Source organism: Rattus rattus, chromosome 9 (assembly GCF_011064425.1).
Source record: "Rattus rattus isolate New Zealand chromosome 9, Rrattus_CSIRO_v1, whole genome shotgun sequence".
NCBI lineage: Eukaryota > Metazoa > Chordata > Mammalia > Rodentia > Muridae > Rattus > Rattus rattus.
This window is the reverse complement of record NC_046162.1, coordinates 80,145,194-80,216,728: the sequence shown is the minus strand read 5'-3', so window position 1 is coordinate 80,216,728 and position 71,535 is coordinate 80,145,194. Positions and strand designations below refer to the sequence as shown.

General features: G+C 43.6%; 3 protein-coding genes and 1 long non-coding RNA gene across 4 annotated transcripts in view; 2 read left to right on the top strand and 2 right to left on the bottom strand.

Moving 5' to 3' along the window:
• Stxbp4 (syntaxin binding protein 4) overlaps positions 1 to 2,653 on the bottom strand; it is a 127,349-nt gene extending 124,696 nt beyond the window's left edge. The window contains exons 1-2 of the mRNA XM_032914218.1: positions 2,607 to 2,653; positions 511 to 643 (exon numbers count right to left, since the gene is read on the bottom strand). Of these exons, the coding sequence (XP_032770109.1) occupies positions 511 to 643; positions 2,607 to 2,653 (180 nt within the window). The remainder of the gene's footprint in view (positions 1 to 510; positions 644 to 2,606) is intronic.
• Positions 2,654 to 15,199: 12,546 nt separating this feature from the next.
• Positions 15,200 to 20,210, top strand: LOC116908480 (cytochrome c oxidase assembly protein COX11, mitochondrial). Its single transcript, XM_032911633.1, has 4 exons — positions 15,200 to 15,609; positions 17,488 to 17,643; positions 19,185 to 19,310; positions 19,918 to 20,210. The coding sequence occupies exons 1-4, from the start codon at positions 15,247 to 15,249 to the stop codon at positions 20,098 to 20,100; spliced, it is 828 nt and encodes a 275-aa protein (XP_032767524.1). The 5' UTR covers positions 15,200 to 15,246; the 3' UTR covers positions 20,101 to 20,210.
• A 1,049-nt stretch (positions 20,211 to 21,259) lies between these two features.
• On the bottom strand, positions 21,260 to 63,362 carry Tom1l1 (target of myb1 like 1 membrane trafficking protein). The gene is made up of 15 exons (XM_032911634.1): positions 63,253 to 63,362; positions 60,971 to 61,055; positions 59,127 to 59,205; positions 50,419 to 50,568; positions 49,396 to 49,518; positions 48,373 to 48,477; positions 46,822 to 46,938; positions 37,708 to 37,841; positions 34,286 to 34,343; positions 33,854 to 33,971; positions 32,548 to 32,647; positions 28,248 to 28,299; positions 26,094 to 26,199; positions 25,589 to 25,664; positions 21,260 to 22,466 (listed from the first exon to the last, which is right to left on the bottom strand). Exons 1-15 carry the CDS (start codon positions 63,308 to 63,310, stop codon positions 22,403 to 22,405), a joined length of 1,425 nt encoding a protein of 474 aa, XP_032767525.1. The 5' UTR covers positions 63,311 to 63,362; the 3' UTR covers positions 21,260 to 22,402.
• Positions 63,363 to 67,057: 3,695 nt separating this feature from the next.
• Positions 67,058 to 69,838, top strand: LOC116909661. The gene is made up of 2 exons (XR_004389088.1): positions 67,058 to 67,198; positions 69,229 to 69,838. It is a non-coding gene; the product is annotated as an uncharacterized LOC116909661 (long non-coding RNA).
• Positions 69,839 to 71,535: the final 1,697 nt, after the last annotated feature.

Here is a 71,535-nt window from a genome sequence, read left to right as displayed (position 1 = left end):
CCAGATCTAGTCATTCACACAGAAGCTGAGTGTAGTCTCTTACAGACCAAGAATGGCAACCAGCCAGTCACTGAGAACCAGTGCTAATCAGGAAACGAGACAGTTCAGTTTGTTGCTTTCTTTCTTTTTCTTTTTTCTTTTTCCATTTAACAGCTAAATTGTTGAAGCTCAAGGTCAGGTAACCAACTTGATCCAAACTCAGCAAATACACTGGCAATATGTCTGCAGATAGACTTTGAACTCTGCTTCAGAGATGCGTTCAACAGCATATAACTACACAATGAGCACCCGATCGTAAAAGTCTGACATGCTTACTCTTTGCAGACTTGGAGAACTTGTTTTTAGGGCAAATGTCCTTGAAGGTAAAGGTTCCACTGTACCTTTCATTCACGACATTAAATTTATATGAAAAATTTACTGATGAATTAAAAAACCAAACCTTGGCACCAGTGGGACTTTGTCATTATTGGCTATTTTGGGGTGGGGTAGGGCATGTGAAGTTATGCCTACCTTGTAACAGTCGCCTCCAGGAGTGACTTCGTGAATATATACCAATGGTCCTTCATTCCTGTCAATGCCGCCTAGGATCTTCAGACCTAGACCTGTTTCCTTAGCGACTATAATCACCCGAAAGGCAGGATCCCTAGGATGAAATATAGTAGCACTCACAGGTTGGACTAGAGATCTGTATAGTTTTTTATAAGCTGTTTATTAAATCAAATTGTCAGACCTGGGTAACTCAGTAGCTTATGTCTGCTACCAAGGACCCCTGAAGCAAGTCACAGAAGTGAAGTAAGGTTTTTATCAGTTTTCAATTCTTACATAAGTGAGCAGTGGCAGCAGCAAGGCTTATGTCTTAGGGTAAAGGCGTTAATATGGCGGAGGTGAATTCAGGGATTCAGACTTGGTTGGGATGAGACTTTTTTGGCTTCTGTTGTTTAGAAGACTGCAGTGGAGGCTCTAAAACCAGATGTGTTAGCACACAGGAGCGACTTCATGTCTGCAGGTAACTTAAAGCAAAATACATTTACTCCCACGTGAATCTCAAGCCTTATCCTCTCAGTCTAGGAAGAGGACTGCATTGTTACGAAGCACTTGCTCTAGCTGTAATTTCTGGCACACAAAAGAAATGCCATCAGAGAAGAACTCTTGGAATAATTCTACAAAAAGTATGGCGCCAAGGCGTATTTTTGAGCAGGGTGGTTGAACAAAACTTAAGCAAAGTTAGAGTCTCAGCTCCAAGTGTCCACAGCGTTTACCGAGACCTCCGCTAATAGATGTAAACATAAAATGCTAATCAATTTCATATTTATATAATCCTCTGTCCTGGTTGTTCTCTCTCTCTCTCTCTCTCTCTCTCTCTCTCTCTCTCTCTCTCTCTCTCTCTCTCTCATTTTAGGCTATTCTGGAATGTGAAATCATACATTCATTCATACATGTCTATATATATTTTTGTATATGCACATGTATATGTATTTTCTTATGCAAAAAGAACCAAAAAAGACCCAAGAATAACAATGATTATCACAGGAAGACTGAGGGTGCGGGAAAGGATAAGAATTAGAGACCTTCCCTGACTGAACCTTGCAGAATACATGTTAATATATTAGATGTTCAGAAAATACTTGCCTGTTTCTCTGGTTGCTATCTACATGCTACCTGTTGGGGCTTTCTAGAAGTCATCATTGTCTTTACTACTTGAATTTGGACTTGCCTATTAGATTTCTTTGGGCCACAGGATTCTAGCAAAATCAAATATGAGGAAGGCAGATACTCATAAATCATTTATGCTGCCTGCTAGGAGCCATTCTGCTACTGTTTGACAAGGCCTGAGTTAGCCTTCTGAGGGATGAAAGAACAGGCAGAAAGTGAATTCAGCTGCCTGGCCTTCTGAGCTGAGGTGTCACACACTACTGTGGCATCTACTGCCAACCAGAATTTCTCAGTCAACCCACAGAACTATAGGAAAAAGACATTCTTACTAGTTTAAGACACTTAGGGATAATTAGTCAGAAAAAGCTAATCCTATATAAATTCAAAAGAATTACATCAGACTTTTCAAAGAGCTACAATCTGTACCAGGAATTTTAAAGAGAAGGCAGGGTTTGCTGTGTATTGATTTACAATATATTATGGTTTGGAGGTGTCCCCCAAAGACCTTTGTGTTAAAAGGCTTGGCTACTAGCCTGGAGGGCTACTGAGAAGTTACCGGTGGTTCCTGAACTAGGCAGGGCCAGATCACTACAGGGATGGTTCTGAAAGGGACACCGAGACTCGCCTCCTGGCTGGTGTGCAATGAAGAGACCACTCAGCCCATGCTGCTAACATGTCCCCACAGCTCACAGTAAAAGGTGCAGGTGCGCTAAAACCCTGAAGACTCAGCCGAGAGTCTCTCGGGTCTCAAAGACTGTGTCAGATGCTGCTATCTTGGGTACAGAAGTCTCACTAGGACTCGTCAGAGGCCCAAGAATGCAATGCATTACTTGACCCATTACTCAGTATTACTTCCCTAGGCCATGCAGCTTCAGGACAAAACGAAACCTAAACTCTATGTTCACTAATAGTGTGCACACGTCTACACACACTACATGACCCTTAAACCTCACCGTTCAAGTGGGCCGGAGGACCGTGCAGAAGATGTACCAATATCCATGCTTTCCACGGTTGCCTTGGATTTAACAGCTATGCGAAGGAAGACCTTGGAGAGTCTAAATATTCTTTTTTTCCTCAGACTGGAATTATAGAAAATAATTTTTCAAGTCATAGAATGTTCCAATGCAGTTCCAACATCACATAAAGACATTATGTACTTGGCAATAAACAAAACCTGCCCACATATTAATATTGGTCTATTTCATTTATCAGGGGCTACGATATTTTAAACATTGACGGTAACATCTGAAGCATCAAGACAGCTCCCCACACAGGGAGATGGCCCTGTCCCTACATCACTATGAATATATGAAGTCCGTGCTCTTTATAACAAGTGCAGATTACAGCAGTGATTAAAACATATATGAGCTAACTGAGCTTTACAAATGCAAACGACTGGAAAGTGCCTCCTGTGAGCACAGGCCATGGAGCTTACAGCAGGAAAATAGTTACACAGTCCACGTGAAGAAAGCAGAAAGCCGTGTCCTCCCGACTCCCCCGAGGGTCTTCCTGCAGATTCTGTATGGCTCCAGCTCATGCTACTCCACCTCACGGGTTTCCTATGCAAAGAGAAAGCCGCGGTTTTAATGTCTTCTACGACTCCACCGTGAATAATGCGGAGTGGCTTAATTACAACAACCAAGCAGAGCTTCACTCCTGTGACAGAAATAGGAAGGAAGCTGCAGAGCATCCCTTTAGTTCCATGAGGCCCACCACATGTAATCCCTTAGCCCTCACACAAGTGTTCGCCTGGGAGGGAGAGAAGATATGTTCTAAGGTCAAAGTATCATTTTTAACAGAAATGCAGGTGATTCTTAATTTTAACAGTGAGAAGGTATAACTGATTGAAAATGGCCAATATTTTAAAGTTGAAAACCACATCTGGCACTGAGTAAGGAGGTTCAAAGGCACCGCCGTGCTTTTCCACATTGATACATAGTGCTTCCTTCCTCAGTGGAACTGGGGCTGTAGAGTCTATGACCATTACCCTTGGTCCCTCTAAGTCTCAGCTTCATTGATACAACGGGCTCCTTAATAGTAGTAATGTTCCCATCAGTGTACACACACAGAGCAGAAACTTTCCAAATTGTTCCTTTTACCTTATGCCTGCTGTAAATCAATCAGAGTCAGAGAACTAAAACCAGGGGGTTAGCCTACCTTTCCCTGAACTCTTGTACACAGGAGAATAAAAACCTCTTCTCTACATAAACTGAAGGACCCTGGACAAAGAGCCAACCATCAATCTTCAGGGAGCTTAGCCAAGAGTTATACTCCCTGTGTTAACAACATAGCTCACCTTCCCAGCCCTCACGTCGCGAGCAAGTAGAACAGTGGAGGTCACGAGGGCAGAGAAATGACGCCATCAAGTTACTGCACTGTCATCAGCAGAACTCCAGCAGTATGAAAGTTACTCAGCACTGCCCCTGAGAGGAGGGATGATGACTTGAAGGAAGAGCTTTGATCAATTCTGACTTAGAGTCTAGAGCCACTGCAGTCATAAAGTTCAATTCTAAGATAGTGTTTGATCAACTGCTTTAACGATGCACGCATAGGGCGGTCTAAGACCTCAAGAGAGGACCCTCAAATATAAAACAAGAGCAGCTTCTGCTCAGTGACTCCATGTGTCACAGACTGTGTAAAATACTTCAGATGCATTTATTTTATTTTACATCATGGCAAATGGAGTAGATACAGGTTAAAGAATCAAGTTCAAATTACAATGTTGCCACGTGCTAGTGACATGGCCTCAGAACACAACTAGCCTCTGGGCATAAGAGGAATAATGTAGGCATAGCAATACCTAGCCCAAAGGGAGATATGAGGGAGGGAGGGAGGAAGGGAGGGGGAGGGGGGAAGGAGGGAGGATAATGAAGGGCGCGAAAAGAAAATCTAAGCACTTTCCTTTCCTAAAGTAATTAAGATCCCCATCTAGTGGTGTGTTTTTCTGACAGGGCATAGGGCCTCCAGTCTTCCTGGAACTCATCCAAATGGAAGCTTGTTTCAGTGCTACACATGGATTTTACATAATGCCAAAATTCGCATTTTAAAAGAAATTTTATTTCAGAGTATTAAAATTTCAGTGCCCAAATTATTTCACTCTTCTAAACATTCGCGGCAGTGTACTACGTGGGTCTAGAGAAGAAGAAACCAGCCTCACAGACAGACAGATGCCAGCAGCTGTAAGCGTGTTCACAGTGGCATACACAGGGGGTGGGGGTGGGGAAGAAGCATACCTAGCCCAGAATTTGGAATTATCATTAAACATAAATAGTGCCAGGGACCACTGTATGCTTTCTCCTCCAGGAGCCCCACAAGGCTAACAATGTTAGCTTCATTTCACATAAGAATCACAGAAAAGCTTTATGACTTAGTATTATCACAAGCCAGATATAAAGTATAACAAATTATTTTATATAGCATTAAAACCCAAGCCTAGAAAACTCTAGCATGCTATGAAATAAGTGTATGAACAATTTTACTCTCTATCCTGCCCATACTGAATGTATGTTAGCAGTAGTAATACTGTTTATAGGAAGATGCCAGTATTAAAACTTGCACAATAGCGTAAGTGTAATCTTATCCATCCAAACCGCAAGGGGTGTGTGTGTGTGTGTGTGTGTGTGTGTGTGTGTTCATGTGTGTGTGCGCGCGTGTGCACACGTGTGTTTGTTAATGCGGCTCTGCGCATTCGAATACACATGAGCAGAGGTATATGGTACATCTAACTGGAGACTAATGTTAGGTGTCTTTTCTTGCCTGTTTCCTCCCTTTAATTTTTTTGAGACATCATGTCTCCATAAACCTGAAATTGACCAACTTAGCTGGGCTAGCTGGCCAATGGGCTTTAGGCTTTGATGATAAGAGTGGACTGAGCTAAGTCCCTAGCCTTTCCAAGATTATTAGTCATTTTGTAGGTATGCCCTCTCCTGTGATGGTTTCCTCCCTCTGTTTTGTTCATGTGTGCACGTGTAGTGCACAGGCATTCGTGTTGGCGTGCACAGTGGGTGGGGAGGTTGACACCAGGCGTCGCCCTTAACCATTCTACAGCTTAGATTTAGAGGTAGGGTCTGTCAGCGAACCTGGGCATCACTAATCTCTATGTCCTCAGCACAGGGACGACCAAAGGATGCTGTCCCACCAGGCTTCTTATGGAGGTGCTAGGGCTCAACAACTGAGCCATCTTCCTCCTTCTGAACCCCTTTTATACAAGGTTGCAAGTCCTTTCATCAGTACAGGTTCTAGTACCGTTATACACATAGTCACACATACATGATGGCATGTATGGCCCTACTACTTTGACGGAATGACAAAGAAATAAACCACTTTGTTCTTTTACTAAAAATATAAGCAGTCAGTGAAGATAAACTGTTTAAATAGCTTGCTGAGTCAGAGGGGAGAAAAGATTATGTCAGCAAAACCAGAAACTAGAACACTACAGAAAAGCGTTTTGTTTTATAAGATGAATTTACTTCAGAAAACTTGGATTTACTTTCATATATCAATCTCTTCTTTTACAACTTAATTAAACTATAACTACAAATCTTATCAGATAGATCAATCTTTGATTAAGATACAGTAATGTGTAGTCTCAGTAATTTTTAAAATGAGATATTTTACTATATAAAAAACATAAAAAGTAAAATAGGTAGGCATAAAAGTATATCAGAAATGAGTAAATATTAACACGAGGAAATTACCAGGCATGACACAAAGAAGCGAATCTCAACTATTCCCTCAAAAAGGTGTGTGTTATTCCAAATGGAGCCACCATGATTAATTTCTGACTCTCTTTTTGCGTCTTTGTGAGGAAAATTGTACCTTAAAGAAGCTCTAGATACCTCTGCTTTTTTCCTCTGCTTCTTTCCTTTGCTTTAGAACCATTTTACTAAAAAGCAAGGAAGGAATGACCTGTTCCCTTCACCCTTTTCTATTTATCATTTTTCTCTGTTCAATACCCTCTGTCAGCACCAAAACTCAAAATACAATTTTCTCTCTTTGTTTTCGGCTATGGAAACAAAGAGCTAAACATGCATGTTTTTATGCAAAAACATGTAGCTAAATTCACTGATCCTTGATGGTATCTGTATTTAAGCTTGAACTAGACATTCCTTTCCCACTCCAAGATCAGTAAGTCAGTTGTGTGCATTTCTTTTTGGGCCTTTTATAATTTTATTTTAGACACCCGATAACCATCTTAGCATGAATGTAATACAGACACCAACCCTGACTTTTCCTCCTGGAAGGTCTCTGTACGTCTGAGTCTCACTCAAAAGCAGTCTGCCACCTCTGGTTTGAGACGCAACCTTCATCCACAGGGTAATTCTTACATTTGTTCAACTCTTGTCATTTGCATTTGATTAGAGTATTCATTTATATACTAAATTAATATATTTAAATTAAATAGGCTTCATAATATATTCCTACATCTGATAAAACCAATTCTCCCTTGTTATTTTATTTAGCCAACTTTTCCTAGCTGTTTTGGATTTTATATCTACACATTAACTTCAAAGTTCCCTTAATTAAAAAGACAAAGCAATGGTATTTATTGGAAAATCATACTAGAGTTATAAATGGAGAAAGTATTAGTATTTGATTTTATAATGTTATTTTCAGTCAAAGAACTTGGATGATCTTTTGTACTTCCTAGAGAGTCTCAAAGTTATCTTCATATCAATTTTATACATTTATAAGTCAATTTTTAAATTTTTAATTCTTTCTTTCTTTTGTTAATACCTTTTAATGTGATCTATATGATGGACCAAACATGAGGGCCTGACTTACATCCCCAGCAACCATGTAAAAAGCTGAGTGCACTTGTAACCCCAGTGTTGGGAAGCTTGAGAAGGGAGCGTCATTGGAAATCACTGGAGCATCACTGGAGCTCACTGGAGCATCACTGGAGCTCACTGGAGCATCACTGGAGCTCAGTGGAGCATCACTGGAGCTCACTGGAGCTCACTGGAGCTCACTGGAGCATCAATGGAGTGGAGTGTCACTGGAACATCATTGGAACTCATTGGACCTCACTGACCAGCAAGTAGAGAAAAATCTATGATTTCCAGTTTTAATGAGGGATCTAGTCTCAAAAAGCAAAGTGTAGAGTAATAGAAGAAACCTGATGGCAACTTTGAAGCCCTAGCCTGTGCACCATGCCCATGTGCAATTCATGGATACACACTCAGGCATGTACATACATATGAACACAGGCACAGGCAAATACACACTCACACACCAACTACTTTGTAAATGACACAGGGTGTTAAGTAACTGTAGTATCTTCTAGAAAACAGTTTCTCTCTTATTCCAAGTTCTATAAATGACTACTAGATCCCTCACTTCAATGAAAAAAGCTCCAAGCAAGCTAAGGGCAGCACAGCACACACACACACACACACACACACACACACACACACACACACACACACACACACACCTTATCATAGTAGACCGCACATCTGCAATAAATTGATTTATACACAAGAACATCATAACACCTCAGCACACACAGGCATACAAACTCTCCATATCATAAACCATTAGATTTTTTTTCTGCTGTCATTGCAAAGATTAAAATAATACATCTTGAATACTCATAAGAGCTTTGTAAGCAGAGCCTAATTCCCACCCTTCCCTGACAGTGTGCTTCCACATTCATTTCAAAGCACTTCACAAGCTGTGAGGTCAAGAAACTACAATGCCTTTCCAACAGTTTGCCCTCAGAACAGAGATCACTAGAAGGAAAGGGAAGGACAAAGTGATACCGGTCAAGGAGAGATTGGTTGGTTTAATAGCAAGACTCTGAAATCTAATAATGATGATAATGCAATAACTTCATAAGCTCCTGAGAAAGCTTTTTCTTTTTTTCAGAGACTTCTGGTCATTTAATAGGTCTCTGAAGATGCAGATGACACAGATGGGGATTGTTGGTTCACACTGAATGTAAAGGTTTATCTTGGGTAAAACAGTGCTCAATGAGTCTCTTCCTAAAAAAGAGTACTATTCCTCTTTTCAAGGGTATAGGGGTACACACACACACACACACACACACACACACACACACACACACACACTAGTGGCTAACTAGTGATACATATCCAAAGAAAACAGAGGTAACTATGGCTTATAAAATACCCTTTGAAATAAAGACTTAACACATTAATAAATGATTATGAACAATAAAGGGGGTGCTAAGTAAGCACTCTGCTACAACCTGTGATACCAGCGCAGGGAGGTTGAGGAAAGAGGAGGCTCATGAGTCTGAAACCAGGGAAACTCCGTTTTAACAACAACAACAAAACTCAAAACAGAAAAAGGAAAAAGGGGAAGTGTCTTAATTAGGGTTTCCATTGCTGTGAAGAGACACCATGACCAAGGCAACTCTCATAATTGACAACATTTAATTGGGCCTGGCTTACAGATTCTGAGGTTCAGTCCATTATCATCACGACAGTCTCCAGGCAGTCATGGTGCTGGAGAAGCTGAGAGTTCTACATCTTGTTCTGAAGGCAAACAGGAGAAAAGTGCCTTCTAGGCAGTTAGGAAGAAGCTCTCTCAAAGCCCACTCCCACAGTGACACACCTACTCCAACAGGCCACACCTTCCAATAGTGCCACCATCTGGGCCAAGCAAATTCAAATCACCACAAGGAGGTTAGAAAAAACAAGGGAAAACGAAAACATTTTAAGGACAGTCTTTTGGGGAACCATAGTGGCATAAAGCAAAACCAGGGTTTTTTATCACAGGCAAGGTACCTTTTTTAAATTCATAATATTTGTATTTATTCTTTGAGACTATCAGACCTGTATATAATATATTCTGATCATTTAACCTGCTTCCTTGTATGACCTTCTCCACATTAATTTTCCAACTTCATGTTGTCTTTATATTTTTCTTTTCTTTTTGCTAAAAAGTAACCCATTGGATCCAAATAGTGTTGCCCAAATATGTGTGGTTATGGAATCACAGGTATTATGATACTTTATGACTGGTGAGAGGTGATTTAGCAAACATAATCCCAGTACTCAGGGGATGGGTGACAGAGCCAAGCAGATCTGTGAGTTTGAGGCCCACCTGGTCTACAGGGAGTTCCAGGACAGCAGAGCTATGCAGATAAATCCTGTCTTGAAAATGAATGAATGAATGAGCAACACACACACACACACACACACACACACACACACACACCACGAAAATGCAAACCAAATTTAAAAGCTACACCTTCATTATCTTTAAAATCATCAGAAACCCCAACACCCCGTTTAGACAACATTATGTGAATATCAAAAAGTTTATATGACTATTTAACCTTATAAATGTAAAACTGGATATGACCATAGCTAACTAGAAGGAGTTTGTCAGGTTTAATTTTTTGCTGGTACTGGACATTAACTGTCAAGTCTTTAATGCCACTCCAGGCTTTATGTAATTGTACTTCTAGCTTCAGAACAGGGTTCGACCAACTAAAGGAGCTCACATTCCATCCACGGCGGAACACTAATCAGCATTAGTTACCACAGTGATTCATGCAGTATCACGAACGCGCTCAGACTCACTGAAGTTGCAGCCTAGGGTTATGCATTCATTTAAGACTTTAGAGAAAAAAATAAATTTCAGCATTTCCTAATACTGCATTATTCTTATAGCTGTTTATGTCAATCTTGTATTACAATGTAAGGCCCTTGACCTCAGGTCTCCACACCATCTTCTGACTTCGATCTGTATTTAGCTCTAGTTGGTTCTTGCTCAGAAATCATCTTAGCATGTGCTACCTTATAAGTAGACATCTTAGCACATTAATGATTTTAATCAAGGCAGAACAAACTTCCTGATATTGAAAAGGAAATAGTTGTGTTTCATTGCTAACACTGTCCATTACAAAGCTGCTTTCTACAAAGGCTGCAGAAAAATACTGAGAAGCACAGTCACAAACATTTTAAGCCTAAGCTCTAAGTCTGATACTACCAGCTTAATAAGCTTATAAAAGTTTAGAAATTACTTCAATACTCTGAATTGGTTTTTTGTTTTGTTTTTTGTTTTTATCCACAGAGTGGAAAGATTGGCCTCAGTAAGGGTTGAGCTTGGGAGAGGGCAGGAGAAAGGACTGTGTTCAGAACCAATTTCTTCCTACATGGCCTTTCTTCCTTTTTCCGGGTCTTCAAAACTGACAGAAGCCGAATGGTCTAACTGTAGTCACTTTTCTTTTGACTCTGCCCTCTTCGATTCTGTCATGCTGAGCTTTTAAATGGTGTCTATGATGTACCATATTCTTTGGGTTGACATTACAGGCAAAAGTGAATTCACATGTTTGGGGCCAAGTTGTCAGCTATGGCTATTTGCTTATGTGCTGGGGGGAACATACAAGCAAGGACATATATTTAAACAAAACAGTAGGCTTATTTTTCTTGTTGGGCACATATATATATAACTATAACACTACATATACAAATCGTCTAGTTCTGTGTTGAGAGGGTCTAGAAGTAATGACTGCTTCTGTTTCCCAAACTTTATTTCTAAATATGAATATATTTAAAGGAGGCCACTAAAGGAGGCCAAACTCCTACAGTAATGGTGGATGCCAAGTTTAGGTCAGGGATGCAAGCGGAGCATGGCAAAGGTAAAATTTCCCCTTCATCAGAAGAGGAATTAACGGGTCTGTATTGACATAAACATAGAAGCAACACTCGGCCTTACAGATGCTTCCAATAGCTTCTCCCCATAGGCTACAGTAGTTGTTTCTTAATGAGCATAAAATAATTTTTACAACCTTTGTAATAATGAAACTTGTCCAGGTATGGTGATATACATCTGTAATTGCAGTGCTGGAGGCTGATGCAGGAGGATTTTTGAGTTTGAAGTCAGCCTGAGTTTCTTTGGGCGACCCTGTCTCTAAACAACAAAAATAAAGAAATCCGTGAAGATACACCTCAGTAAAGAGATAAAAACCTTGGTCATGAAGCAGGTTGCACATCACTTCAGTTGTGCTTCTAACAGAGGCTCATAAACCATGCGAAAACATCACACACAATCATACAGACGCATACCAAGGAATAGTGTACCAATTAACCATCAGGTAATTAAAAATCTCAAGGGCATGTAGAAAGGCTAAAGAATAACTTCACACTGGTGGAAAGTAAAGGGGCAAGGTAACTGAAAACAGGGGACCATCTTGGACCAGATTCTAGACCTAAGTTGGAAAAAGTGACCTATGCGATATTAATTTCAACAGAGTTCATGGACACCACAGTGTGAAGTTCTGAACTGACACGTTCTCTAAAACACTTATGCTGAAACCCTGGCCCTAGAGGAGCTCTGTTCAGATTAAAGAGTTATTAAGGTTAAATGAGATCATAATGGTGGAGCAACCTGATTGATTAGAAGGGGTTAGTGTGCCTTTAAGAAAGACGTCACCAAGCTTACTGACTCCTGCCAGGCATGCTAGTACACAAGTTTGGTACAAGTGAGAAAGAATCCTCATGAGAAATTAGCCAGCACCTTGATCTTGGTTCTCTAGCCTCCAGAAACATAATACATTTGTTGAGTAACTATTCTGAAGTATGCTGTTATGATGGGCCGAGGTGATAGCCTGGTATTGATCTGCTATGATAGCATAACATTGAGTTGATGTTAAATACTTGACCTGGATGCCTGTATTGTGTCCTTGCAATCAATACTCATTTAAGAATTCAGTTTACAGTGCCAGAATATTGCCTGTCTGCTCTCTTCTCCATGGTACAAAGATCTCTAAGATCATGGAAACCAGGTGAAGGATAAGTAGATAATTTATTATTTCTGCAATGTTTATATAACTTTCAAATGATTTCAGAGTGACAATTGGAGATTGAAACATTTTAATTGTCATCCAGAAACACTTCGATAAACATGGGCTGTCATTTTACAGTATCATACAGGAACTGGATTGGTTCCTATTTTATTTTATTAAAAGAGAAATCTAGAGAGATCTATATCACTTTACTGCTATCAAAATGGCTGCTCCTCAGATATTCAGTTCCAATCAATAAATAAAAGCAGTCATGATTGCAACCCTATTACTGATATATTTATATAGGTGCTTTGAATAATGGAGAAAAAAATGCCTGGAAGGGGGAAACAGTTAGAGAAAATAAATGGTTGGCTTTAAGCACATTAACATTAGCATAAGATTTAAAAAAGTTTACAAGTATAGTGTCTGCGTGTGTGTGCCACGTATGTGCATGTGTGTGCCATGTATGTGCAGTGCCTGAAGAAGTTAGAATCACGCCCCCAGGAACGGAAGTCAGAGACAGTTCTGAGTCCCTAGATGTGTGCTGGAAGGGAAGCCGGGACCTCTGCAAGAACAGCAAATACCCTAACACCTGAGCCACCTCTCCAGCCCCTCACATGCGATGCGAAGCTACGCTGACAGGAAACTAAAACATGAGAGATCTCCTTCTCAAAATTTTGACAGTCTGGTGTAAGAATCAAGGTACATGCAGTGGGAAAGGGTGATCCTGTCCTAACAAGATGGAAGAAAAAATTGTAGTCTGAATTCTGTAACTTCTGTGACAATGTACTAGAGTGATGTCCTAGACGGTGACTAGAGCCCTTGGCGCTGCAACTGAGTGGCTCTGTGGCCGCTACGCAGTTACTTCCTCAATGCTATCACCTCCACTGACACGAAGCTAGAGATGCCCTTCACTCCTGCTTCCACCCTTGTCCTGTTCATTCCCACCGTGTGACTAACATCATGTTCTTCCTTCAGTGCGAATCAGATCAGACCAGATCTCTCCCGTGTTCCTAACACTAAACTTCTCTTAGAAGTGGCTTAAATGGCTCTGCAGTATCGGGTGTCTGGGCCTGCTGTGACCCTGTTTCCTTCCACTGTTAGCTCTGCTCATTATGCAAGGTTCGCAAGGACCCTGTTTCTTGTTGTTGTTTGGTTTGGTTATTCTTTAATCCTCTCCAACTTATTTCTACCTCTGTTCTTGCACTCAACGTGAGATTGCTGCCTCTCGGGGTAGCTCTTTTTTCACAGTTCGAGAGTAGGCTGAAATGTCATCTCCAGGAAGACCTTATTTTACCTCCGACAGAGACAGAACGTCCGAATCCCTCCCCATTGTCACTCTCAACTAGTTCATGCCCTCAGCTATTTCCATAGCAGACACTGTTCCTTGAAATTTCTTTATTTACATTTACTTTCTGAGTCCTTCAGTAGAGACCGCAATCAATAACAAAAGTGATTGTGCCTGACTAATTTGGGATGGTCTGCAGCAAAGTTTAAAAGATGTATGGTTCTGTAAAAGTCAAGGGGTAGGTGCTGACTGACTGACAGCTCTTCAGGCCTTTAGTTCTAATCCAGAGTGGGGATAATTAGACCCACCCTGGCCATCAGAAAAAAAGCTCTTGCTTCACGGAGGTGGAAAGGTAGGCCCAAGAGAGCTATTGGCTTCTTATAGCTTCTGGATGGAGGAAAGTCAGTTTTCCTTAACGGTGTGATCCATCACATAGATTGCACTCATAGACCAGCACACATCCATGAGTTAGTTCGCCTTCAGACTGGACTCACTAGGGTTGGGGGAGGGTAGCTCTGGGAGGAGCCTGGAGTGGGGGATGAATATGACCCAAATACAGAGTAAAATACCCTCAAAGAATTAATTCGAAAGAATTTTTTTTTTTTGAAAAAGAAACGATCTAACTGTATAAAATTCTTACCATGCCTCAAGGAATGGGACAATAACATTATAGTCATGAACCACTGTGATTTCCACTCACACAATAAAGCCATCAGGTTATGGAGAAGTCATAATAAAATAAAATTTATGCAGGGACAAGATTCAGTAAATTCATTAATGCTTAACTTCCGAGTCTGCTCTTAGTGCTATTTAATAGTGGAGCATTGTTTGTGGAGCATTGGAGAACTGAAGAAAGTTATATAGAGCATATTTCCCCAGGAGTCTCTGCCTGCAAGATGCACATCCTTATTCCTTCAGATTTAAAGGCCCTGATGTCCTGGCCCCTCTATTCTGAACAAACTTAATTTTTCCGGCGGCGGCTCTCTGACTTGATGTTTTTGCTGGGTAAAGAGCAGGGAGGCTATCCGCGCAGTAGAAGACATCTGCCCTTGGGGCTGAGAAGATGCACAAGTCGAGAGTGTTGGAGAGAAATGCGGTTCTCACAGTAAAATGTTCCTGAAAGAGGCAAGTTTGCCCGAGCTCGGTCAGAGGCAGTAAGCGATGGGGTTTAGCGAACCCCAAGTGGAAGCCCCGCGGCAGAGCTGCCGCTGGGGGCCGCTAGGTCAAGACAAAGGCTGGCGGAGTTTGGGAAGATGAGAGTACACTCTCCGGTGAGGAGTTTGCACGCCGAAGGCCCAAATGCATTTTCCTCAAAGTAAATTAAAGAAGCATCATCAGGAAACAAAGTGCGAGGCACAGTCGCCTAGCAAAAAAACGCGAACTTACCCTCTTCGGGCCACCCGGCCTCCGTAGCGCGACTGCTACCTGTGGAATCTGGTAGTCAAGGCAGCAGCGGAGCTTGAGCCCGGGACCGCGAGACTCCGGAAGTGTCGCGAGATCTCGCCTAGCGGCCCTGACAGGCGGGCGTTCTTTCCGGGGGGTTATGGGAGGGCTCTGGTGTCCGGGATGGAGGTTCATCACTTTGTGTGGCCGGGGCTGGAGCCAGCCCGGGTGGTCGGGCCGGACGGTGGTGAACGCAGAGCGGGGTCTTAGGCCGGGGTGGAATGGGCTCGGAGGCGTGGAGCAGGGACTGAGACGCCTCGGGACATGGAAGCGCCCGAGCGGGGCCCGGGGTCCCGCCGCGCAGCCGCCACGGCGGCCGAAGAGCAGCAACCCTTTCCAGCGGGCGCAGGAAGACGAGTGGCGGCGGCGGAACAAGACGGTGCTCACGTACGTGGCCGCGGCCGCCGTGGGCATGCTGGGGGCCTCGTACGCCGCGGTGCCCCTCTATCGGCTCTACTGCCAGGTAGGGAGGGACGGGGCGCGGCACGGATCCCACCTGAGCCATCACCCTGTCCCGGAGGCCGAGGTTACCCACCCGTGGTCGCCTCGGTTCCAGAGCGGGAAGGACGTACCCAAGGTCACTAAGGAAAACTGCATGGGGAAGCAGGTTCCGGTAATGAGGGTGCTGGTGCCACCCCTCCAAGTGCAATCAGTACAGCCATTCTGTGAAGCCCAGGGATGGGGTACTGCAGACACTTCGTGAGTAGAGGTTAGAGAGGCTGTCACATACCTGAAGGTTCACAGGACACCCCAAATAACTGTCCAACCTAAGGTGCCAGGAATACAGCAGTCCTGAGTCCGACAGAAATGGAATCGACACTCCTGCGTGTATGTTCACATGCTTCCGTCAGGTTAGATTAGAATCAGGCTAGGCTAGGCTAGCGATGGGTTAAAAAGAAAAAAGAAAAAAAAATGCCTAAAAAGTTCCACGTTAAACGCTGGTATGTCCAAAAAAGTGCCCTGTTACTTGTATTACACCGTTTGTTACACCGAGCAAGAAATAAAGGAGGGACATATAAGAAGCCATAGAATGGTCCCATTTTATGAGCAGATTAAAATGTAACCCAGGGAAACTATGACTGACTCAGGCCTGAGCTCAGGACATCATTTTTCTGATTTCTACCTGTTTTGTCTAGTTTTAAACACCAAACTTGAGAAACTTCACTAATATGTCCCTAGAATACATAAGGAATTGTTTTCTTTTTCTTTTCTTTTTTTTTTTTTTTTTTTTTTTTTTTTTTTTTTTCCCGGAGCTGGGGACCGAACCCAGGGCCTCTGAGCTAAATCCCCAACCCTATAAGGAATTGTTATTGGAGGAGGACAAACTTAAGTTGCTTTTTATTCAGCCGATTTAAATTGATGAAAAAAAATAGTTCATCTTAAAACTCAGTCTTCACAGAATCCTATCCTTATCTGTTAAAAAAAAGGTCAAGCACTTGCCCTATGATTTATCTTTTAGGATTAAAGTGTAATTTGACAATGTTGAGAGAAGTTGAAAAAGCTAAGTAACGTGTTTAAGAAGCGAAAGAAAGATAGTAAACTATTAATGTGGTAGTTCTTTAGGGTCTTCCTTTAGCCTCAGATATGGTCCTTTGTTTTTCTAGTGTAGGCAGGTTAATTATCCAGTAACCTCAGGCAGCAATAAGGCTTGGAAATAGCACCACCTCCATATCCAATGAAGAAGTAATGGCAATGAGGAAACATCAGACACAAATTACTCTTTTGCTACTTTATGGTGGTTGGCTGAGTAGCCAGAAGAAAAAGTCAGGTACTCATTAACTTGTGTTGAACCATAAATAAGCTATGTGTATGCAGAGAATTACGGTTGAGAGGCAGCAAAACATTAATCCTCCAATGTAGGAAAACATTTATGATGCCCTAGGAAAGCACAATATAAAAATAACGTTATGAACTCATTATAAACTATAAAACCCATGGCACGGTAAAGTATAAACAGGAACATGGAAAAGTTAGATATCTCTGTGTTTATGTTGAAATGACTAGGTTTAGATAAACTTTTTTAAGTGGATAATAGTTTATTTAAAATATACTAGCAGTGAAGGGAAATGTGTTTAATGAAAGTTACACTTGGAAATTGTTGCTATCCTCTCAGAGACAGTTTGTCTTCAAAATCTTCTTTTTAAAATGACTCACTGCTGAGAATGTAGGAATCGTTTTAACAAGTTCAGAGAGCCATTGATGCAGTTGTTACAGGAGTGGTTGGGGTGGCATACAGTTTGGTTGCAAGTAGTACATTCAGTCGTTTAAAATTTTGCTTTTATCGAGTAAATCAGTGAAGATCTAAAACTTGCTGCTTACCATTGCCAGTGTCTTGTTCTAGACTACTGGACTTGGAGGATCAGCAGTGGCTGGGCACGCCTCAGACCAGATTGAAAACATGGTGCCTGTTAAGGACCGGATCATTAAGGTCACCTTCAATGCTGACGTTCACGCCAGTCTCCAGTGGAACTTCAGACCTCAGCAAACAGAGATCTATGTGAGTGACGATTACACTTGCCTCAGTGCATTTCAAAATGCTAGGACACCCCACGAATAATTACACTCAATAATTGTGGAATATAACTCATGAAATGTAATTATTGAATTATTAATGTTTTGGAAATGTCTACTTCCCTTTGAATGTAACAATTTAGAGATTTTTTTGTGACAGACTCTCAATGTGTAGCCCAACCTGCCCTAAAACTCATGGTCCTACCTTACTCGCTATTTTTCTTGATTTCTCCCTGCATTAACCTTTGTTTTAACCAAAAGTTTTATTCAGTCAGTTATATTGTAAATTTATTGTAATTAGATTTAAGGTCAGTTTAACATTAATATCTCCTTAAAATATTCAACCATGGCATTAAGATTTATGTGAATTAGAGATATAGAGGCTTGTACTTTGTATGGTGCTGGGTATATTTTAACCTTTAATAACTTGTAACAATGCCGTGTGTTTATAATCGTGATTAGAAGCTGCTTGAATTCCTTAGTCATTAATGTTGAGTTTAAAGTAGTACCTGGTCATGTTATATAGCTTTCTGACTTACTCTAGAAGAGATGATAATAAGAAAAATGTGGAGAATCACTGGTAATAATAAAAATAATAAAAATAATTTACTGCTTTATCATAAGTATTTGTGTTCCTTAAAAAAAAAGATGTAATTTTAGGGGAAGGAGAAAGTACTGAGGTCTGAACCAAGGGTCTTTTATGTGCTAGACAAGCAGTCCACCCCTGAACTAAGCATCCCCAGTACCAGAAATATTTAAAGATGTGAGGTAATTATTTCAATAGTAACAGAAGTAACTATACTTCTATATTGTATCCAAATGCTTGGAAATTTTTACTAATTGCAGTCCTGGGAGGATTTGAAGTAAGATTTGCATGCTAATGGAGATGACTCAGAAACGCCTTAATTTCAAACATTATTATTAACAAACCCTTAAATCCTAGTGCTTGTCCAATTTAGTAAACATCACCTAATCTTCATTAAGGATTTTGTAGGTTACAGTTTTGGATAATGGTTCAAATTGCATGGGAGTAACAGGGTGATGGTGAATTGGTACAGGCGACAGGATATGCGATGGCGGCCATGGTTGCAGCTGTTTGTTTTTAATTTTTCAAATTATTAACTGCTTAACAGATTTTGTTCAGTTGGTTTTACTCTGGTTGTATATTCAAGGCACTCAGAGTTAAGGTAAGTTTAACATTGGCATCCTTTAAAAAGATTCGGCCATCATGACATTCTGGTTTAACTATTAGAAAGTAGTTGGGCTGTGGTTTGCTTGGCTTGTCTTTCGATACATTGTAACTAATTTGCAGGTTATTGCTTGAAGAATGTCAGACAACCAGCAGGGATATTCATAATTGATTCCTTATTGACATAAGCAAATACAATCTGAAACTAAGATAGGCTTGTTGCAATATTCATGGTATATTGGGTTAGGTAGTAAGGTCCAATGAATAGGCAAATAATATGACTTAATTTAGCAGGAGGAAAGAATGGCACTAGAGTTAATGTGTGTTTATTAAAATAGGTGGTACCAGGAGAGACTGCACTGGCATTTTATAAAGCTAAGAATCCTACTGACAAACCAGTAATTGGAATTTCTACATATAATGTTGTACCGTTTGAAGCCGGACAATATTTCAATAAAATACAGGTAAGCTGAATATAAACTTTATGATAAATGTTTGAGAAACTGCTTAATCTGAATTAAATGCTTTTAATTTCTAAAAATTCTTTTCTGGCTGGGTGTTGTAGTTCATGCCTTTAATCCTAGTACTCAACAGGCTGAAATGGGAGCAAGGCCATAAGGTAGAGCTGATATGTAATGGATTCTAGGCTACAGTGTGAGACCCTAATTCAGTAAAAAACAAAGCAAAACCCTCACTTAGTACTATTTTCTCTAACTATAAAGCCTTTTCCCCCTTTAACTCTTCATTGCCAACACCAGCTAGACAGTGTTTGCTCCTGTTGTTTGTTTGGAGACAGGGTCTGCATAGTCCTGACCATCCTGGGACTCTATGTAGACCAAGGCTGACTGGAACTTACAGAGACCTACTTGCCTCTGCTTCCAAGTGGTGGGATCAAAGGGCTGCATCACCACATCTGGCTACTGTGTTTGTAACCCTTAAAGCAAAAGTCAATCTTCCATGAAAAGATGCTGTTGTCCCATAATGGCACTTAAGGGCAGGAAATTAATATTGTTTTGTTTTAAGTAATAGAGTAGGCCTGTTACTCACCAAGTATCGTTTTATAATTTGTAGTGCTTCTGTTTTGAAGAACAAAGGCTTAATCCACAAGAAGAAGTAGATATGCCAGTGTTTTTCTACATTGATCCTGAATTTGCAGAAGATCCAAGAATGGTGAATGTCGACCTTATCACTCTTTCTTACACTTTTTTTGAAGCGAAGGAAGGGCACAAGTTGGCAGTTCCAGGCTACAATTGAAGTAGCTCCCAAGACCTGCATCAGATTTGCGATTTTTGGAAAATCATGTATTGTGCTTTCTCAGAAGAGAAATATTCTACAGTAATGTATTTTGAAACTTGTATTTTAAATGGTTTTGCCTTTCTTTCTTTGCAATTCATTTATCCCACTTAAGATTGAGAAAAGAAGTTCAAAACTCAGTCTGTGGTGAGAAAATGCTGCTGTCCTGTGATGGTGCTTAAGGGCAGGAAGTGAACACTGCTGTTTTAAGTAATAGAATATGAACGTTCTTCATATCCCAAGCCTGGAGAGTATATGACTGCCCAATGTGCCACAAGTGTGACGATTGAAAACTGCATCATGGGCCAGGCAGGTGAATCAGTGGGTTGAAGTGTTTGCCACACAGGACTGACAACTTGAATTCTGGTTGCTGGAACCAGCCTGAGAAGAGTGAGTGTAGTAGCTCACCTCTGTGATCCCAGAGTTCTCACAGTGAGCAGGAGGCTGAGCCAGCAGAATCGTGTTGCCTGTATATGCATGCGCTGGCTGCCCACACACATGTAAACTGCTTTAATAGTTCGGCCTATGCTCCTGAACTATTAGCCCTTTGTACCTGTAATAATGTCTCTGAAAACCTCAAGAAAGAAACTGTGTGCAACTCTTTGAGTTCATAGCATGCAGGCTGCTCTTCCTTTAGTATAAACTGACACCATTTAAAAATGTATTTATTTTCTCAGTATGTGTGCAAGATGAATGGTACCCATGCTGCAGCAGACAATGTAGTAGTCAGTGGGCAAGCTGTGGGAGAGCATTTTCTTTTACTATGGGGTCTCTGAGTATGACAGGGTAGCGAATGCCTTCAGCTACTGAGCTTTCTTTGGCTGAATCAACAGTTAAAAACTCAGTGGAAGAGGAGTCACTTGGTCCCAAGTTTGCATTTTTAGTTCAAGCGTGGCTTTTCTGTTAGGCTTGAGTGCTGTTTTATTCAGAGTACTGAAAATAGATGATAACATGGAAATGATGGTATCATGATCTAACAGAATTACACCTGCTGGCTAAGCTAGCATTTACCACCATAATTCCAAGTTCATTAACGTTATCATTGGATGGGTGAAATTGTGAAGACTTACTGGCATAAAAGCTCATTAAACTAGAAGACAGAACAAAAACAACACAACTCTGACAAATTAATAGTAATTTAATTTTACGTGAATGATGCATTGCCCTGTTTTCCAGTAATCTTTGTTTCAAATCAGAATGTGAATTATAATAAAAGGCAAGAATGTTTAACATTATAAAGAACTAACTACACCTAAAGGCCGCCTGATGCAGTGGCCTCCTCAGGCACTTGAAATACAATTAAAGTCATCAAGTCTTTCAAGCCATTCTAAACCAAAATGTTATTTATAAACAAATACAAACTGAACTCTACATTCAGATTCAGTTCAATAAAGGCACTCATTTTCTTCCTTCCCCCATCTGTTTACAATGTTTTCTAATAGGATCTTAAAGTAACCCTGTCATAGGTCTGTCATGATTTGCACTGGGCGCAATGCCTGCACAACATAAGAGTCTACAGTTTAACCAGGTGCTCTAGTACTAGGCAGTTTTCCTTCTGCTGAAGTTGTTACAACCAGATTTTCCTGAAATCTTGAGCCATTGTCAGGAACAGCAGTGTTGCCCAAAAAGAGTTAGCTTTTATGTTGAAGCTTCCAGCAGAGAAATGATCCACTGTGGCTTTCCCTGTTGGCAGGTCTTGTCTTCCAGGCCTCAGTTGATCAGGGACTACTTTAGAGAGCTGACCCTTTATGATGCTTAGTTCATCTGTCTGAAATAAAAGGAAGACATTGGCCTATCTGCCCTTCCTGAAGGACTGGAAGACCACAGTTAAGCAGTACAAAGGCCAGAATGTACTTCCCCCACGGTTGGTGATGAGAAGGAAATAAAAAGGGAAGAGGTCAGTGGCTCAGGATCAGGTTTCCAGTAGTGTGTAAATAGGGTAAGTGGTGCAGGAGCACTAAGGACGGCTTCTGTTGGTGCAGATACGAACTGCACACCAGAGCCATAAGAGCTGCATTAAAGTGACAAGGGATTCCTACTGATCATCTGGCTTTATTAGCATTAATACTATACCCAAAACCAACTTTTGAATTTCCACACCTAGATAAGAGCACAGAGATTGTATTTCATTAGTGAGCACTGGTCATCACTAAGTAATTTAGAGGAACTTGGTATTGTACTAAAACATGTGTCAGACTGATGTGGTCCTTAAAGAATTTCATACAGAATGTGATAATGCCACTGAAATTAGCTGTCTTTTACCTCAGCATTCACTATGGCTTTGAGCTCCTTTCTTGTGGGAAGCATCAATTTCTTCATAAACAGCTCTGAAAAAAAGTCACCAAGGCAGAAGAATTACACATCAGTTTCAAAGTACCATATTACTACCACTAGAACTAAAATTACAGGCTTTTGGGGGGAGGTCATGCATCATGTGAATTAAAACTAATCTGGAGCTTATTCTAACAAAACATCTAATGTTAGATTCTTTCCTGTCTTTTAAAACTCATTTTTACTTTTGATTTAAACTATGACTCAAATTTGGGCAGTTTGGTTTTTTTTTTTTTGTTTTTTTTGTGTTTTTTTTGGTTTTTTTTTTTTTTTACTTCAAAGATAAAGGTCTGAGTTTTAAAATATTTTAAAAAATTAAGTCTGCCTTATTTAACATTGTATTATAGTCTAGACTTGGGAGAAACCTGTAGCTTGTATTGGTCATCTTTGTACCTTTAATAAATTATAATTTTTAATGATTTGCCTCAGCTTTTTCTATGTATTTTTCTATCTCAAAAATGTCTGTACCCAGAGATAACATTCATATATAAAATGGTAGCAAAACACTGGGAGGTCTCCAAAATAAGAACACCATGAAACAGACCATATTTTTACAATATTTCTACAAACTGTAGCCTTACTTTCCATAAGGCAGTTATACCCTCCTTAAACCAGTCTTCTCTGTCTCTCAGGGAGAAAGCGCATGTCCAAGGTGCCCATCTGACATGGAAACTTCACTTTCTTTCTAATCTCTCCAGTTTATTTTCATGTGCATTTCCCCTTCCTTTCAGTCCTGTCAACCTCTGTCTTCTCAAAAAGCTCTTCAGCAAGTGCCCTCTTTTCCACATGGTCACTTCTGAGAAGTTCTAGCCCTTAGTAGCTCCAGGTTTCATCCCAGTGCAGTCTCATCCCATAGCTACTAGAACCTACCCCAATGATCCTCTAGTTCCCAAGCCACACCCATCTTTTAACATTTGTGTTCGTACTCACTTTCACTAACTTTAACATTAAAATATGGTTTCTGTCTCTAATTCACTAAAATGGCTTTTTAACAAAATCCCCTATGTCCATGTATCATCGAGTTTTCGGTTCTTGACCTGTTTGTACGTTGGGTAGACTTCATCCGAGCTATGCACAAGTTAGGTTTCCACATCTGGCACCAGATCCCCATTACTTTCTTCATTCTCCGCCTTGGCATTTCCAGCTCATTGTGCTGAAACTTTGTACTGGGTTTCTATTCAAGTTCTTTTGTAGGCTTGGCAACAATTAGCAAGGCTGCCTTCTCTAACTCCCCTCTAGTCTTCATTTATGTTATTCCTGTTCCGTCAACCCCAGTCACTATACCCTTTACAAGCGACACGAATGGCAAATACTTGCTGCCAGTCTACATCTGTCTCCACATTATAGTTGATGTATATAACAACAGAGAGCTTGTCTTGTTCAAAACTAGGTAATAGTCATTGCCTTCAATATACAGGAAATGTTCAACAAGAGAATTATATGTATCCCGGAGATGAATATATGTCCCACTAGGACAAAAAGAAAATTCTTGGCTTGGGATTCCTAGCTAAGTAATGTGAAAGCTCCAGAATTTCCAAGAGTCTTTTTCTTATAAGTTCCTGGATTTAATCAGACCTTCCACAGACCTAAGGCTCAGTCTCCACAAAGCAAGGACCACAGTGGTAGAGTTGAGGGTTTTACTTCTCCAGCTTGCTACTGACCAGATAGCTATCTCCCCTGAGGTGCCTAGACATGACATACCTACTTAAAGCTGTTAATCTGAATAGGCTCGGAACCTGACATAGCTGGACATGAATTTCAGTACCAGTTTCTCTACTCATATACAATGGCATAGCTACTTTTACCAAGCATTACCTGGGGAAGTGCCATCATCCTGGTTAGGAAATGTTAGCAGTTGGGTGCGGTGGTACACGCCTATAATCCCGGCACTCAGGGCAGGAAGGCCTCCAGAGTCCATTAAGGTTTACTAATAAATGGTGACGGATATCTAATGCTTACGTGTATCAGGCCATTGGCAGTCATGGCTCAAGTGGACTGTGGTGAACAGCAGAATATACTCTGCACAGGAGACAGATACTCCTCTCTCCCACCACTTTCGCCAGAATATAGACATGTAGGCCTGGTGTTTCTACAGTATCCCAAAGCTTGAGAGGCTCTGACTGTTCTGGTTCTTTTAGTTTTAAGCTATTGGTAATTAATTTTTAAAACGTACACTTTAAATTCTGCATTGATCAAAAAAAATTAATACACTGGGACCAGATACAGATTACCAAATATCTAATATTTGGTACCAGGTTACCAGTTTCTGAATAGTAATTTCCAAAAACTTGTTTTGAGCATTTTTAACGGGGACGAGAGGGTCAGTGATATGATACGGAGCTGGAGAGATGGCTCAGCGGTTAACACTGGCTGCTTTTCAGAGGACCTGGGGTCAATGCCCAGCACCCACAGAGAGGTGTTAGAGCGGCCTATAAGGAATCTGATTCCCTCCTCTTCCTTCCACAGTACACATGTGGTGTGCAGTCATTCGTGCAGGCAAATAGAACACAAACAATAATAAAACCCTATGATGATCTCATATACAGCTCGGCAAACGGGAAATCATTACGTGATGATACTACCTTAAAGATTTTCTTTTGGCTAAGGTCTCGCCATGTAGCCTACACTGGCCTCGCTTGTGGCTCTCCTACCTCTGTCTCCTCTGTACTCAAAGTATATGAGTCCTTTATGGCTATTCCTGGCTGTAAAACCCCTTTAACATTAATAGTCATTTTAGTGATATTTTTGCCATGCATGTTGAACACAAAAAGTTCTTTTACATATCTTTTGATTCAGTTCCGGGAGAAACTTTTAAAATGCGGCATTAACAGGCTGTCAATGAATACTGCCTCCCCACCCCCCAAGCTAAAGACACACCCCCGATCTACGCAGAATGTTGGTTCCAGTTCGTCCTTAACGTGCGACCCTATCATTTTCTCAGAGAGCAATAAGGCCATTAAGAGGAATAGCCACCATAAAATCGAATAAATCTTCCTAATAAGGTAATCAATTTCTGCCAAGAGCTAAACAAAGTTAAATGAATGGCCAAGCTCAGTTAGCTGTGTCATCAAAGGGAGTCACAACAAAACATAAATTAATAATTTTATAAATGACTTACTCTGTAGTGGGAGCTAAGGGATCAAACTCCATTACCTCGTAGTAACTGGGTGGTTGGAGATCACTGTTTTTTAACACTTTAGGTGGAGAGAAAAAAAAAAAAGACCAGTAAGTACACAATGTGCTTGTGAAGAGTGTGCACAATTCATATCTATTTAACAGTACCAGATATTTCTTTTAGATATGGAGTATATAATTCTAACAAATGCAACCAAAACAGACTGTTCAAATGCTACTAAGTTCCATGGATCTATACATAAAACCTTTTCCAAGCCTCAGCGAAGATTTTATTTATTTTAGTGTGAACCTAATACAACATTCAGTTCACAAGTACTTTTATAATCTAACGTGAGTCAGAGGGCGATCCCTGAATTCAAGAGTCCATGGAGCTTCAATGTAAAATGTGCTCTCTGCATTTCTCCCCTATCTTGAGGTAATAATTCCCGGCAGACTCCGGCATTCTCACGGATTTACTTATTTGGCGCAAGGTGTAAGGTCTTCCATACCTGGATGATTGCTCGGCAAGGGTGGCAGCCTCTGGCTCAACGGCGCTGCTGGGGCAGTGTGCAGGCTAACTGGCTGTAGCAATACTGAACTGGAGTGATCCAGAAACTGGGAAAAGTATAACACATGCTCAGGCATCCATTCTATGGCAAGCATTTTTTCTCACTTAGATTTCCTGGCTTCCAAATGGCACTGTGCCAAGAGCCAGAGACACTCAGCGGGGTGAGAGCGAGTCATCGTTACTACTTCTGTTTTATAGCAATAACTACTTGTAGAATGGACTACTTTTCCGCATGGTTTCCTGCTCCTCACGTTCCATTCCCCACATAAAAAGTAAAATGTATTTAAAAAGAAACACTGTTTTTAAGGAGGAATTGGAAACAGGTGGCCTAGTCTAGCTTCTGCCTCCCTCTGCGTGTGAAATCTCAGCCTTGAACAGGAATGAAAGTTCAGTTTACAAGTAGGCGTGCAGTGATGCTATCAAAGCAAAAACCAATAAGGATAAACATCTTCTTGATCTAGGTTTGGCCGGCACACCTGAGAGGCTGGGTCAGGAAGACGATGAACTTGAAGCTCACCCCATCTACATAGCAAGACCCTGTCATCATCAAAAACACTTTGTAGTTTCCTCCTCCATCCTACAAGTATGTCCTGGGCACTAGTAAGACTGGAAATAAAACAGACAAAATAGTAATCAGTGTCCAGTGGCCTGCTCTGTGGTGGAAGCAGGATATGGGAGGAGAGAGGCTGAGGTAGAGTGGGACTCGCTCTGACGGCCTGGGAATGAATGCCTCAGCTCTGGGGACCATCAGACAGTGCTGACTGATTATTAGAGAGCACAGGTTTCTAGGCTCTGAAGTCAGGAGGGCTGTCATGGTTGAAGCACAGTGAGCCAAGAGAGGTCCGGAGTGAGGCAGGAGAGTAAGGTTGCCATGCCGAGCTTTCACAGTATAAACCTGTGAGGAAGGCAAGCAGGTAGGGTTTGTGCAGATGAGTGGCTTAGCTGGAAATCGCTCGGGTTTGACTTGTCAAGAGTTGACGATGAATCTGGGATCATCTGGGCCTGTGTGAGATGGGACGGGGCTGCTGAGAATCCATGGGAGGCAAAAGCTTAAAACAAACCAGGAGAGGTCATTACAGTACCCACTGTACGACTGCTTCAACTGGGGCGTGAAAGTGGAGCGATGCGGACAGTTAGGACATTTTAAAGCAGAAGGGGAAACGGTGGGGTCAATGACATTTACAAGGCTTTCGGCCCCTGGCAAAGTCTTTAGTGAAGTACGGAATGTGCTAGAAGCTGGCAGACTTGATGGGAATTCTGGGCTCAGGGAGCAGGGTCTGGGCTGGAGATAAAAGTTCGTTGATTGTCAAGTCTTGGTTATTTTAAGGCAGGAACCAAAGCTAGGAATGGTAATGCACGCCTTTAATCCCACTGTTTAGACGGTAAAGAGATGTGGCTGAGGAGTTTGTGGCCCACGGTGGCTAAAGGAGACCCTGTCTCAAAGGAGAAAGACGGAGAAACAAAGGGTCCTAGAGGAACGAAGGTAAAATAAGACCGAGAGGGAAGTCAGCGCTGGGAGAGAAGAAGGGACGGGATAAGAAATGAAATGAGGGTTCGGTCCCCAGCCCCGAAAAAAAAAAAAAAAAAAAAAAAAAAAAAAAAAAAAAAAAGAAATGAAATGAGATAAAGGCTTTGAGAGACACGAAAGAGGAAGTGCTTGTTAAGACTAGGACTGGAACTAGGCCCAAGGGTGACTACAGGAGAGACACTGTTGCCCTTTGAAGGGGTTTAGAGAGGGAGAGATGAACAGCTTTGGAATCTTGGCAAATGAAGATAATGTTGAACTATATATATATTTTTTTCTTACAGTGCTGGAGATCAAACTTAGGCACTGTGCATACTAGACAGGTGCTGTACCGTTAAGATATATATATATATCCCAAGCACAGAAATTATTAAATCATGATCTTTAACCATCTATCTAAAAGAAGTAAAATAAAATGTGTCTATCTTCAAAAGACTGAGGCCGCCAGCGACGGCCCTGCCAGCCAACCTTGAAGGTCTGCAGAGTAAAGCCTTAAAGGCAACCACAGTGCTTTTGGTCGCCCTCATCTGCTGACTAGGAGAACTCCAGCAAAAGGGCTTTGTTACTCACGTTATCATATGTGTGGCTTGAGGCGAGGTTTTGGCTGGTCCTCTGGGGAAACCTAGGATAGTGTGATAACACAGCATGATTACCCTACAGCGAGAACACAAATGCAAAAACATGAGGTGACTTTCCTGGTCTGAAAATAAGGCCGGGAAACTCCACAAAAAATGGCACCCCACTTCACATTCAAAATGATAACCATTGCCATCTGGTCCGAGTGCCTTCCAGGTCAGATTGTGAAACTCAACATCAAAGGCAGCCAACGCATCGGCCCTCGACAGTGGCGGATCTGTGTCCCTGGAGCGTGCACAGGACATCAGTGCAAACACAGCCTTCGTTCTTTCCATTCAGAGCTAACACCCATCACAGCCTGAATGGTGAGAAGCAGTGCAGAGCAAAAGTGAGAGAAGAGAGATGGGAGAGTTCTCATTCTGGGTAAAGAGGAGTGGGGAAAACATTTTTGTATCCCATTACTCTTACAGAAGGCCACTATAAAAGCTGGAAACAAAACAAACCCAGAAGTCAGTCAAGAATGTGAAAATTACTGACTGGGAAAGATGACCAAAATCTAAGTTCCAATGAACTACTGTTGAATTTACCCTTTTGGGGTAGTCTCTAGATTTAAATGCAGCCTGAACCCCAAATGCAGGCATAAGGGATAAAAACACTGAAAGGAAAGCATCCACTTGCATGCAGGGAGCAAGAAAGATACCCCTAGCTGCCTCTGACCTTCCTTCACATCCCCAACATAGCTAAGCCCATGGTGGCTGCCCTGGCTCCAGAGACAACATGGACTGATACGAGATGAAAGTCTAGAATGAGGGAAACTTCCTCTCCAGTGGACAGAGCTATGACTTCAACAGCATGAGGAGGGGTGTTGTTCCTTTCTCTCCTACCATCCGGCTGGGGAATTCAGGAAAACTTTCTTGTAAGGTTATTGTGAACTCCTGAGATTGACCCGTAAATGTTCACGAATCCAGTCTCCATAATGATGTCAAAATACTGAGAACACAGATGCAAACTGCTACTAGACTTCTTGGTTGACTTCAATGCAGTACATGGCAGGACAGATTTGAAATGCACAGCAAGGGTTAGAGAATTCAGCTGACTTTCGAGCCCCAGATACAGAGGCAGGCTGAAATTGTGAAGTGAATCTAAACACGTTCTTCGCTTACTAAAACCAAAGTATCAATATTACAGATGACATTCTACCAAAACCAAGCATATACTAATGCCAAAAATATAATTCAAAATGACTAGGCATATAAAGAACACAAAAAAATCAATGTAGTAAAATGGGAGCCAAAAGAAATGAATATCTAGAGGACATGGATGCTGAAGCTATCCCAAGGAGATATTAAAGAAGCTATTGTAGTGCAAATATGCCAAGAAGAAACACACAGTAATACTTTTAAAGAAAGAAAGGGAGGGGGTGGGAGGGAGGGAGGGAGGGAGGGAGGGAGAGAGAGAGAGAGAGAGAGAGAGAGAGAGAGAGAGAGAATGTCTAACAAGTAGAAGACATACAGAAGTTTTTAAAAATGAAAATTAGCAACCAATCCAGACTCAGTTTCATTGTAAAGTGGAGATGACAGAGCAGTTGGTGAACTTGAACATACATCACAGACAGTGCTCGAGTTTGAACAAGAGGGAAAGAGACTAACTAGGCAGCCCTAAAACACTCAGGAGATGGGACAGAGCCAACAACTGTTGGCAGAGTCCCAGCAGGAAAGCACACTGTGTGTAGCACTGAAAATAAATATGAACAAGTAAGCCCCCCAAAGGTAGTTTGGAGAAAGCCATAAACTCATAAGATGCCGGAGAGCCCATGCAGTGAACTGAATGCTACCCGTCCTCTCTCAAAGCACGTCCAAGTCACAAGGCCTGGCACCTGTGTGGTCTTATTCAGAAACGAGGACTCCGTGCATGTAGTAAGGAATTTTCACCTGGATGATGGGATTGGGCTTCAAGTCAATGGGCGGTGAGCATAGAAAATGCGAGGCAGAAATTGGAACAGGCAATAAAAACCAGCGAAGCCAAGAAATACCAAGTCGCCCGAATGAGGAAGAGCCGGAGGGCAGTTATTGAAAAACTCGAGACAGACTGAAATCCAGACATCTCGCTTGCGTAACTGTGAGATAATAAAACCCGTGGCTTTAAACCACCTAGTTTGTGGGAATTTGTAATGGAATCTATGGTTGTACTCAGCCAATCCGACACAAATATGTCCAGAGAAACCATACCCATGCATCACGAACTGCTCAAAATTAATAAAGAGAAAACAAAACAAAAACTTAAGGCAGAGCACACTGTCTACAGAGAATTAATTGTTGGACGCCATGGCTTTTGTTTGTTTGTTTTGAAACCACTGGTTTATAATTCTCCTGGGATGAAGAGAAAAACTGAGATTTTATCGTGATACTGAGTCAGAACTTGGGGGCTGGCACTGTGATATGTGTCCTGCGTTTTCAAGTTCGCTGTGTGATGTTAGCCGTGGTTCTAGCGATCCTCAGCACATTGGAGTAGGAGCTGACAGATTAGATGTAACTTAACACCAGCAGCTGAGATTTGGGGTCTTTAAAGACTTTCATGGAGACATTTGCTGCAAATTTTTCTGTATTACTCATGGATTCTCATGTTTCCCAGCAAGCTTAGCAAGCTGACAGGAGAGCGGCTAATGTCTATCCCTAATTTAAGATTGCAGGTCCAAAGGAAATAGAGTGTTGATTTTAGGAGACGCTGTCACTTGTCCCTTATAAAGTTACAGGAGTTTGTGAGTCTATCTGTTTTGCAGCCAACAAGTTCCTATCAAACGCTTCAACTCTGGCCAATCTGAGGGCCGAAAACAATATAACATGGTACGAGACAGGGTGGTTCATGACCATGAGCCCTGCTCTTGGGAGATGGAGTTAGGAAGATTGCTGTGCATTTATGGTCAGCCTTGGCCACATAGGGAGTTCTGGGTCAGCCTGTGCTATAGAGTGAATCACTCTAAAAGAAAAGAATAAATAAAACCAACTAGACAACCAAACAACCTTGGGTGTTTTCCTGTTCTCTCAGAAATCTGAAAAGCACTGCACATGTTTGTGAGCCACTGGTATTTCTGTTTTGGCAACCTTGCTAATTTACTATGTGGATTTTGGCCAGTTCCATCTCTAAGACCCAGTCTCCTATCTGTACCAAAGAAGTACAAACAAAACAAACTAAACTCAGCACAGGGTACATAGAGCACTGTTGTACATAAGCATGTCGTGAAGTTAGTGCAGCCCTTACCCTCAGCAAAATCAATCCTCATCCTCCTTGGTCACTGTATTTCCCATAACTGACTACTATGAACAAAACGAGAGAAAGAGACATACGGACAGTTTATGATGGGGTGGATGAAGTTCCACATTAAGAATTTTACTTACATTGATGATCTTTCTGTGACTCCTAAGAAGTATTCTTAGAGGAAAGTGACAACTCACAGTGGCTAAGAATTTCACACTGTGCCCAACTGCTAAAAGGAAGCAAGGCCAAGATTTTGACAAAAGGTCTGTCTGGCTGTAAAGTCTCTATTCTTCTGTACCATGTGTTGTATAGCAGTTTCCTCTAAGATTTAAAATGTCCATCTTGGAGGGAGGTTCCTTAAAACACAGGATGCTGAAGGGGAAGTGACACAACGGGATGTTCTAAGGGGAGTTTACCATTCCATCCTGCAAGGCATCTCCTTATGCTTAGAAAGTAATCAACTCTATAGCTTCAGGAAGTCACTGAAACTGACCAGAATCAGTAGGCCCCGCCCTCCCCCAGCATGTCAGCCATAAAGACTGCTGAGAGACACTCTTAGACAAGATGAGCTGCCTAGAAGAGGTGTAGACCAGCAGAGTCACCTGGAAGAAGCTGAGACCGCTAAGCTACGTGGGAGAAACAAAAATAAGCTGATCTGCCTAAAGGAGGCACTGACCTGAGGTGCCTGGAAGAGAGACACTATCCTGTTGAGATGACTCAGGTTTGTACAGTGATTTCCAGCTTTCATGACCTGTCACCCATGCTGAGGTAGGCTTTTTGGTGATGCAGCATCTTTGAGTCATTTCTGCTCCTGTAAATTACCCTTCACCCATATTCCTGGGGTTACTTAACCCCAATAAAACTCATGGTTCACCACATTGGACTTCGGTGGTATTTTTACTTTGGTCTGTTGTAGGTTCCCTATCTAGGGTGAGTAGATGCTTGGTCACATCTCCCCAGAAACAGTGTCACACAACACCATGTTTTCTTACATAAGTAACCAGAATGCCACGGCATTAACTCCTCTGGTATTACTTACAAGATGGGTACTTCTGTATCTTCTGATGCTAGTAAATCCATCTGTGGCTGAAGACTGGGATACAAGTTGTTTGTTATAACAGGACTCTGAGAGCTGACATCTAGAATATAAAATGCATTTGTTTGATTTTTTTAAGTCAATTTTTATCATGTTCATGTTTACCATTATTATTATGTTCAATTTTCCACAGTTAAAAAGGAGGTTAATTTAGTTACTTCTGTCTCCATAAAATCATAGGGTTTCTTCTAAAGGAGACTAAACACCATTATTTATAAGAGACAGAAAAAGAGACAAGGGCAGACAATCCCTGCCACAGAAAGAGGCTTTCATAAATGGAAAATATTATGTGTGGGGTATTGCAAAGTCTCAAACTCATTCAAAATGGAAAGGGCTGCACATCTTCTAGTGCAAAAGTGGCCAGCTACAATTTCTATGGAGCTTTACCTCTAAGCTCTTAAATTCCCATAATATTAAGACACTGAAAGGGAATAATTATCTTCTGTTGCCCCAAATCCAAAACAAAAAACCATGAAAACTCTCCAAATCAAGCAGTTCCACAGAGCTCGCTGGCTCACATAAGCAAGCCACCAATACTTCAGAAATGAAGGAGGCTGCGAGGAAGCCACAAACCCAATACTGAATACTCTAGCTGTGGAAACACGAATGTAAGCGAAAAGCAAATTATGGTTTGGCTGAACTCAGATTGTAGATATTTTTTTCGTTGTGTTCATTTTGTAGCGTAAGAAAACCTGTTGGAAATAAGGATAGAAGATACCCCCAGGTAGGGAAGGCTACTCCAAGCCTACAGTGCATTCTGCAAATACCATTTCATTTCAAACCATTGCCTCTCTTCCGAAAATAGGAAAGGCTCAAAGGTTACGGGCAGAACTGGCTTTCCTCACCACCTTCACATTTAACTACCATTGGGTCTTGCCTCAGATTCCTGAACTCTCCTATCTGCATCAATCAGTCCCTTATCTGATACTGTGGTACAGCAGAGAACTCTAACAATAACAGTTTATGTTCAGAAGAGATTTACCTACCAGCAAGCAGGGAATAACTCCTGACAAGTCAGGTAAATTCTACTAAGGTGACTGGGATGAGTTCCAAACCCTCCCCGACACATCCCACTCGTTCGCTGGGTCTAGCCCCACCATTTGGCAGCGAAGTGATCCCACCTCCTGACAATAGTTCTCTGACAAACTGACTTCTGTCCTTCTCAGGAAGTATTCAACTAGGACACCCAGGCGAGCTATTTCCCATCAGCCTCCTCTGCTGGTCAGAGAAGGCCCAGTTGCTTATTTACTTAGGCCGGAAAGCTGAGCGTTCACGGAGTTGAGTGGTCCCTCACTGGACACAGGCACTGGCGCCACGGGACTTAGGTTGAGGAGATCGCAGGAAGGTGCAGAGGGCTCGCTGGAAGTCTGCAAACAAAGCAAACAAAGCTACAATGGAGGAGGGGAAAATCATGTGGCTTTACATTCTCTCTCCACACACATTTCTTTGGATAATTTTCCTGGCAAACTTCAGCCACCAGGCCACCGTAGCATAAAGTACATTTTCCTAAGCACCGGAGTCCTTGCTTACTTAGAGGACTTTAGAGGAAACCAGGCCACCGAACCCACTGCAGGTTGCCAATGTGTGTGACAACCTAAAGGGCTGTTTTTAGGGAATCTTTGCTTCCTGTTAGTTAGTAAGATGCTGGGTCATTTACCTTAGGACGTTTCTAATCACTTACATTGGCTTCCGTCGGGTTCCTCTTCTGTTCCAAAAGCCTTTGCTGGTTTCGAGTAAACCTGTTGAAATTAGCAGTCATATCACTTATCAAACAAAGCCTAGCATTATTAAATACACTGACAGCCCTGCAGGGGGGCTGAGCCTTCCCCCTTACTCAATTCCTGGAAAATACATTCAGTAACTCTTCCAGGGGTGGGGACATAGCTTAGAGTTTAAAGCTCAGCACTCAGTCACCCACACCACGAAACAGCCACCAAACCCTTCCTTATAGTTAATAGAGTACCAACACTTTAAAAACACTTAATACATCCTATTTTCTAGAAATTAGCCTTACTAGTAATAATACTACTACAGTATGTGTAATTTCTAAGCTGATTCATTCTATCTATCTATCTATCTATCTATCTATCTATCTATCTACCTACCTATCTTCATCTATCTACTTGGAGATAGTATTTTGCTATGTAGGACGGGCTAGATCTGTGATCTTCCCATCTGAGCTTGAAACGCTAGAACTATAGGCATGTGCCGTGATGTCTAGTTACATATAAACTTGGTTGAAATTATATTTTATGCAATTCCATATCCCAATTCAATTGTGTTGTATTTTTATAGCCCCTTAGATCTGTAACTTTCAATACTTATGAAGTGTTATCATAATAATCAGGGACACCCTTGCCAGTTCTTACTTTCAAATGTAAGATTGTTTCTTACTTTGTCATTATAAAAATAATTTTCATGAAATTAACCCAACAGTCAGACGATGGGCCTGATTAAACTAAATGGGACATTTAACAAAACATACACGTTATGAATTTAGGAAAGGTATGTATGTGCACATATGTGTGTTTGCATGTGCGCACGCATTCATGTGCATGTGTGGGGGGGGGAGGGTTGATAGTTACAAGAGAGATAAGACTGAGCTGAGGGAGAGAGTAACTGGGATGAATTATATTTAGGTATAAACTTGTCAGGGAATTAACATGTATTCCAGTGTATGAAAAGTCAGTGTTCAGTGTGCCGTCCTTAAGATACTTGATCCTAAAGCGAAGACCGTCCTTTTACACTGTTGGCTCTCTCTTCCATTGCTTGACCACTGAGGTAAAAGAGAAGCAGTTAGGACGGTAGGGGAGAGGTGGACTAGTGATGTTGAAGAAGTCCACATTACTCTCCCCTCCCTACATGCCTGTGGGTCTGATTTTCTGAACCTCAGTGTTTTGTCTGCTAAACGGGAAGAACCTTTGAGCCATTTCTTCACAAATGGGCTCTTAGGGGCAAAACCAGATAGTTCCACAGAGTGATACCACAGACACAGACATGGAACCGGCTTGCAAATTAAAATTTGCTACAGAAACTTACGGTATTCCCATTAAGACACACTGACTCCAAATACCTAAATATTTTAAAACTTTATTCTGTACTTGAACACACTTATGTTTTACATAAGTAGTTTTCAACCTGTGGGTTGGTAAAAACACTGTCTCAAAAAAAATTTACATTAAGATTCACAATAGCAAAATTACACAGTTAAGAAGTAGCAACAAAAATAGTTTTATGGTTGGGAATCAATTCAACCTGAGGAACTGTATTAAACGGTGGTAGCATTTGGAAGGCTGAGGATCACTAGATTCTTGCAAAATGCGTGCTTTGCCAAGTGGAGTGACGGAAGTGTTTTGCAGGTAGGATGGAGGTGAATCTGTGGGGACTTGGAGACCAGACTGTTATAAGGAGAATCATGTTCTCCTCTAATGATAACCAGGTCCTCTTAGCTCAGAGGCTAGGACAGGCTAGAGGACAACTGGGGGGACTGAAGAATGCGACAGGAATGAGCAAATCTACCTTGGCGAGGAGATTTTCTTGGATAGTAGAGACAAGCTCACTGAGGTGATAAAAATAGTCCTTGAAAAGGAGGACCCAGAAGAAGCAGTGAAAACATTAAGATGGGAACCGGTTTTGAAGCAGGCATGGGAACTGAAAATGGAAGAAAGAGGCCAGGGAAAGCAGGCAGCCTCTGCTGGAGGCAAAGGCAAGGAGGTGGAGGCTCGTTTAGGGCTTCCGAAAGGAAATGCAGTCTCCTGGCAGCTGCCATACAGCCCAGAGACACTCGCTCACATCTCCTCACCTGGAGGACTTAGTTAGGATATAATAATAATAATAATAATAATAATAATAATAATAATAATTATTATTAACATTATTATTATAGCAACAACAATAATAATCTGTGTTGTTTCAAACCATGATGGTCATGGCAGAATAGCAAAACTGACAAGCATCTTTCCTAGAAGCTCCATGTCTCTATCTTGGGATTCAAGGACCACACTCACTGTGGTACACGTTGTTCAGGGCCCAGTCAGAACAAGCAATCCAAGTTCCTGATCCAGACCAAATAAACAGAAGCTCCCCCTTCGTAAAGGAGGCGCTTAACCAATGGACTTACAGTTGGCCACAGAGTCCTCCCAAATGAAAACCAGACAGCAGCAGGAACGCTGAAAACCACGTGGTCGCCCTTGGACGTTTCTCTGCTTACAGAGATTTACGTCATAGGAAAGAGCAAGTCTTGTGAGTTTGTCCAGGGCACCGTGGCTGGGCTCAAAGTCATGCGTTCTTACAAAAAGCTGTCGTCCCTACAAGGTGCTGGATGGGAGGCTGTGAAGGGGAAAGGAAGCACCACTCTATAGCTGCTGGCTTTGCCTTCCTCTCTCTTTACTCATTATTGATGTGTGTGCGTGTGAGAGTGTGTCTGTGTGTGCGTGTGTATGTGAGTGTCTGTGTGCGTTGGTGTGCGTACTCATGTATATGTGCATGTGTGCACGTGTATGTGTATGTGTTTGAAAAATCTCTGTGATGTTTAAAGTCTTAATGGAGCATCAGTGAAAGTATCGGTGTATAATTCAGTGACTCACGTGCCTCCAAGGGACAAAGTCATGAGTTTAATCCCAGTTGCTGTCAACTGTTTTTAATATACATTATCTCACTTACTCCAGGAAAAAAAAAATCAACCCTTCCAAAGGGGTTGATACTCTTTTTTTAAAGGTGGGGCTGAGAACATTAGGCAGGTAATCTGTATCCTCTCGCATCGTCTGGATTTGAATGTGGGCCTGCTTACCTCTTTCGTATTTCAGACTCACCTCATCCTTCATCCGCTGGTTAGAAATGTAGCCACTGTGCCATTAAACAGTCCTAGCAATTCTCAGTGGTAACAGTACCTTCCTAAGGGAGTCTTCCCTTCAGCCCAGAGGAGCATCTCTCATACCTGGGGAGCAGGAGCCACCCAGGGGAAAACTATTCTATTCACCATGCCACCCCTCCTGAGAGAAAGGGGATCCAGAAAGAATGTTCTTGCGGGCTCTCTGGAAGGAATGTGACAGCACGCTGGTGAAGCGAGGGCTTGAATCGGGTAGGGGCGGACCGTCTGCTTACCGCTCGTATCCGAGGATGGCATTATTCAGATCCTCGTTCACTTGAATCAGTTCCACCGTCACGTCTTCATTCTCAACTACCACCAGCAGGTCCATGATCCTCTCCTGCATCTCCCGACCCGTCTTGTAAAGTTTCTGTCGGACAGAGAGAGAGAAGTTTCTTCTTCCACCCTAGGGACGCATGCTCTTTAAAAACAACCTCAGTGGTCTACGCTCACCAGAGGTCACTCCCATGCTGGTGCCCTTGGACCATCAGGTTTTTCAACTGTGGACAGCTCTCCCTGCCCCCATCAGAGGACAGTGAAAGAAAAATATTTGTAATCTCTCTCTCAAAGGACAATGTGGGACACTGAAATGCTAGATGGAAATCTAGACAGGTCCTGTTTAATAACTGAACAATTTGGGGGTGGGGTGTGGGGCGGGTAGGAATCACTTGTGTTCCACATTTTAGTTTAGTAATCACTTGCCCACATCTACCTGCAGGCTGGAGTGAAAGTCAGAGAAGAAGGTGGCCTGGAGCCCTGTAACTACGAAGTGTAGACATAAAACATGGCTGTCGTTATTAGTGAGCGTTTACAACTCGAAGGCATAATTTTACTTCCTGTTACACGTGCTTCGGCCTTTAAAGTTTATAGCAACATCGCCTTCAACATAAACAGAGCCAGAATTTAAAAAAACTCACCGTGGATAATGACCTTATTTGGACTGCTTAAGATCACTGCCCTGAGCCAAGACATTACCCCACAGCTGGCTTCTCCTCAGAAGCATCACAGACGCCCAGAGAACACTTAACTGATTCAGCATCCTCGAGGCTCAGTCTGGGGAATCTACATTTTTTTTAACAAGCACGCCAAAGTGTTTCTGAAGTACCCTGACATTGGAAATGTGCTGCCTTGCAACCGACTCCCTTCTAGCCAACCTCCGACAAACCCAAGGGGCCCAGGCTGCTATTAGCATCCATCCATCTGGGCTACATTCTCCAGTGCCCAATGGTAGCAGGTAAAAAAACCAGGGATGCCTCCGCTCTCACAGGGAGAGCATGAGGGCTTGCCTAGGCATCACGCAAGTACACAATCTGACTTCTCCAGGAAGGTGTGCTGAGAAATGTAGGCTTCATTAAACCTTTTAGAGCCTCAAACAGTCTATTACGGGACTCCTGATAGGAGATCCAGAAACAAATAAATCAGACCATCACTAACTGGCATTTAGACGTAGAAGTCACCACTTCTGCAAAAACCTAAAAATATCTAGAGGACAAAATTAAATAAAAAAGAGGGGAGAGTGGCTGGAGGTGGGGTGGGGGATGACAGGTAAACGAGGCATTATACCCAGGGTCAAGCCGGATCAACTGTCCATGGAGTCGATGTTTTGTTTGTTTGTTTCTTTTCCCCTCAGATCTTAAATATTTTCTGTTTTTAGGGCGTCTATTCTCAGGCAACCATTCAACTCTGCAACATTAGAAGAAGCAAAAGGAATCCGGAAGTAGGTGTGGCAGGGGATCGGCTATAAGCAAGAGATAAGACTTTGCACTCAACAGACCAAAGGTGGCCCCAACACACTCTTAGGAAACAGTCTTTGAGGCCCTACGGTACCTAGTATACAGCAGGGTGTCAATAAATGCAACATCATTGCCTAAGGAAGGGTCACTAAAAGACTTCCCAGATAATCAATATAATCTATAACACTTACACTATTTTCAGTACTCAATATCACCTAAAGAAAGGACCTATGCGTCTAAAGGACCTCCGTCCCCCAACCCCAACCACGAATGAGAGGGTTTTTTTTTCTCCCTTGCTTGTTTCCGATGGGACAGAAAATGTTCCTCTTGTTGTTCACAGAAAGCCTTGCTGGAACGAGGTCAAAAAATCAAGGAATACAATGGTTTTTAGGTGCCCAAGACAAAAGTGTAGAAATGAATTGAAATGAATTGGCAGCCAGCATCAACAGCCCCAGTCGTGTGAAGACCCTCCCTTCGCCCTTTGGAGAGACAGATGGAGAGGAGACTTGAAAGAAACAGCACATCTCAGCGGGCTTACAAAGCAGAGTGTGAAAAAACACACTCTTCAAAAGCCAGCCCACTCTGATCTTTACAATTGATGTCTGTCTCAGAGGAGGGCCACACCAGCAAACAGCACAGATCAAGCCCTGCGTGGGGCGGGGGGAGCACAGGGGCCAAAGTGCTCCATGAAGCCCTTGTGCAGCTACAGATGCAGGGAGTAGAGGGGGAGGCAGTGGTTAGCATATGTGTCTGTCACAGAACCCCGAACTGTCTCTCTTGTAAAGGCAAAGTCGGGCATCTAAGCTACAGTGCCTTAAACAATTCCAAAGACTCTGAAGGGCAAGAGGCTCATTAAGAGCTTCCTCCCCCTCAGTGGTCTCCCCTGAGTCTTCCATAGAACACTTAAGGATTAAGAGATGGTATCTCTCTACATTTCCGGCACCGACTGTAGTCGCCCTCCACATTCACCAACAAGGAATATGCTAAAACACAAACCAAGATACACTACAGCGGCAAAAAACAGGAAGGTCCAAATGGCTCCTTTAAAAAAAGTAAAAAAACGGGAAATAGTATGTGTTCATGAAAGTGTCTCCGGAAAGAATATCTGTATGGCCATGTGTCTATTATCTGTCCAGGGCACATTTCCTCGCTCACAGCACTCTCCACCCAGCCTGAGAGAGACACAAGCGCAGCTCTGTCTGCTCGAAGGAAAAACTCTCACTCTGAAGCTCAACAACTTGTCAGCATAACTCTCACAAGCCCATGAACTTATCACAACTCTTCCAATGACCCAAGTCTAGGGCCTTGACGATCTCTCTCTCTAACTGGTCTTCCGCAACTGCTGTTCTAACTCCCTTTGTCCACAGGTATTAATTCTTCAATAAAGCATTGATATTTGCAACTCAACCAATACTTTAATTGACTCCTCTGGTCCTAAAAGCACATTCGGTAAACAACCATTTGGAGTGCTGTTGTTAGGTGGCTGGTCAAACACTAGCTGGCTTGAAGGTCAGTGAGGATGGCCAGCTCTCTCCATCAGCTCAGGACCCCCACATCCTGGGTTCTTGCTAACACTCTTTCAAACTCGAAGAACTGGTAGCTAATTACAAGAAACATCGCCTCAATAATTTACTCAGTGGGTGATAAAGAGGGAAGGTTTTCCTTTGCCTGGGCAAGGACAGAACCTCCTGGGCAAGGGGAAAAGCCTGTTATACAACTTCGGAGAACAGCCTGAAACCAGACTATGAAGAGAAACATGATACTCCTGAACATGTTAAGACCACTCAGGGAATAACTACCCCCTTAACGGCATGCATACTTTCGATACTGTTCCCTCCGAGTGTTGCTTCTAACGCTGGGGGTGGGGGTGGGGGGGGTAAGACTGCCCTTTCTAACTCTGAAAGCTTTTTTCTTCTCCCTCTTCCCCATCCAAACATCTGCCAGAATCCTAAGCCTGCTTGCCCTGATTACTCGGGGCGCTCTCACTCCTGGGGAACCCCCTCTTCCCCCACCTCCCAAGCAGCTGCTCAGAATTCCGCTGGCTGAGTCGGCTTCCTTTCCTGACCTCCAACTCAGAAAGCCTGACTTTCTTTCCTGGCTTCCATCTCCCTCCGTGCAGCAGCTGCCAGCCTGTTAGTTCTGCTGCTGTGTTCTCGAGCTTCTGGGTTACCTTTGAAACTCTTTTATCTACAAGACGAAGACCTTGCAAAAGGGGCCCTGTGTTTCTCAGTGACGCTCCAATGACTTCAAGAGTGGAGGTCTCTGTTGCTGCTTGAGGTACCTTCCAAACAAGGCACAGAGCTATACAGGCCCATCGCAAAGGGACATAGGCTAGCCATCTACAGTCAGTCGTGGCTGCCAAACCAGAAGTGAATTGGTCCCAACAGACATTTGACTGGGGGAGCAGGTTGTTTATCCAACGCTACATCGTGTGCTACCCTGCGCACAAACCGGTCCCTTTCTAACTATGCCACCATCTCCAAAGGGAAGAAGACAGACTCTAAGACACTAGAAAAGTCTGTTCTGCTCCATGTCTTACAAATGATAAAAAGAATGAGAATGGTCAAAAAAAAAAACCCCAAAAAACCCAAGTGCTTTTCTTTCCTTTTCTTTGGCCTTTTTCTTTACTTTCAGGGTCCCCACCACCTCCACCAAATGGTTTACAACTTATCTTCTGAGGATCAAATTTTAGTTTCTCAATATCTTATATTTCTCCAGTAAGCTAACTTAAAGCTCTATTTCTACTTTCGAAATCCAAGTTCCCTTTATCCGTTTTCTCCGTCCCAGAGAGGCTGGGCAAAGCAAGAAAAGAAAGCCCACTAGGCATGTCATATACCAGTGGCTCGACTCAAAAAGCTGAGGCTGGCAGGCTGCCGGTGCAAGGCCAGACTGGCCAGCACCACAAGGTCTTGTCTTAAAAATGGAAAAAGGAAGTAAAGAGGAAGCGGGCAGCGGGCACTCAGAAAGGGGAAGTGCCAAGAAGAAAACCAGCTGTTCAGGGTACGAGCAAAGTGTCCAAAGCCATGCGGACAACACCGAGGAAGCAAATCCAGGAAAGATACATTGCGATTCTTTTTTCCTGTGCTCAAATCAGACACTTACATCAGACTGACTGCAGCCTCTTAAGCCTCCCTCCCCATTCAGGCAAAAAAGAATCCGGCCTCCACCCGGTGAAGTTCTAAGTCCACAGTCGCACAGCAGTGAGGAAAAAGAGAGGCAGCCATCTACCTGAGTCTCAGGAAACACAGGAGCCCTGAGAGACAGCTTGGGCTGGAGGAAGAGAGAAGGACTTCCACGGAGGTAGATTTCAGACAAAAGGACACAGAGAACGAGATGCGTATGAATGGAGTCTCTGGTAAAGTGTGAGCAGAAGGACAGACGGGAGACAAGAGGCCTTAGTGCCAGCAAACAGCCCCTGGTTAGGTGGATGCGCAGAATTGGCCCAACCAGCTTTGAGTGGAGACTCCTCCTATTGGCTAACTACCTTCCATCGGTTCGTCTTCGGTTCGTCTTCCAGATCCAATGAGCACGCACCACCCTCTCCTGTTCTGGCGGCTGTATCATCAGGACCTCACTGGTCACTGGTTTCTGACAGGGTTCAACTAGCAGGGCTGGCTGGCAGGTTATAGGAAGAAGGGGGTAGGGCCAGATCCTGGGTATTCACTATGTACTTCTACCAGTACTGCGATGTGCTCAGCACCCCTCTGCAGGTAATCCCTTCCCGTCCACCATTCCAATTGGACGCTCACCTTCTCCAATGACAACCTAGGCTCATGCTGGGCCTCCAGAATCTCCTGCAGTTTTACGGGAAGGTGGTGCTTATGTCTCAACAGCCAGGGTTGATCTGCCACTGGTCCCCATAGTTCAGACAGGTATAAGAAAATTAGAAACAGTAAAAACTAAGAATCTAGAGGATTATTCTTTTTTATCCTGAGTCAACCTTTGCTGGTCACAGAGGCTCCTAGTCATTTCTCTCCACAGAAGAATGCTCAAAGTTCATTGTTTTAGCCATGGTTGTTGATGAGAATAAAGAAGGTTAAATAGGATTAAAAAAAAATTTTGGCAAAAGAAATTAAGAACAGCTCTGTTCACACCGGATCTTTATGTAGTGCTTACAAAAAGCACAAGAAGGAAATTAAAGTTAAATATTGTACAGTCTTCGTTACCAAGCTGATCTGTGTCAGAGTTGAGCATGGGCTGGACTCTAATGTTGACTCATTTCCCAAGTGTCCTCACTGTGCAGAGCAATACACACACAGCCCTGGGTTCTGGCATCAGAACAGCAACCAGCATGCGACCATCATATTTGAAAACCACTCCACATCGGCACCCACCAACCACTCCACATCTGCACCCACCAACCACTCCACATCTGCACCCACCAACCACTCCACATCTGTGCCCACCAACCACTCCACATCTGTACCCACCAACCACTCCACATCTGTGCCCACCAACCACCATCCACATCTGCACCCACCAACCACTCCACATCTGCACCCACCAACCACTCCACATCTGCACCCACCAACCACTCCACATCTGTGCCACCAACCACTCCACATCTGCGCCCACACACCAACACCAAAAGACTTCCGTTCTTAATGGAATAATATATAATTCACATACTTAAATGGAATGTTTCCACATACATTTTTAATGAGGGATTGTTTGCTACTGATGGGTAAGAAAAATGGGAGGAAAGTGGCAAATCACTTCATTTTAGGGCGTGGAACAGGTTTGGGAAGACTGTGTGAAAGTAGAAATATTGCTGCAGCAAATTTTAAAGTTGCTACCTGCCACATGCCCTTTTGCTTTGCTATTTCTTTTTACATTTTAACTTGACATACTTGTTAGCACCACAAGTTACAGATTTCATGTCTCAAAATGGATCAATTATGTGGGTTTTTTAAAGTATTACTATATACAAAGTCCAATAATTGATTTCTCTTTTATTCTCCTATACTAGTAGGATGCCATGAATACTACTTTTGTTTATCAAGTATGACGAAAGCTCTTCATTTTAGGCAACTAGTCCAATCAAAGGGGAGGACCCCAAGAATGCTGAGCAAAATGACACAAAGTTAAGTAAAATATTCTAAATTAAATAAACCCACACTGATGATTGAAACTGATGGGCTGAGTGGGTGCAGTGTCATACTCCTGGAACCCCAGAATGTAGAAGGCTGAAGCCCGAGAATTACCATGAGTTTGACAGGCTAAGCTTTACAGCAAAGAATAGCTTGGGTTATAAAGTAGGACCCTGTTTGTTTTTAATCCTTTGTTGCCCCAAATGATTACTCTTATGTTTTGTATTACACTTTAGCAAGCAGAGAGTCTTTGCTCAAATAAGTTTGTAAATGTTGGATTAAGCAGCCTTTTAAAAACATATACTGGGGCTGGAGAGATGGCTCAGTGGTTAAAAACTCTGGCTGCTCTTTGAGAGGTCCTGAGTTCAATTCCCAGCAGCCACATGGTGGCTCACAACCATCTGTCATGGGATCCGATGCCCTCTTCTGGATCCCTATCCTTAGAAACGGAGGCAAAAACAACCACAACACAAAGTTGGCACTGCTACCTAAATCCAGAATTTTAAACAAAAAGGTAATAAGTAAAGTAATGAATTTAGAGGGAAGGCAAGCTAGGGAAACTGACGCATATGTGTTTAAGGAACAATACATCGAATACAGATATCCCACCCCCCAAGAACTTCAGCTCAAACAAATGAAGAAAAGAGGAAAAGAAGATTGACAACAAACTCCAACTGGAAATCTCAGTGTCTAGAAACCTGTGTAAGACTAGAAAGGACGGAAGATAGCAGCAGTGTCTAGGGTAAGAGCTAAATATTTCCTGAGATTGAAAATACACGTAAAGATGATAAGGACTGTGCAACCAGGAAGCAGGATAATGAGGGGAGTACACATGTCTGTGCATACACAAACCTCTCACAGCATAACAGTGAAACACCAAAAATAGTGACGGAAAGAACAACCACAAAATGGAACTAACGGGGAGAAATCAGAGCTCGATGGCTGTTCTCATGAGCGTCCTAGGATGCGGGAGAATAATGGGACAGACGTCTTCTTCCAAAGACTCGGGGAAAATGATGCTATGCCTAGAGTCTATCCTGGCATTTGCCATGGCACCACAATAAAATGTTCTTGGACATGCAGGTACCCAGAGTTTACTCCTCGTCAGAAGGTATGCTTCGGCCACTGGAACTAAGAATAAATAACACTACTGTGGGGAATGAGGGCTGGGTCTCTGAGAAGAATGAACACATGAGGAGGTCCTTCACTTTCTAGAAAGCCTGGAGACCTGACTTTTTCCCTAACTGCCTCTTATACCAAGAAGATTAAACAGAAACGTCCATCTGACTGTTTTGCTTTGTTAGACAGAGTCTTGCCATGCTGCTAAGGCAGTCGTGAGCTCCTGGACTCGAGATCTTCCTGCCTCAGCCTCCCAACTGCTAGTACTACAGTGAACCACCGTGCCTCAGTGTTATTAATCAATACTAGAGTTAAAACTGATAATTATACACCAGTAGAGAGGGAAGATGAACATAGGTCAGTACAGATGTTGAAAAACATGTGGGCTACCCATCCAGCCACTCATCTGGATTCAGGTACAAAATGACCAACTACTTATTCCTCCAGAGCCTAAGTACTACTTTTTATTTTTTAAATCTTGTCTTACCCACTCATGATCATACCTCAGACTGACATATTTCTATCAAGGCCTTTACTTTACTATGTATCCAGACCAACCTATCTAAGGTCTAGAACAGCACCTTCATTTCTACAAATCACAGAGACTCAATGTCTGATGAACGGATGGACAAGAAGCGATTTTACATACTGCAAACGTGAGGCTGGATTGCATATGACCAAGACTACAAATTACAGTAAATTATTCTTTATAGAAGGGCTAGGCTTCATTGTGATCATTACTGCATCTTTGACAAGATGATTACTGTATATTTTCATTAAGTTAGAAATCAAAGGAAGCTGGGAGGTGTGTGTGTGTGTGTGTGTGTACGATGTGTAACATAATGTGTATATTATATATTACATGTATACATATACATATTATATACATAATTCGAAACATAGTACAGTATTACAAATGCCCAGATAAAAAATATGTATGTCAGTATGTGGCATGACTATGAGTGCATAAGACAAGATTTTGAGAAAAAAAAGTAGATATAGGGTTGGGGATTTAGCTCAGTGGTAGAGCGCTTGTCTAGCAAGCGCAAGGCCCTGGGTTCGGTCCCCAGCTCCGGAAAAAAAAAAAGTAGATATAAAGAACTTAGGCTCTGGGAAAACATATATATGGCATTATATGTTACATATAATATAGACATTGATATATATTGTGTAACATATATGATATATATCATATACTCATATGTATGCATACCATATCATATATCATAATGGTTATATATATATATGATGGTTATATATATATCATATAACCATTATATATGGAGATATATATATATATATCATATATATTAGATTCTATTAACAAGTTTTCCAGCTACAGAGTTCAAAGTTCTTCAGAGAGTAACTGTTGAGAGAACTTTTTGCCCGACCGTCCCTGGGCTCATACCCTCAGGAGCTCTATGTCTTCGTGGTTTTCGGAGCCAGGAGTGTTCTCCATCAATATGGCTGTCATCACTTTCACGTTCATTTTCACCATGTCCAGTTCACTGTGCAGTTTCCCGATCTGTGGAGGGCAACGCAACCTCCAGTCACTAAGCGTCACACAAAGACCACAGCTGGCTACCTTGCTTCCTGCCTACAGGACAAATGCTAGAATACCAAATGCTTTTGCAAAAATGTAATGTTTGCAAGCCTACTGACGTTTATCTCGGCAAACATATAATTATTTTACAAATTGTACCCTGTTGTTTTCTGAATAGATTTGGTTATGTCTTATAAGAAACCCACGGATATGCCTCAGGAGAGTTAAAGATGCAGAAACAAAATGACCTGGACCAATATGAATAAAACAAAAATACCTAGTAGCAGAAGTTAATAGGAACCAGGAGAAAATGAGAAACATTGTCTCACATACTAGCCTGAGTTCCTGGCAAAGCATCAGAAAAGCAAAGGAAGGAGGTAGCGTTGTGGATCACGGTATTCACGGTATTATAGAAAGATGAAAGTGAACCGTTTTGAAATGGTTTAAATTCTAAGAGGAAGAAATTACATGGCCTTTTAATGTAAGAAACACTTAATATTAATATAAAGAACTCGATTAGCGTAAAGACTTCAAGGATAGCCTTTTAATACAAAGATATAAATGAGCATTGTTAATTACATTTATCAAGATCTCTTATAAGCGGAGACTAAGGAGAAAATGCGATTTGTTTGGTACAATTAGCATAGGTAATGAGACAACTTGCCATTGGATGCTCTGAAGTGAAAACAGAACAAAACAAAAACCAACCAACGAACCAAACAAACAAAACCCAACCCACCATCCAACCAGACAAAAAACCAGGAGTCGGTGGGTGGCCCTCAGACCTAGTTCACAGCATCTACTGGTCAACATTCTTTTCTTAAAAACATTTTTACTTATTTGTTTTTACTTATTTATTACATTTTAAAATTCATGTGCGCGCGTGAAGTCACAGGATAATGTTTGGGGTCTGGTTCTCTCCCCACCGTGTGGGTTCTAGGCACACATTCGACTTTGATCATCAGGCTTGACAGAAGGCAGCTTTACCTGCTGAGCAGTCTCTCCGCTCCCAAGCACAATTTTTAAATGTGTGAGCCTTCAATTCAGATGAAACTCCATGGGCTAACTCTGCATAGAGACAAACCACGAGGACACTTTCTCCCTACGAGGCAGTCTCTCCTCCCACAGGAAAAGAAGTGGACACACAAGCATGCAGCCTATGCCTGCCACCCCAACGTATGGAAGGCAGAAGCAGGGGCATTATCAAGAGTTGTGGGCCAGTCTGGGGCACGTGGTGAGTTCGAGGCCAGAGACAGCTACTCAGAAGGTACCTTGTCTCAGAAATCAAAATAAAGATGCTGATTAACTGAGGGCCGGGTTACATTATAGTAACCCTTCATAACGCCATTAAGGAAATGCAAATTGTAAATCCAATGCTTAGAAAACGACGTGAATAAACAGTGCTGTCTCTGTTACCTGTTCAGGGACTAAGGAAATAGTCGGGTTCTTGGGAGCAATTATAGAAGAAAGAGCAGGCGCAGTGGGGACAGATGTCGGTCGACTTGGTGAGATCTGACCAGCCTATCAATATAAAATAAAGAAAGAGTATGACACGAATTATCAAAGCCACCGCAAGCCCGGCTCCCATTCATCTGACTCAGGCACTCATTAAAAAAGTCCTGGGGAGTTGGTGTTAGCTCCAAGTTGATCATCGGGAGCACAGTATATCCAGTATTTAGAGAAGACCGCTAAGCAAATGGTAGGCTGTCATGTAACAGGCCTTATTAACGAAATGACTATCCAAAAAAGTCCTCTTGGTTTTCACCAAGGCACTGTATCATGAACCGCCATGCCATTTGAGATTACGATTCTCCCTTTCCCCTGTTGCTAAAGCACCTTTAATCCCAGCACTCGGGAGGCAGAAGCAGGCAGATCTCTGTGAGCTCGGGGCCAGCCTGGTCTACAGAGTAAGGCCCAGGACAGCCAGGACTACACAGAGAAGAATCTGTCTCAAAACAAACAAACAAAACCCCAAACAAACAAGGGAATAAATAAATAAACAATGAAAAGGGCAAATCAACTCATGCAGTCTTTTTGACTCTCCCACCCAGGCTCTCAAGGCATTTCCTCCAGCAGTGAATTGCTTCCTCGATCAGATCTGGTCCTCAACTGTAACTGGATAGCCACAGCTGCAAATCATGACCATGATGTTTTAGGTCACTGCTTTTCCATATATTGTCAGTGTGCGTAGAAACACCAGAACCTTTTTAGAAGGAAGACTCTAGCATAGTATAACACCCTATGGTTAACAAACTACCAGATTATGCCTCAAACGGCACTGTGATCGGCAAAGCCTAAACCCAGGTATTATCCCATGAGATATAAGCATATACTAATAAATTCATCTTTCTGCTAAGCTGATTAAAGGTTATCCCTTTCAATATGAAGAGGACCTAAACAATGTATATTATTTTACATGGGGCTAAGAAAACCTCCTACCTCCTGCTTTGTCTCAGGCTCTCCATCCAAGGGTGGGAATTGAACCCCTTTCTTCAGCAGGTCGAGGTACACTTCCTTCACTTCACTTACATCTACACCTCCCGGGAAGCCCTGGGACCACATCTAAATGCAAGAGATATCAAGTTCCAGAATGAAAAAAAAAAAAAAAACCCAAAAAAACAAAACCATAGCAAGAACCAACACATCTTAAAGCGTATGATGGGAAATGGGTAACTGAAAATTATGTACTTAATTCAGCGTGAAAAACCTAGTCTTGAATGTTGTGCCCATTTCCAAAGGCTAGAATAATATTATAAAGTATTTTGAATCACCAGACTCCCATGCTTCAACATCTCGACAAACTCTGGGACCGATAGTAGCAATCATCAAGTACTGCTCTAAACCTGTAACTGAAAGATTCTAAAATCCTACTGGCCACCTTTCTGACAGACAACACGGATTCCATATCTGCAGAGTGAATACATGCAGCCCCACCCTATGGATATAATACAAACTGAATGGAAGGTAGGGAAATGACGGTCTGGTCTTCAGCAGGAAGATATTATCCAATGTCAAGAAATCTTACTCCACAGAAACTTAGAAAATGCAGCAGGATGTAGCTCCCCTGGTAGAGAGCTTGCCCAGCAAGCATGACACCCTGGGTTCAATGCTCACTACTGCATTAACTGAGTATTGGGGAGGTGGAGGCAGGAATATCAGAAGTTCAACATCATCCTTGGTTTCTTAGAGAGTTAGAGGTCAGTGGGGGGCAGGAGACCATGTCAGAAGAGAAGAAGAAGAGAAGAGAAGAGAGGAGGGAAGGAGAGGGGAGGGAGGGCAGGGGAGGAGAGGAGAGGAGAGGAGAGGAGGGAGAGGGAGGAGGAGAGGAGGAGAGGAGAGGAGGAGGAGAGCTTTGCATCAACCCTAGGTAAATAAAGGGTCATTACAACAACCAGAATCACACCATTATCTCTCTATACTTAGAAATGTACCCACCCTTGACATAAATCCTCACGGACTTACCTTAATGAAACTCAAGATTCTGTTCTGAGTCTCCAACGGTAAGGTGTATCTGGGGTTCAGCAGCTTAACTAGAGTATCTTTAATGAACTCCTTCTTCACAATCAGAGATTGGAAACTCGGCCCACAGTTCTGCATGCACATGTCAATGAGCTAAATTAAAGAGCAAAGTCAGGGGTGACAGTTCTCTGGCATAATCCTTCTGACTTTTAAAACCAAACAAATGCTACGGAAGAACTGACGAACACGATTTGCTCCCTGTAATACTAAACTTTACGGCAGAACGTTACGCTCCAATATTGCAAGGAAGAGGAAACATCAGGTAACTGGCCAGACGCTCCAACTGATGGAGAGGCAAGATACACACAGGGCACTCGGCGGCACGCGGTAGTGAACGACAAGCGCTAAACTGAGTTGATCAAAACACACGCGCTGGATTACGTAACATTGGCTGTAGGTTATCTAGGGTCAGCCTGGTCCCTTCTGCTGCCCTGCCATTGTTCACAGCGGCACACCCTTTTACCATTAACGCCCTGCTTTGGATAATAAATCGCTATCAGTCTAGCAATAGATCTTTATAGGCAAGTGTGATTATTTAAAGTCGGGTGATTGTGCGAGAGTTATAGAAAAGGCTGGGGCTGAGCTGGGCATTGAAAAATGACCAAGGAAAGTAGAAAGGAATTTGCAGATGTACGCTAGGTAGATAAATGCTGTTTTGGTTAGCATTTGGAAGGCCACCACACACCCCTGTGTCTGCAGCTTGTTGGTACTTGCAGGTAGTAAAAGCTTTAAAAATGGTGCCTAGCTGTGGTTCCCAGTTGTGGCAGAGACGCCCTCAAAGGGGATTATAAAACCATGATTTTTTTTTCTCTTTTCTTTCTTTCTCTCTCTTTTTTTTTTTAACTTCCTAACCATGAGGTGAGTGATTTCACTCTGCCACAGGCCACCTGCCCATGACTGTCGGAAACCGCAAACCGCAAAGAACCTTCTTCATAAGCTGCCTTGAGTAGACATTATAGAGATTCCTGGAAAGAAGACTGATGTAAATCATATGCAAAACAAATGAATAAGTAGAGATGGTGAAGTCGATGAACAATGGGAGGTTCAGGGCACACTCTGCTTTGCCTCTGGGGGTGGCATCTTGATGTAGGCAAATTGAGAACACTGGGTACTGCAGATAAAGTTCATGAGGGATTATCTAGACTGTCCAGAAATCTGTCTGGAAGGATAACATCTAGACATTCATTACCCAGGAGTTCCGGAAGAGAATTGGTTAGTCAATGTCCTACATATAAAAAGCTACATTCTGGGCAGGAACAGCAGCACTCTACGGAGGAAACTTGTTAGTCCAGAAGGCTCTCACCAGTGCAGATCCAAGACAGAAAAGGGTGAGCCTCGGATGGTGTGAGCACACCAGACGGAACGCATGAGGAGGGGAGAATGTCGACTGTGTATTTCCTGAAGCAAAAAGACTGGAAGCTAAAAGACCTTCCCTCTGCATGGGGCTGAGGGGACCTTCCATGGAAATGTGGGGTAGGGTGGGGTGATATGACTGGGAACCCTAGGGGTAAAAATGGGTGGGACAAAATTTAGGTATTTTTAGGTTCGAAAGGAAAAGTAAACATTCAAATATGTTTAGCAGATGGCTAAACTGCTGCAGAGTCAGGAGCTGCAGGTCCAGAGCTGCAGGTCAGGAGAGTGAAGGGCCACCAGAGCATCGTCAAGGCCACCAAGGAGGTGCAAAGACCTGGGACACTGGGTTGGAAGTCAGTGGAAAAACAACAGAAAAAAAGAAAAGGGGAGAGGGAGAGAGAAAGAGAGAGAGAGAGAGAGAGAGAGAGAGAGAGAGAGAGAGAGAGAGAGAAGGATGATGGTAAGAAGGAAGAAAGGAAAGGGAAGGAAAAAAGGAAGGAAGGAAAGAAGGAAGGAGGGAAAGAAGGAAGGAGGGAAAGAAGGAAGGAAGGAAGGAAGGAAGAAAGGAAGGAAGGAAGGAAGATAATGTTGGTAAAGTCAAAGGAAGTTTCCAAAAGGAAGGGTGTTAAGAGTTACTATTATGGACAGAACAACTGTAATGTGTTCACGGATTAGTGGGGCCATTTATCACTTTGAATAAAACAACACGGTTACAACTCAGGCTAAGAAGAATGAGCTGGAATGGAAAAACTGCATGCCAAAAGCCAACCTCTGAAAACTGACCTAAAGGTAAAATTAAATCTCCATGCCACTTTGAGTTTGAGGGGACAAAGCAACTATGCCGTAACCAGCAGAACCGTCATTGCCTCAGAAAAGCTCCCACACCTGCCTTCCCCGCATGCGCTGTTTGTTGAGTGCCATTTTCACACAATACAAAAAGTAACAGTGGATACACAAAGGGGTACTTTTAAAGCAAAGAGACCATAGAAGCCACCAGAAAATGCTGAAGCTGAGTACATGAGGAACACGGGGAAAACCTTTGAAGGAGTTAGAAGCAGAAGTCCTACGGAAATAAGATTACTGGGTAGTGATGACGTAAGCTGGCTAGACAGAGTGGCAAGGCGCATTAGAGACGATGCTGATCTTGACCGACTATTAAAGTGAGGTTTGAATGGGTGGGATGCTACAGACGAGTGCCTCTATTCCAGTGGTGCTCAACCCTCCTAAAGACCCTTTAATACGGTTCCTCCGTGCTGTGGTGACCCAACCCCCATCATAAAATTATCATCGTTGCTACATCATAACTGTCATTTTGCTACCGTTCTTGAATCGTAATGTAAATGTTTGTGTTTTCCAATGGTCTTAGGCGACCCCTAAGAAAGGGTTGTGACCCCAAGAGGGGTCTCGACCCACAGGTTGAGAACTGCTGCTCTATTCAATGCAAGTGTATGGAAATACTTATCCAACGGCTTGTTCGGTCTGGGATAAGATACCTAAGCTTCCACTTCTCCCTTTTGTTTGGAGTCAAACAAAATTCCTTGAATTTTGAATTCCTTGCTTTATAGAGCCCAAACCAATTTTATGTTTGGCATACTAAGACGTTACAGTAACGAGTAATATTCCTGAAAGGTATATGCACAAAAATCAGAGTCAGCATACAGTTCTGAGACTGCTAACATCTGGAGAGCAGCAAGCATGCCCTTTTGTGCTTTCCCGCTGGAATCAAGACTGTCAGAGCTCGTTATTTCTGTATCGCCTCCTCCATTATGTCTCCAGCCTCCCCCACAACCCCCAGCTCGCTTGGATTCTAAAATGTACTGTGGTAAATGGACAAACTCATGTGAGTAGCCTAACGTATTTTGCTATCTTGTTCTGGAGCCCATGTGCTCAGATAACCTATCTTTGGAACCAGGGTAAGTAGGAATCTGTGATCTCAAGTGGGAGAACTGAAGGAAACAAGGAACCAAGCAGCGCGGAAGTGGGCGACTCAAAGGTTTGCCCGTCTATTTTTGTGCTTAGCTGAGCAAATCGCTTATGTGAACTCGTGGCAACGCTGTCTGCATAACGGACAACCGTATCTCTTTCTAGGAGCTTGCTGTAAGAATACAATGAAATGTCATGTCCTCTGAGAGGGAGACACAAAAGCAGGACCTACGCAGACGGTAACCAACGCAACCGGTCATCTGTATCGAAGGAGAATGTTCTAGCACAGGAGTATGTGCTTATCAATAGAAATAAAAATTCTTCACGGATGGTTAGAAGAAAAACCAGGGCAGTTTTGCTTCTCACTATAGGTAACTAATCCAGGAAGAGTGGCAATACTAGATTTCAGGTCCATCAGCGCTGTATCTGGACCACCAACTGTGACCACACCAAGGCAGGGCTATTCTATCATACTAACCCTGTTTGGAGAAAGCTGCCTTCTCATTCTTTCTTGTGTGATAAGCTCACCTTTACAGATCACCTGAAATCCCTATAATTCTTTATTGGTGCGTGTTCCATAAAGGGCTATTGCATTCCATTGAGTCTCAGGAACTTGTTCAACCACTTTTCATTTGACAATGACAGTGGTATTTGCTGACGTTAGTCACAACTGACTCATTCAAGAGAGGGCTTTCGAGCCTCGAGCAATAAAGCTCGGTAGCCACAGAATACAAGGCAAATCGGGACTATTGACTTCTTGGGCTGGCTGTGTATCTCAGTGGCAGGGCCCTTGTCTGGAATGCACAAGAGCCTGAATTCTATCCACCGCATTGCAAACGAAAAACATAAGAAGCTACCAGCTCCTTTATAAAACTATGTCTCTGGTTGTTAGTGGGGGAAAAAAATCATCGTACAATCAGATTATGTCAAAGACCTAACGAAGGCTGACAAGTCCATGGAGAACTCTAAATGACAGAGAAGATTAGAAACACTCATAATTGATTTGGGCTCTTATCACTTCCCAGAAATAAGATGAAAATGTCACCCAGGAGATGACTTTTTAAATAGTTTATTGGTAAACTTATAATTGCCTTTGACAGACATTGGGCAATTCCTTCTGTGACTAATTCCTCTCACAATTCAGTGTAGCCTAAGAGAATACATGCAGGGCAGAGGCCTTGAGTGTAACTCTGACAGACAATGAGTAAGCTGAGGGGAGGCACACAGGCCATCACGTGTACAACAAGGGAGATCTACATGTAGTTATCAATAGGTAAAGCCCATTTGGGAAAGCTCAAGACAAATTTCTTCCCCTCTCATGGCCCCTTTTCTATGTTCATGGCACATAAACACATACACATACACATACACACATACACACACACACACACACACACAAATATACACACACACACAAATATATATATATATATTACATATATAATCATAGGAATGGAATAAGAGGAAAAAGGGGGACAATGGAATACATGAGGGCTATTTGGTACACACACACACACAGACACACACACAAATATATATATATAATATATATTACATATATAATCATAGGAATGGAATAAGAAAAGCGGGGGGGGACAATGGAATACATGAGGGCTAGTTGATGTAAAAAGGGTAAGTAAGAGGGGAATGATGGGGAGGGAATGATGGGGAGGGAATGATGGGGAGGGAATGATGGGGGGGAATGATGGGGAGGGAATGATGGGGAGGGAATGATAGGGAGGGGAATGATGGGGAGGGAATGATGGGGAGGGGAATGATGGGAGGAATGATGGGGAGGGAATGATGGGGAGGGGAATGATAGGGAGGGAATGATGGGGGAGGGAATGATGGGGAGGGGGAATGATGGGAGGGAATGATGGGAGGGAATGATGGGGAGGGAATGATGGGGAGGGAATGATGGGGAGGGAATGATGGGGAGGGAATGATGGGGAGGGAATGATGGGGGAGGGAATGATGGGGAGGGGAATGATGGGGAGGGGAATGATGGGGGAGGGGCTGAAGAGTGATGAATAAGAATAGCGCTTAATGATGCATACATACATGTTAAAATGACACAAGGAAACCCTTTGCTCTGCACGCCAACTTTAATGACTAATTAGGAGAGTCTGGAGAGAAGGCTCAGTGCTTAAGAGCACCTGCTGCTTTTTCCCGAGGACCCAAGTTCAGATCCCAGTGCGTAGCTCCCGGGATTGGACACCCTCTAATGGCTTCTGAGTGCATGCACACAGACCACAGACACCTACACACAAATAAAAACTAAAATTTTAAGATAAATGAAGGAAGGGACTAAGCCACTACCCAAAGACTATACATGGACTGACCCTGCACTCTGACCTCATAGGTAGCAATGAATATCCTAGTAAGAGCACCAGTGGAAGGGGAAGCCCTGGGTCCTGCTAAGACTGAACCCCCAGTGAATGTGATTGTTGGGGGAAGGCGGTAATGGGGAGGATGGGGAGGGAACACCCATAAAGAAGGGGAGGAGAGGGGCTAGGGGATGTTTGCCCGGAAACCGGAAAGGAATAACATTCGAAATGTAAATAAGAAATACTCAAGTTAATTAAAAAAAAATGAGGAAAAAAAAAGATAAATGAAGGAAAAGAAAGAGAAGGCAAGAAAGAGCAGGTATTTCCCTTGACCTTAATGATCCTGCTTGCTAACTGCAGTGGAATTCTGACCCCTCACCCTTGACTCTCACCGTTATGTAAGCACGGGTTTTGAAACGTCTCTCTGGCTTTTGTATGCTGATAGGAGAATCACAGCACAGAACAGACGTAGTCAGGAGGTGAACATGCAATCAAAGAGCAGCCGTTGGCAGAAGCAAAGCTTGATAGGCTAGACTGACATAAGGGGAGACTGGAAGCCCAAAGAAAAACCCACAGGACGACATTCTACAGAACCCACCCTCTTCCTCTGAGAGGGCCCTGTCCAAGTGAAGGTGGAGGACATGGACTTGAAGATACAGAACCATTGAAACTAGGAGGAGGCTACATACAACATTCAAGACGGTAAACAAGTGTGAGATGCCAATGTGATACCCAGGTGGAAATAGAGAAGTGGGGAGGGGGGACGACACATCCGTCGCTCTCACTGATCCTTCTCGCCCAGTTCTCTTAAATTTCTGCACTCTTGAGGTAGTCTAGATCCACTCCATTTTAGTGCTGTCTACATTCCTTTCCACTCTAGGTCTGAAAAATACCTTCCGTTAGACCCGGAGTCTTCCTGGATGCCAGGAGAGATGGGATGAAGTTTGGGAAGAAAGGGGGTGGGAACTTAAGCCGATTCGATCCATACTGGATCCACTAACGTTTCTGACTCTGTACTACACTTCCGGGAAGGTACAGAAGACACAAATTGTAGGGCAAGTGAGCCTTACAGACAGGCATAAGAACGGAGAGGTGAGGCTCAAATCCTGGGAATCTCAGAGATCTGAGATGGTAGGGGTGGAACTGCTCCTTCACAGCCTCAAGGCCTGCTCTGGAACACTTAACAAAGACCACCAACTGAGAAGACCCAGGGTAATCTCTGAAGGCAGTACCTGAAGTCCTTCTCCACGCAAATCCCAAACTCAGCCAAAAGAAAACATTTACCACCAAATCCCACCCACTTCCCCAAGTTTCACATAGTCAGTCCTATCCACGTGGAATAAAGCACACAGGGGTTTCTGACAGTGGCTGTCTTTACTGTAACATTTGGGGAAGAGCTCTCTCTCCGAAAGCACTCGTGGTTGGATCCTGGATTCCCGTGGCTAGCCAGGCTCTCACTGCCTGGCTCACATCAGAGCAGCAGCAGCTGATGCAGCCACAGCTGCCACCACTGTCACTGCAGCTGTTGTGGGACCTGGGACCCAGGCTACCTGAGGAACCTGTCTGTCCCAGGCTGCTCTTCACCCTCCTTGACCTGGCAAACAGAGACACCGGACACAACAGAGGGAAGTGGGCGTCCAGACACCCCTGGCAGAGAGGCAGAATTCAATACCACAGCAAATGAGAGCCTTGATTCATTCTCAGAAGAAAAGTAGTTGAAAGAAAGGGTATGGAATTTAGAATCTTAGGACTGGGTTTAAATTCCTGCACATGCAGCACGTTAATCTTAGCACAGTTACTGAACACCCTTTGTTTCATTATCTATGAAACGGAACTGATAAGACAACCATCTCCTGGTGGTAAGAGCAGCAATAACTTACCAGCATCTGGGGGTTTTTGTTTCTTTGTTTATTTTTGGTTTTTCAAGACGGGATTTCACTGTGTAGCCCTGGCTGTCCTGGAACTCACTCTGTAGACCAGGCTGGCCTTGAACTCACAGAGTTCATTCCCAAACACCGGGATTAAAGGCATGCACCATCACCAGTCAGCTAGCATTCCAGGTATTTCTACCCTGGTCCTGATACCTTGATATTTCCACAGAAACATATTATTCCTTCCCCAGTAGTTCCCATCATTCTGTGGTCTTCATGAGCAGGTTGCTATGAGTTAGAGACAGACAACAGCCCAACAACCAGGAAGGAAGAAAGTACCCGACTGAAGGGTTTCTTCTGCATTTGTGGCACGGACACTATTTAATTAACTTTTTATTCAGTCAGTCTCCAAGTACACACAATGTGATCCACTATTTTCCAGGTAAATCTAGAAAGTGGTAACTAAACTCACGTCTGCCTCATAGCCTTCTGATACACACTGCCAATACTCTAAAGATAATGGCCGTACCTATGGGAGGTCTCACTTCCAGAAGAAATGAGGAGGCCACACAGCTCATTTCCAAACGTCCAAAGGGCAACTCACCAAGGTGACCCAAGAGGTCAGGCGGTCCCAACTGGGGGAAATGGAGATATTTCCATAAGAGCTCACATCCGTACCACAAAAGTAACTGAGCACAGGAGAACTACATAAAGTGACAGAGAATGTCTCCAAATTACATCAATCGAAAGAGTTGGTTGAAACGTAAGGGGCCGCCAGTGTCTCAGGATCCCTCAAAGGGGCTGAAGGAAGGTAGAAAGGAAGGGAGGCATCTCTCAGTTTCCGTTTTCTTCTTCAAACGTGGTCCACAAATACAAACACATGCTTTTGGACCCGTTTCTCACCTACTGGTTTTTAACCACAAACGTGAAGACCCTGACCAGGACAAACCGATTCTGTAGCAATGATTTCTTTCCACAAAATTAGATGGCGCTGTAGTCAACTGAACTCCCTTCTGTAGTTCTCAACAGGTGAGGAATCTTAAGTCACACAGTCCAGAAAGCACTAGTACCTGGCTGTCATCTCTCAGGCTATGAGTGTATTTTTTTTTTAACTCTAAAAATGTTAATTGTAGGGGAGAAGCCCCACAATATTATTTATGCCATTGAAAGTACTTACTGATAAGGAAAGTTGGATTTCTTTGTGGTTGTAGTTTTTGGAGATCCTTTTCTTCAAAGCTTTTACCGCATCTTTTGGCCTACGGCAATAAATACACCGAAATCAACAATTTGGATAGAGAGGCATTGTCTATGTAAGCAGTGTGCAACACGGAGCTAGGAATGGCTAACAGTACGGGCGATTTGATCGCGCTTCCACGGGAGCTGGGCCGCTGAGCGTACCGCCTCTAAGTTTCCTTGCAAAATAGGTAGATCACACCGCCTGCCCCTTGGTGAGACACTGCTAGGATATGTACGTAAGAGGATTATATAAATGCTGGTCACGAAATGTGTATACGACAGCTTCTATCAAGGCACAGAATCCGGTTATGGGAAATGTAACCCAGAGCAACAAGATTCTTAGCCTTTCCTGGGCATCACCCATAGGTAAGGGGATATAGGGAAGACTGCAGTTGGCTAATTCTGATATGCTCCAACTTGATGCTAGCAAGATCTGCAGGCTGGGAATCAAAATTCACTTCATTAGACGTCCCTTTTACAAGATCAGTGAAGAAACTGCTAATAGTAATGAAACAGGTTCACAGAGAATCTAAATGCCACACAGAGTATATAAGCACTATATATGTGTGCATGCATGCATATACATATGTATATATATATATAGTTATTGCTGTTATTGTTGTTGTTATTATTATATATGCAGGGCTGGAGAGATGCTATGCAAGCTTGAGGTCCTGCATCCCCAGACCCGGGTAAAATCATGGCAGATCCGTTACAGCCCGTCTGTCATTCTAATGCTTGGTTATAAGGTAGAGATGTACCCCTGGGGTAGGCTAGCCAGTTAACTAGCCTTACTACACAGCGCTGGGTTCAATTGAGAAACCCCGGCTCGATAGATAAAGAGGAGAGAAACTGAGGAAGATACCTGCAATTGGTATTGGCCTCTGGCCTCCACACTAAAGTGTGCTCAGACACATGTGAGCGCACGTGCACTCCTGCACACCACAAAGAGACACATTTTAAAAAGGAAATCTGTAAACTCTTAGAAGGGTCAACCACAGGCACTAGCCGTTAATATATAACTAATAATTGTTTTACCATTCTTCTTCATCAGCACCCACTAGACAAAAATCTTGTCCTACCAACTATCCCTTAAGAGTGTTGAGGAAAAGTATACAAGTTTCACCTTTTATCATAACCTACAGTCAACTAAATTCAAAGTAGAGTGCCTCTTAATGACTTTGTTTTTCTCTTTTTTTTTTTTAATTGAGTGACTTCAAGTCTAGATAATACATCAATACACAGCACATCTTGTAAGAGTACAGTACGAACTTGGGTGAGCTGGCAGGATGACAGATAAACACTTGTCCCCTGACAAGGAAAGAAAAGATCGCTCAGTTGTTTCTGGAACAATCCAGAGGGTTGGTCACCACCCGCCTGGACACCAACCACTAGAAGCCACTCAGCTACCAGCCTCTGGATACTGGTTTTTGTTACCAGCCATCGGAGCATGAGAAAGCTCTAAAGAAAGAAACAATCTATCCCTCTCTTTAAAAGAATTTTTGTTTTTCAAAACAAGGAATTTAAGCCAGACAAAGACAAAATTTAAACTAGTAGAGCAAAAGCAAAGGAGACAAGTTCTAATGATCTCTCGGGGGTCCTCTGCATGCTGGAGGAGGAAGCTGTCCCCAGGCTTAGCCTGCCATTCTCACACAGCAGGAGGCGCTCAGGAGACAGCAAAGGGTTCCCTCAACCAAAACATCCAAAACTTCCGCCAAGGAAACCAAGCTGCAGTTCTGATGGGTCTCACTGGGCACAAATGCACGGATCCCACTGCAAACCTACCCGTCTTGTGTGGTGTTAATTATGTCACAGATATGCATGAACTGGCCCCAGTCTTCCGTCTGAACTCCAGCAAAGGTGGCCTTTTCTGTAAAGATAAAACTGCTTGTGTTGAGTTTGAGCCACAACGGAAAAGAAAAGAAAAATCTCACGTCCTTGAAATAATCTGATTGGGGGTGCATGAACAAGTACCATTAAGTTTATGCTGCCGAGAGGTAAAGTGATTTCTTTTCTCCCCTCCTGAACAATTCCCAGTAACCCAGGAATCGATCAGAAGCCAAGGCCAGAGTGCTGCTGTTGCGACGGCAACGAGTGAGCTATTTAGAAAGCCTGCGACAAATCTCCAGCCTCCGGTGTCTTTCAGAAGCCAGAACTATAGACCTGTGGCTTACTGGACAGTCACGGGCAAGGGGAACTACACATCACTAAGTCTATTCTGGTTTAACCCACGGGTATGGATGACGGAAGGAGAAATTCAGAGAGAGTAAGGAAATTAACCAAGGCTGCACATCAAGCGTGATGGGGAACCTTCATTCAAATCAAGGTTATTTGATTCCAATAGTTATATTTTTAAAGACGGCTTCTGGCATCAAACTTACACTGGGCAGACTTACACCCTTGGCATTCCCTTCTCTAGACAGCTTCTTTAAGGACACAGGACCGGAGTCAGGGAACCTCTAACACAGTGGGTCTCAACCCTCCTAATGCCTGGACCCTTTAGTACACTTCCTTATGTTATGGTGACCCCCCCACCATAAAATTATTTTTGTGGCCTACTTCATAACCGAAACTTTGCTACGGTTATTGATTGTAGTGTAAATATCAGTGTTTTTCCACGTTCTTAGGAGACGCCTGTGAAAGGTCATTGGACCTCCCTAAAAGAGTCTCCACCCACCCTTTAAGAACCACTCCGTGTGCTTATTGGCTTCTCTGACAAAGATCACCAAGCACGGTGCAAACCAGTGTGTGGCTCTAATGGGGTTCTGAATGGACGAGGCTGAGCCGTCTTGCTTGTGTCCGTCCTGATACTTCTTCCTCCCAACCTCCTCATTCCTAGAGAACGCCTATTCACACTTGAAGGCCATGCCTCTGAGTTCGTTTCTCCCTTTATGTGAGTTTTTTTTTGCAAAATAAGTGGTTTTCTTTTTTCTTAGAATGTTAAAGGTGTGTTACTAAGTTCCCTGGGGGCTGGGACCATGCCTTCTCGTAGGCACCTAGCTGGTGGTTCTAACCATTTTCAAAACTAAAGGATAATCGGACATACTGCTAGAGTGTCTTCTGCCTGTGAGGATTCAGTGAGGTTCCGTTTCTGCTCGAGATTCACTCTAATACGATTTATTCAGCAAGGAGATAGGCAGTTAATGTGTTTTTCCTAGAGGGCAGCTCTCTTCCGGTATTTTAAAGACTCAGGTTTAAGTTCAAAGGTGTTGTTCCCCATCCCGGCAGCAGATAGTTAACTTATTTTCAATCTAAACTTTCTGAGACTGAACCTTAGAACTCCCAGGTTCTGAGGATTTCATCACCCCACCAAGTTCCCGACAGTTTGCCTGTCATTAATACACCCTGGTGCCACACCCTGTCCCCAAGGGAGGGGGCAGGAGAAAGAAGGGAGCTGAGGTGGCAAAAAGCCAAGTGTATGTAGTCAGTGGCTTCTGCATCCACCTCTGTAATTCAGGAAGGGAGGACCATGCAGGCTGGGTTGGAGGATGATGCTTGGTCTAAGAGCCTCTGTGACTGCAGATGGCCCCTCTCCCCCTCCTCAGCACAACAGCGTGCATTTTCAATCTCCCACTTCAAGCCAAAGGCCACTCGGATCGTTTGAGCTGTGTGCTGGAGAAAACTGGTTTGGAGAAACCTGCCTCTCGAGGTGAGATCACGCCAATTAGCTTTTCCGAGCAGTCTCTTTCTAATCTGTAAAATGGGTATAACAATAAAGTGCTGAGAGTGGACGCACTTTATGAAGAACCTTCCCCGGGTCAAGAAGTTTCCACTTTCTCCTCCCAGCGGTCCCAACACTCCACGCAGTGCTGCAGGTCACCTGCTTGGCTCCACTCGCCCAGCAGTTTGCATTTTTCAGGGAGGTTCTGGCATGAGGGAGCCAAAAACAGCCAGGTGGACAGCGGCCGCAGGTGGCACGCAGGTGGCGTGGGAAAGCTGCGGGGGTGGGTAGCATTTCCTCCGACTTGGCCCAACTCCGTCCCCCCACATTCCGGAATGGAGTGGAGCCGGCAAAGCTCCCACAATTCCCCAAGCCAGTCCGGATGTTACTCCCCGCGCCTCCTTACCTATGAGGTGACCCAGAGAGGTAGCGTAGGGATCGCGGTGACTCTTCCCAAACGCCATGGTAGCTCCAGAGAGCCCTCCCAGGAAATCCGCCTCCACCGCCCTCCGACTCCACCCGCTCCGTGCCCGAGGCTCCTCCTCTCTGCTCCAGCGCTCCGTGGCCGCCGAGAGGCGCCAGGCTGCGAGCAGGGCGGGGTCCGGGGGGACTTGGCGCACCTGCCGCGCGCTGCTGGCGCTTCCCGCTCCGCGTGACTCTAGGTGGGCTGCGAGCCCGGGTGGAGTGGTGTGACTCCGCACCCCGGACCTGGGAACTTAGAGCCCAGCTCCAGCGTCTCCGCTGAAGACCGCTCCTCTCGCTTTGGAGACTAGGCAGTGTGGGAATAGTTGCTAACACAGCCTCGAGGGTTATTGCTAAGGTTAATTAATGCAAGGACATAGTCCTCTCAAGTTACACACCTTCGGAACGTTGAGATTTCGTCTATCGCCACTCCAGTCGTCCCTGAACCTATTTTTGCACCCTGCCCTTTAAATCTTCGGAATTGGGAGGAGAATGGGCTGTGTTGGAAAGCCAGGGACTCCCTGGAGCCCGGGGCCCTTTGTTTCTCTCCTGTTTCCAAGAGGGACCACAGGGCGCCACCACACAAGCTTTTGGCTTCTAACTCCATCTCCTAGGAGCCTAGCCTTATGGTGAAAAGAGAGAGGGGATTTCCTGGGGCTCTGGCAGGAAATATGTTTGGAATGTAAATCCACATTAAGAAACCAAACCACCTTGTTGCTTCTCTATTTGAACCAAGATTTCTTTTTTCTTTTACAGGGCTAACTTCAGATAAACCATGCTTCTGGGCTGCAGGATGCCTCTTGAGAGGGTGGGCTACTCTGCTGGTAAATTTTGCTTCCTGTGGCTAACTGGGACTCAGTTTCATATGAATTGTGGGTTTATTTCCCCCCTGGAAATGGTGACTAGGAAGGGCAGGAGGACCTGGCCTGATTCATGGTTTAGTCTAACATATTTTAGCTTGGATGCCAAAACCAATTATATTGTGCTCCAAGTGGCTAACATTTGTTTTATCGATCTGAAATCTTCCTCCCCTTCCCCCTATTGTCCTCCTCCATGAATGAGTTAACATCGAGATCCTGCAGTCTAAAACATGGCATTTGTGTTGCGATGATGTTTCTCATGATGACGTTGGTCCCACCTGAAATAGGACTTGTTTAGCAGGCTCACTAGCTGTTTCATGGGGTGCGTGCGATCTCTCCACTCCGGTAGTCAAGTAGTCTTTACAGCTGATGTTGAAAACCTCTCTTGGCTCCCTCAGCAGCCTGATCTCTGTTCCATGTTTATAGTCCCTACAACAACTCATTTTGCCTTCGCTGTGGTTTGCGATGGGGGCAACATTAAGGAGAAGGTCGAGGGCTGGAAAGATGGCCCAGCAATTAAGATCATAGGCTGTTCTTCCAGAGGTCCTGAGTTCAATCCCAGCAACCACATGGTGGCTCCCAACCATCTGTAATGGGATCTGATGCCCTCTTCTGATGTGTCTGAGACAGCTACAAGTGCACTCATATAAACAAAATAAATAAATCTTTAAAAAAGGAGGGGAAGGGGCCACAGAGGGGAGAAGATCAAGTTCTGTTCAAACTAAAATGATGATGACTTTCTGTCAGGAAAGAGAAGTTGGACAGAACCAAGGATCCCCTTATGTCATTTATCCCTGCTTCGTCTGAAAGGGTGGTTAGGCTTTTGGTTTTCCTTGGCCTGATTTCCATATATGACAGATTGAGGGAGAAGGTGGAGAAGAGTAGCAAGGAGTGTGCCCTGGGTGCAGTGGCTGATGATACCACCTGTGCCCGCTCTCTCAGCTACGCCTGCACAGACACTGCCCTCCAGGAGGTCATGATGTCTGTAACCATTTCTTCTACACCCTGTCACTTACTCCACGACCCCAGTCTTTGCCAGAAGTGATCAACAACAACCCAGTCAGGGTTACCACAGTCTGGGAGAAGGCACAGCCAAGTTGAGGTCAGAAAAGAAACATAATTCTAATCACATAATAAGGATTAGATATCTAAACACCGCTGGGATTGAGAAGTGACTCAGGGGCTAAGAGCCCTGGCTGCTCTTCCAGAGGACCAGGGTTTAATTTCCAGCACCCATAGTTCACAGCAGTTCACAGCCATAAGCAACTCCAGTTCCGGGGACTACGTCACTGTCTTCTGGCCTACAGGAACATTAGGCACATACACAGTACACAGACATGGGGGAAAGCAAAATACTCAACATACATGAAATATAATAACATTTAAATACGTGAATAAATTGATAGACACTAGGAAACCGTACACAGTTTCAATCTTAAGAATTTTTTCCTAAGCAATTTTAATACATGTTTATGTATGATGTATGTATATGTATGTGTGCAGGTATGCACTGTGCTTCTCTCTGTGTGTCTCTTTGTCTCTGTCCGTCTGTTTCTGTCCCTCTGTCTGTCTGTCTCTGTTTCTGTCTCTGTCTCTCTGTCTCTGTCTCTGTGTGTGTGTGTGTGTGTGCGCGTGTGTGTGTGTGTGTGTATTAGTCAGAGGACAACCTTGGAATTTTGTTGTTGTTATAAGCCTTTTACGTTATAAGTTATAAGTCTTACAAGCCAGGCCAGCTGGTCCAGGAACTTTCAGGAGGTTTTCTGTCTCTGTCTCTTACCTCACTACGGAATCACTGGGGTTGAGGATACACGCACTGCACCCACTCCACCCCCCCCCTTACATGGTTCTGGAGATTCAAACTCAAGTCCTCTTACTTGCAGTGGCGAATGCTTGCACACACACCAAACCCTCTCCCCAGCCTTGCTAACCATTTTCGTACGTGTAAGTCATGACGCTAGGTAAAAAGCGAGCAAGATAGCACTTTTCAAAATGTGTTTAATGGCTGCAACTAGAAACCTTTTATTCTTGTGGTAAGGGAAGTAGCATAGATTTCACTTTTGTAAATGAAATGAGATTTGGGAAGCTAGAACTGTCAAATGGCTTGGCTACATTTTGAACTACTGTTGTCTGATTCTGGAGCCTGTATCATTCCCCATATTTGAGTGTCTGAGTGGTGTGGTTAAAGGATTCTATTTGATTCAAAGTGAGGGCTGGACGAATGGGGAAGGCTACCTTACTGTCACAGAGTTCTGCTTTTTCCCCCTGTGCTTGCTTAAGAATGCTAATGTGTTGTTTGGCTAGTAGCATAAATTAGATGTATTGTACTCTCATTACATGATTAATCCCATAGTAAGTATGGAAGCAGATTTCACAGATTAAAGTAATTAATGCAGACAAATTTTCACACAGCCACGTTGTTAGGGGAAAAAAAAAATCTAACTCCAGATTCGGTGACTCTAAGCACTTTCATGGTTCCAGATTTAAAAAAGTAGGTTCGGGTGGGGTGGGGTCTGTGTGCTGGGGGCACTGTTTTCAGAATGCAGAGACCAGAAGTGGTAAACGTGTGTGTATGTAAATAGAACTCGACTTTATCTGAGTGGATCCCATCAAGGATTCTGTTTCTCACCACTGAAAATTTTAGATGGTCAGAGCTAGCTGTGGCTCTGGAAGCCACACAGTCTCTGGGACCAACACTTTAGAGTGACATCCAATATGAATGAGTAACCCCCCAAGGTCATCCAGCACCAGAATAAGACGAGTCAACACAGGGAGTCTAAGCACACACTGTCCACTCTCCCTCTCCTTGTTCCCAGTCCCAGGATTTGAATGTGAACCTCCCACCCATCCGCAGTATCTTCTCAAGCGTCGTCCTCTTTACTCTTTCCTGTCGGGATGGCTTTCCTTTGCCAACCCACTCCTTCCCAGTTGTGCCTCTGTGGACACCGACTTCTGTAGCCCTGTGATGAACAACTCCAGCAGCCAGGCTTGATCTGTTTTACCTCTGTGTGAGATCTCCCTGCTTTCCTCCAGGTACGCCTCTCCCTACCTTCTACACGGGCTCCATCTCCCTGTCTGCTGGGCCACGCCTAAGCTTCCGTGTCTTCCCACGGCCTTTGCTTCCTCTTTCTCCACCTCCCTCTCCTACATCTTTTCCATTCTTTAACAAAGAAACCTTTTCTGACCATTCCCACGAGTATTAAGCCTTTCTTTCCTGTCCTAGAACCTACAGCAGTTTATGCTAGCTAACTGTTCAGAAGCGTCTTCCCTGCCTTCTAAATATGAGTCCCTCCGGGAAGTAGGCCCGTGGTGGTGTGTCCTGTCACTCAACAAACTTGGATAGATATGCATTGGATGCATGAATATCCCTTCATTTCCCAAGCAGCTCTTCTTGTCCTTAGACCCAGTCCTTTATCCCCACCACCATCCATGTGTTAGACACTGAACTCATTGAGAGTAGAATTGTACTTAGCCCCTTCCTCACCATCTCTAGCCCACTGGACTTTGTTTTGACTGCACCAATTACTCAATGTCAATGTCAATGCATCAACTGGCTGCAAAGAATACTGATGCACGGGTCCATCCTCAGGTGCATGGGTCCATCCTCAGGTGCGGGTCCATCCTCAGGTGCATGGGTCCCAAGGTGCACGGGGTCCAACATGGGTCCATCCTCGGGGTGCACGGATCCATCCTGGAAAGTCCCAATGCATGGGTCCCATCCTCAGGTGCATGGTCCATCCTCAGGCAATGGGTCCATCCTCAGGTGGGTCCATCCCATCCGGGTCCATGGGTGCATGGGTCCATCTCAGGTGCATGGATCCATCCCTCACGGGTCCATCCTCAGGTGCACGGGTCCATCCTCAGGTGCACGGGTCCATCCTCAGGTGCATGGGTCCATCCTCAGGTGCATGGGTCCATCCTCAGGTGTCCATCCTCAGGTGCATGGGTCCATCCTCAGGTGCATGGGTCCATCCTCAGGTGTCCATCCTCGGGTGCATGGGTCCATCCTCAGGTGCATGGGTCCATCCTCAGGTGCACGGGTCCATCCTCAGGTGCATGGGTCCATCCTCAGGTGCACGGGTCCATCCTCAGGTGCACGGGTCCATCCTCAGGTGCATGGATCCATCCTCAGGTACATGGGTCCATCCTCAGGTACATGGGTCCGTCCTCGGGTGCATGGGTCCATCCTCAGGTGCATGGGTCCATCCTCAGGTGCATGGGTCCATCCTTGCCTGCTTTTATGATCACTGGGCCAGCTCTTTCACCTGCCTCAGGCACCCAGGGTTGAGGGGAGGGAAAGGCATCTCTCTGTCACCAAAGCCACCCCATGGAAGACTAAGGGTGGGGTCAGCTATCCTGTGCTCATGACCTAGGGGTACTCTCACTCAGGCCCCACCGTTAGGGTCAGGTGAGGGGCAGGGTCAGATCAGCACAGTGCCTTAGGAGCCAATCCAGACCAGGGACATCTGTATGGCTTTTGGTGGTAATACCAGCCTAGGACATCAACATAGACCCTGGCTGCCATAGGACCATGGACTGAGACATGGCCCCCGGCAGCATCGAGGGCCTCGATGTCCCCATGGTCACAGATATCAGCACAGGTCACTCACACCCTCCATGGTAGTTGGCCCTCCGACATCTACATAGTCTCTGGTGGCAGCCTAAACCACACACATCCACTCGGCCACATCAACACAGACCCGAGCTGTAGCAGAACAATGGACCCAGACATGACTCTTGTCAGCAGCCCGGAACCTGGACCTCACTCACCCCACCTGATCCTCACTGTGGAGTCTCCAGTTCCACCTTTCTCCACAGTGTATGGCCCCCTCAGCTTTCTCTCCTGTCTCTCCACCATGTCCTCCAACTTTCCTATCTCTCCGTCACTCATTAACCCATCGTAGTGGAGTCATGGCCATGTCAGGTGCTCGGGGGTCTTTCTTCTGGCCTCCCGGGTTGGCAGGGCCCCAGTTATTCTTGACAATGCTATAGTATTTTAATTCCTGATTGTGGAAAATGACATTCAAAGAGCAGCTTTTCTACTCTTTGTTCTTTTGGAACAGCTATCAGGTTCACGAAGAGGCTCCTCCCCTCGCACATCTTCCTCCGGTCCGTTCTGTTTCCATGGGACTTGGGCTGGATTCAGGATGAGCACGGATGAGGAGGGAAAAGCCACAGGAGCAGTAAAAATACCTGGCACTTGACTTCTTCAGACACAGTCTGGAAGATGTTGTCTTTTCCATCAGCACCCATGATCTTAGAAATAATGGCTCCTAGCTTACTGATATTTCTAAAGTCATTCAGAATTGGGAGGAGAAATCAAAATTTTCTCATCTCTAAGCAGCTTGACTCATCATAACCCCAACCCCTAAAAGGAGTTCGTTCTTGATTTTGGAAACCATCTGCAGCTCTGGGCCCAGTTCTCCTCATTCAGTAATACCAAGTAGAAGTGTGTCCACTGATCTTAAACCTCTGTCTTCCGTGCCCATTAAACTATAAACCACAAAAGGATTCACAGACTTCTCTTCATTCCCAGAAATAAGAAATCCCACTGAGATCTGGGGTTCAAGGGCACCTCTTGATTAAATTTGTCATTCAATTGGCTTCCTATGAAGCTCAAGACGGAAGAAGTTTTTTTTCTATCTGCAAGTAAAGAAATCAATATTTTCATAACCTAAGCCACCAAGCCTTCTGTAGATTTTTGCAGTATTACCATTCTACACTTAACTCATTTGGGATTTGTCTTTTAGTGTGTGTGTGTGTGTGTGTGTGTGTGTGTGTGTGTGTGTGTTCCTTTGGAATCCTGGCTCAGGTTTCAAAGTCATCTTAAATGATTTGAAATTGCAGCTTTCAGGTAGGAAAAACAAATCCAGCCTCCACAGTTCCTTTTGAAAACTCTGAGATAATGTTAGTGTAGCACCTAGGAAGGTTCTGGACCTGCAATAAAGCTTAGCAAATATTATCAGGTTACCTCTGGCAAATATTATCTGCTTATCTCTGTCATGTCCTGCTTTTGGGCTACCTGGTGCCCTGATATTGATCCCAGGGAGTATCTGGGAAAAAAAGTGAGAGACAATGGACGTGGACTTTGGGGCTGGGGCTAGAGCAGGCTCAGAGGTGTGCTGTTTAGAGATTTTTTTTCAAGTTTATGACAGCTCAGTAGGATGCTGCTTGATGGTTTGGGGCTGGGATTAGAAGAGTCACAGTGGGATGTGCCTGGCAGTTTGGGCTGGGGTTAGGAGAGGCTCAGAGAAATGTGACTCGCAGGCTTGTTCTACAGGGAAATCTTAAAAGAGGCTGCCGGTAGGAAGGGTAACATATTTAATTTCAAGATAAAACTTGGTTCAAACGCTAGTGTGGCTGTGTGCAGACTCATCTTTGGCAAGGCACGGCCATCCTTTCCAAGCTTTAAGGACAGAGTCTATCCCACATCCCACCAAGGGAATATGACTCAGTATTAACCAAGGAAACATTTCAATATTTAATACAAATGCTGGGCATAGAACAGTTACTCAATAATCATTAAAACTAAAAGCCTCAAAAAAGCCTGGCTTCCTTTGTCTGAACTTCCTATGACATTGGTTACTCTCTTCATGATATTAATTACTGTCTGAAATGGTCTTGAAAATTTTGTTTACTTCCTGCCTATTTCTAAGGTTTAGCACTGTCCCCTCGGTAGTAAAAGCACGCATTGCCTTGTGGTATGTCCTTCTTGGCTATGACTTTCAAATCCTCAAGTCAGATCTATCCAATGAGGTCAAGATTTGATCCTCCCAACTTCCAACAATCCTACCCGACCACTTTAGCTGTGATGTAATATGCACCCCTTTGGAACTTTAAAAAACAAACAAACAAAACAGAACAGAACACCATCCCTCTATAACCCAGTCTAGAACTCGCAGTGCTCCCGCCTCATCACATTGCATGTCAAAATTACAGATGTGTACCTATGCAGCTACCCAACGTTCTTTAAAACTAAGGCTTCACCCAGGCAACTCATGTGGACGCTCCTCTCTCTCATCTCCTGGTTCTCTTCTGTTACCATCCACCGCCACCATCTGTCCCGGCAGACTCCTGGGAAGCATTTCTTCTCTTCCCTTTCGAGATAACAAATTAGACCTCTAGCTTCCCCACCGTGGAATTTAAAGCCTCCAACTCCTGTGTCTTATTCTCTTGGTCTTAGTGTCTTTGTAGCATTTTCTGCCCTGGGAAATGGCTTTTTATTTGGTTTGGTTGTGTACGCCAGCTTCCTCATCATCTGGCTCCCTGTGGGCAAAAAGACGTCTGCTTTGTCCAGCGCTGCCTTTCAGTGATGGTAGCGCTGTGTCTTGTGTAGCGTGAACCTCCCTCTGTGGTAAAGTCACACTCTT

Excerpts from the sequence above, each read along its gene's own strand:
- LOC116908480 (XM_032911633.1), top strand. The coding sequence starts at position 15,247 with ATGGGAGGGCTCTGGTGTCCGGGATGGAGGTTCATCACTTTGTGTGGC. Across the intron at positions 15,610-17,487 it reads TCTATCGGCTCTACTGCCAG|ACTACTGGACTTGGAGGATC; the intron begins GTAGGGAGGGAC and ends GTCTTGTTCTAG. Across the intron at positions 17,644-19,184 it reads CTCAGCAAACAGAGATCTAT|GTGGTACCAGGAGAGACTGC; the intron begins GTGAGTGACGAT and ends TTATTAAAATAG.
- Tom1l1 (XM_032911634.1), bottom strand. The coding sequence starts at position 63,310 with ATGGCGTTTGGGAAGAGTCACCGCGATCCCTACGCTACCTCTCTGGGT. Across the intron at positions 28,300-32,547 it reads GATACAGAAGTACCCATCTT|GTTTCCCCAGAGGACCAGCC; the intron begins GTAAGTAATACC and ends ACACTATCCTAG. Across the intron at positions 22,467-25,588 it reads CCCTTAGCTCCCACTACAGA|AGCTGTTTATGAAGAAATTG; the intron begins GTAAGTCATTTA and ends ACTTTTTTTCAG.